The 72,089-nt window shown below is 42.3% G+C and overlaps 1 non-coding gene and 1 pseudogene across 1 annotated transcript; one reads left to right on the forward strand and one right to left on the reverse strand.

Moving 5' to 3' along the window:
• Window positions 1-22,328: 22,328 nt before the first annotated feature.
• LOC126475986 (5S ribosomal RNA) lies at window positions 22,329-22,446 on the forward strand (annotated as a pseudogene).
• Window positions 22,447-53,145: 30,699 nt separating this feature from the next.
• Trnaa-agc (transfer RNA alanine (anticodon AGC)) lies at window positions 53,146-53,217 on the reverse strand. The gene has a single exon. It is a non-coding gene; the product is annotated as a tRNA-Ala (tRNA).
• Window positions 53,218-72,089: the final 18,872 nt, after the last annotated feature.

The raw sequence follows: 72,089 nt of genomic DNA on the forward strand, positions 1-72,089 counted from the left end.
GTGAAGTGACTGTTGGAGTTAAGAGTTAACAAGATTGAAGTTTTCTTCACGAAACGCAATGGTTATTCAGAAAAAGACTGTGCGATGCAGGTAAATGTTATTTGATCAGAGCGGCAGCAACAGCAGCGCTGCATTGAGGGAATATCACTTACAGAAACGGCTGCAAAGAGGCCACATCTCAGTAAATGAGCTCAACGACATGTTAAGGAAATTTGAATAAACTAGATGGTGCAGCAGGGAGAAGGAGGCGACCCATTGCCACGGCAATTGTTGATGAGGTTGCTCTGGCTATAGCCGACCTTGCAGAACATGTCTCAGTTTCAGCAACCAGTGGTCCAGCTGGGTCCCAGCAATTTACCTTGCGCAGGTCAACAGTTCAAAAGATTTTTCAGTGCATTTTACTCTAGTATCTCTATAACATTCAGAATGTGCACCAAATGAAGCCCCAAGACCCACTACAACGCCGTGACTTAGCCCTTCGTTTCTTTGGCAGGCGTGGAAAGCGGATGAGATGCGGCTGAGAATGCTGCAAGCAAGTGTCGACCGTACCGTGTTATGAATGTGGCATGTTGCTGAGTTGGGAAATGATATTGAACACATTTTGTACCTTGTGCCATATCCTAACAAATGTGGCAGCGTCCTGCGACGTACGAGTACAGGCCGCATTGCAACACTCGGAACACTGTCAATTACATTATAACCACCTGGTACTTACGAATAACCCTGTATGTACAGTTTGATTCCATGATGATGCTTCAAACTTTCAGGGATCATGGAATAGGGTATATACATCAATTTCAGGTGAGGTACCGTAGTCTGGAAACCACAGAGTCGAAAGCTGTAAGCGAAAATCTACTCAACTTCGCCATAGCCTGGCGCAACGCTCGAATTAAAGGCACCAGCTTCGGAATCCTGATCATGACATACAGAGTTCCCGCTAAATACTCCACAGTATCCCCACATATTGATAAATTAGTGACGGCGCACCTATCTTGATGTCAGGTAAATGCCAAATCCTAATTCTATCTTACAGTAATACAGGATGTTTCAAAAAGGACTTTACAACTTTGAAAATTCATATAAATTAATTCATAGTACCTACAAAGGTGATTAAAGAATCAATTTCTCTCGCATTGTTCGCTAGTGCCGAATCGCACTGTAAGGAGTGCTAGCGGTAGTTACATTAAAGATGTTTGCCCTCACTGGACCCGAGCGTGCTAGCTGTGTGTTTTACTTTGAAGACTCGAAGTCGGTGGCAACAGCTCACCGTTACTTCGGTACCAAGTACGCTGAAGATCCTCCTAGTACGCCAACAATTAATGAGTGGCATAAATGTTTCGTAAAAACGTTGACTCACTCGCTGAAGAACGTCGCCAGATGTGCTTAGACGACCAGACGATTTCGCATGTCTTACGATCACACCGTTTCTACAAAAAATTTGTGCCACTCATACACTCATAAATTGTAGGTCTTCTAATGTTGTTGTTGTTGTTGTGGTCTTCAGTCCTGAGACTGGTTTGATGCAGCTCTCCATGCTACTCTATCCTGTGCAAGCTTTTTCATCTCCCAGTACCTACTGCAACCTACATCCTTCTGAATCTGCTTAGTGTATTCATCTCTTGGTCTCCCTCTACGATTTTTACCCTCCACGCTGCCCTCCAATACTAAATTGGTGATCCCTTGGTGCCTCAGAACATGTCCTACCAACCGATCCCTTCTTCTGGTCAAGTTGTGCCACAAACTTCTCTTCTCCCCAATCCTATTCAATACTTCCTCATTAGTTATGTGATCTACCCATCTAATCTTCAGCATTCTTCTGTAGCACCACATTTCGAAAGCTTCTATTCTCTTCTTGTCCAAACTATTTATCGTCCATGTTTCACTTCCATACATGGCTACACTCCATACGAATACTTTCAGAAATGACTTCCTGACACTTAAATCAATACTGGATGTTAACAAATTTCTCTTCTTCAGAAACGCTTTCCTTGCCATTGCCAGCCTACATTTTATATCCTCTCTACTTCGACCATCATCAGTTATTTTGCTCCCCAAATAGCAAAACTCCTTTACTACTTTAAGTGCTTCATTTCCTAATCTAATTCCCTCAGCATCACCCGACTTAATTAGACTACATTCCATTATCCTTGTTTTGCTTTTGTTGATGTTCATCTTATATCCTCCTTTCAAGACACTGTCCATTCCATTCAACTGCTCTTCCAAGTCCTTTGCTGTCTCTGACAGAATTACAATGTCATCGGCGAACCTCAAAGTTTTTATTTCTTCTCCATGAATTTTAATACCTACTCCGAATTTTTCTTTTGTTTCCTTTACTGCTTGCTCAATATACAGATTGAACAACATCGGGGAGAGGCTACAACCCTGTCTTACTCCCTTCCCAACCACTGCTTCCCTTTCATGTCCCTCGACTCTTATAACTGCCATCTGGTTTCTGTACAAATTGTAAATAGCCTTTCGCTCCCTGTATTTTACCCCTGCCACCTTTAGAATTTGAAAGAGAGTATTCCAGTCAACATTGTCAAAAGCTTTCTCTAAGTCTACAAATGCTAGAAACGTACGTTTGCCTTTCCTTAATCTTTCTTCTAAGATAAGTCGTAAGGTCAGTATTGCCTCACGTGTTCCAGTGTTTCTACGGAATCCAAACTGATCTTCCCCGAGGTTGGCTTCTACTAGTTTGTCCATTCGTCTGTAAAGAATTCGTGTTAGTATTTTGCAGCTGTGACTTATTAAGCTGATAGTTCGGTAATTTTCACATCTGTCAACACCTGCTTTCTTTGGGATTGGAATTATTATATTCTTCTTGAAGTCTGAGGGTATTGCGCCTGTTTCATACATCTTGCTCACCAGATGGTAGAGTTTTGTCAGGACTGGCTCTCCCACGGCCGTCAGTAGTTCCAATGGAATATTGTCTACTCCGGGGGCCTTGTTTCGACTCAGGTCTTTCAGTGCTCTGTCAAACTCTTCACGCAGTATCGTATCTCCCATTTCATCTTCATCTACATCCTCTTCCATTTCCATAATATTGTCCTCAAGTACATCGCCCTTGTATAGACCCTCTATATACTCCTTCCACCTTTCTGCTTTCCCTTCTTTGCTTAGAACTGGTTTTCCATCTGAGCTCTTGATATTCATACAAGTCGTTCTCTTATCTCCAAAGGTCTCTTTAATTTTCCTGTAGGCGGTATCTATCTTACCCCTAGTGAGACAGGCCTCTACATCCTTACATTTGTCCTCTAGCCATCCCTGCTTAGCCATTTTGCACTTCCTGTCGATCTCATTTTTGAGACGTTTGTATTCCTTTTTGCCTGTTTCACTTATTGCATTTTTATATTTTCTCCTTTCATCAATTAAATTCAATATTTCTTCTGTTACCCAAGGATTTCTACTAGCCCTCGTCTTTTTACCTACTTGATCCTCTGCTGCCTTCACTACTTCATCCCTCAAAGCTACCCATTCTTCTTCTACTGTATTTATTTCCCCTATTCCTGTCAATTGCTCCCTTATGCTCTCCCTGAATCTCTGTACAACCTCTGGTTCTTTTAGTTTATCCAGGTCCCATCTCCTTAAATTCCCACCTTTTTGCAGTTTCTTCAGTTTTAATCTACAGGTCATAACCAATAGATTGTGGTCAGAGTCCACATCTGCCCCTGGAAATGTCTTACAATTTAAAACCTGGTTCCTAAATCTCTGTCTTACCATTATATAATCTATCTGATACCTTTTAGTATCTCCAGGGTTCTTCCATGTATACAACCTTCTTTCATGATTCTTAAACCAAGTGTTAGTTATGATTATGTTGTGCTCTGTGCAAAATTCGACCAGGCGGCTTCCTCTTTCATTTCTGTCCCCCAATCCATATTCACCTACTATGTTTCCTTCTCTCCCATTTCCTACACTCGAATTCCAGTCACCCATAACTATTAAATTTTCGTCTCCCTTCACAATCTGAATAATTTCTTTTATTTCATCATACATTTCTTCAATTTCTTCGTCATCTGCAGAGCTAGTTGGCATATAAACTTGTACTACTGTAGTAGGCGTGGGCTTCGTATCTATCTTGGCCACAATAATGCGTTCACTATGCTGTTTGTAGTAGCTTACCCGCATTCCTATTTTCCTATTCATTATTAAACCTACTCCTGCATTACCCCTATTTGATTTTGTGTTTATAACCCTGTAGTCACCTGACCAGAAGTCTTGTTCCTCCTGCCACCGAACTTCACTAATTCCCACTATATCTAACTTCAACCTATCCATTTCCCTTTTTAAATTTTCTAACCTACCTGCCCGATTAAGGGATCTGACATTCCACGCTCCGATCCGTAGGACGCCAGTTTTCTTTCTCCTGATAACGACATCCTCTTGAGTAGTCCCCGCCCGGAGATCCGAATGGGGGACTATTTTACCTCCGGAATATTTTACCCAAGAGGACGCCATCATCATGTAATCATACAGTAAAGCTGCATGCCCTCGGGAAAAATTACGGCTGTAGTTTCCCCTTGCTTTCAGCCGTTCGCAGTACCAGCACAGCAAGGCCGTTTTGGTTATTGTTACAAGGCCAGATCAGTCAATCATCCAGACTGTTGCCCTTGCAACTACTGAAAAGGCTGCTGCCCCTCTTCAGGAACCACACGTTTGTCTGGCCTCTCAACAGATACCCCTCCGTTGTGGTTGCACCTACGGTACGGCTACCTGTATCGCTGAGGCACGCAAGCCTCCCCACCAACGGCAAGGTCCATGGTTCATGGGGGGGGTCTTCTAATGAGGATCTTTAATGTACTTGGTACGGAAATTACGCTGAATTCTTGTCGCCGACTTCGATTCTTCAAACCAAAACATACAGCAAGCACACTCTGGTCCAGTGAAGGCAGCCATCTTTAACGTTACTGCCGCTAGCGCTCCTTACGGTGCGATTCGGCACTATCGAACTACGCAAGACAAAACTTGATGTATTTCCCTACAAATTGACGCTACAATCACCTCTTTAGGTACTTTGAAGTAATTTATATGAATTTTCAAAGGTATTAAGTCCTTTTTGAAACACCGTGTAATGAATTCCATTCATCTCCACAAGTTTCACACGATAACCTGTTCTAGTATATGGAGTGTCGTCTGAACAATTTCGTAGACGGCAAGGCCTCTTGCTAGAAGAGCATCTTCTGTCTCGGCAGGCGTCTCACACACAAGACTTTTCACACGGCTTCACAAGAATAAATCAAATGGGATGAGATAAAGTGAGCGTCCTGACCACAAAACGGGATATCCTCTGTCTATCCACTTTTCACTGAATGTCTGATCGAGGTGTTCACGAACCACCAGTAAACCTGACGTAGGGTTCTTTCATGTTTGAATCACATCCGTTGACGAATAAAAAGTGCTCGTCGAGATTGCCTACTATAAAATCTTAGCAACGGTTCCGCTATATCTGTCCCATTGTCAGAGGCATCAGAAAGATTTTCGCTTATAACTTCCAAGTCGGTCATTCCTGAACCAGCGTCCATTACCTCAGATTGATACATTTACCCTTCTCCACCATCCCTGAAAGTTTGTAGCCTCATTACGAAATCATCCTGTGTAGTCCCTTCCCTTGGTGGTGCCTTCCCGTCAGCGTTCCTGGAAATGTGGACTGGAAACGACAAATATACCAGCGTGCAAGGCGGATGGGTGGGCGGCGAGGCGGGGGAGTAGGGGGGGGGGGGGCGAGGGAGGCGGCCATACGATGTGATACTAGAAGCGTAAAAAAGAGTCCATTGAGCGATACGGGGATTCTACCGTTCGACGATTTCTGGACGGCTGTCGGCAATTTGCGTGAGCGTGTATTTTGCTGCAGGCACGCGAAAATGCTTGCAAATGAATATAGTCGCGCCGTCTCTCCGAAACCGTCATGCGGGCGTTTTGTGTACTATTTGATTGTGTGCAAATGGTCCGAAGCGGCGGTCAATTGGAGTCGCCGCAAACGAGAGCGCGCCCGGCACCGGAGCGAGCTGTGGACATAGGCGGTTTGCGTGTCCCGTGTTTGTCAACAAAGAGCTGTACTGGGGCGGGAGTGGGCGCAGGCCCGGAAAATATACGCGCGCCCCGGCTCTGGAAGGCTCCAGGTGGTCGCCGTTGCGGCGGCGAATAAACACCGAGAATCTCTATTCACGGAACGGACCAACCACCAAAACTGAAGCGAAACCTGTGGACCAACACAACGAACTTTGTTTCCAGCATCTGTTTTTACTGGTATCCATTAATTAAGATTTACTTTATTTTAGTGCAGCACAGGGTTAATATTTGGCCAATTTGCGCACGTTAGACAACGTAACGATTTTACAGTGTCAATCTAGATCAAGTCGGATATATGATTACTAGTAACCATTTCTCCCTCCTCTCCTCTTCCTAACCCAGTTCTTTAAAGAATCGAACTCCCAAGAATAAAGCGGCATCCAACGTCTGATTATAATACAAATGAATTAAATATTTAACGTTACGCATATAAAACCTTTATAACTGAAGACGTTAAATTCTAATTACGTTGTTTACTGGAAAAATAATTAAAGTAAAACATCTTAATGCCTAGAGTGGAATTTTCCTATTACAATTACACTACGATAGTAGGTTTCGTTTGCTTTCTGCAACCATCTTCAGATCTGTAAGCAAGTGGACGAAAAGTAGCCTAAGAAAATTTTGTACAGCCAACTGGGATATAAGAACAAAATATATAATGACAAAAGTATATAATGACGAGCCAATTCCAACGGTAAAAGTGCACATTTGACAAATCCATTCAATAGAGTGGTACAAAAAACGTCAATCCTTATAAAATACATACCGTTAAAAAGGTAAAAAATAGGTGAATGTGCATTGGAAAGCATCATTGGCTGTAGTCACGCAGTGACATGAATTCGTAAATACCAACACAATGACAATACCAGTTTAAGAACATCACTGTCAGCAAGAAAGGTTGCAGAAATGATGAAAAAATTTTGGACCACAAATCTGAAAATGCTTGTAGCTGCATCAAAGCGAATTTTAAAATTATAAAAATAACAACGGAACGAACTTAAAATTACAAGGCAGGGATGCTGTATTACAAAATTAACTGGCAACATGCCGTGTGAAGTAGGCAAATACTACGTAACTGACAATAACTCAAGAATAAAACCCATGAAGGTTGTGCCTAAGTCCAAATAAATTTAAAACTCTAAAAATTAGAGACGAATGAAATTAAAAATTACGCTACAGGAACGCTGTCTTGTATAGCTAACTGGCAACGTGCCATATGTAAAAGGCAGATCACAAGTGAGAGTCAAGATACAAGAAGCATCAAAGCGCTGTGCAGCGCTAAAAATACGAATAAGATACCGTAATCTCGCAGGATGACGGTAATAATGAAGGAAAATTGCCAGTGTGGGACCAGTATGTACAACGGTTCCACAAATTGCCACCTTTTCCGTAGCTGTAAACACACAAACCAATCGGTTGGCAGTAATTTCACAAATAAGTCTTTGTGATCAATAATCATAAAATGAGAGACAAATACCATACCATGGCTTACAAAAGAATGATCCTACATGGCGAATGCAATAGCGGTCTTATGCGCGCAGATCGAAGACTAAAAGGGAAATGCCGGATACCCACAGGCCTGACAAGACAAAACAAACTGATTTATGCAAAGCCTCCTATTGGCCGACCGAAGTGGCCAACAAAGACGATAGGTGGAGCAGGATAATTTGCATTTATAAGGATTGACACAGTTGATGATAAATTGTATTGTATGCGTATTGCAAAAGAACATAGTAATGACGACTAAAAATGAAGATAACGTTTAACTTAGACGCAAGACAATAACACTAGTAATAGTTATAAAAAACAACCAAAGATCGAATCATATTTAATAGCTTGTAGGTATACAGGGTGTTTCCGTAAGAGCGTGCAAAAATTTAGTAGGACGTAGAGGATGCTCTACTCAACAATTTGAGGTAGGGAACCTGGAGTCGCAGATAACAGGAATAAAATCATATTACTGTGTACTTTTCTATTTACATTAGCTATAGTTAACTGCAACTACCATCACTGACACAATGAACGTACCAATTTTTACTGTATCTTACAAAATGTGCTGAAACTGACGGCCATCAGCCTCACTGCAAGCATAATATAGGCGAACAAGAATCTGACGAATCCTGACAAATATCCCTGGTATGTTTCAAATCACATCCCAGGCAGTTACAATTCTGGCAACTAATTCCATCTCAGTATCCACTGAGGTCTTATACACAAGTGACTTCATATCCCCATAGGATATAATCAAGGGGATTCACACCAGGCCGTGGAATAGGACCTCTACTTCCAATCCAGCGACCAGGAAATACAGCACTGAGATGGTTGCGGACATCCACACTGAAGTGGGGCAGAACACAGTCATGTTGTATCCACACCCTCTCACAAACAGCCAAGAGTACGTGCTCCAACAACTCAGGTAGCACTCTAGGCACGAACCTAAAGTACAGCTGGCCCTTCAGACGACCAGATAGAAGGTATGGCTCAGTGAGATTGTTGCCTACAATGGCTCTGAGCACTATGGGACTTACCGAGCGAGGTGGCGCAGTGGTTAGCACACTGGACTCGCATTCGGGAGGACGACTGTTCAATCCCGCGTCCGGCCATCCTGATTTAGGTTTTCCGTGATTTCCCTAAAAAGCATCAGCCAAATGTCGAGATGGTTCCTTTGAAAGGGCACGGCCGACTTCCTTCCCCGTCCTTCCCTGATCTGATGAGACCGATGACTTCGCTGTTTGGTCTCTTCCCCCAAACAACCCAACCCCAACCCACTATGGGACTTAACTGCTGAGGTCATCAGTCCCCTAGAACTTAGAACTACTTAAACCTAACTAACCTAAGGACATCACACACATCCATGCCCGAGGCAGGATTCGAAACTGCGTCCGTAGCGGTCGCGCGGTTCCAGACTATAGCGCCTAGTACCGCTCGGTCACTCGCCTACAATGCCAGCCCAGATTTCACAGCAAAACATACTTGATGGAGAGACTCTACTACAGTGAGAGGATTTTTCTCATCCCACACATGGCTATTCCTGCTGTTCGAAATACCTTTACCATCAAATGAGGCCGCATCAGTTTGTTGTTGTGGTCTTCAGTCCTGAGACTGGTTTGATGCAGCTCTCCATGCTACTCTATCCTGTCAAGCTTCTTCATCTCCCAGTACCTACTGCAACCTACATCCTTCTGAATCTACTTAGTGTATTGATCCTCTACGATTTTTACCCTCCACGCTGCCCTCCAATGCTAAATTTGTGATCCCTTGATGCCTCAAAACATGTCCTACCAACCGATCCCTTCTTCTAATCAAGTTGTGCCACAAACTTCTCTTCTCCCCAATCCTATTCAATACCTCCTCATTAGTTACGTGATCTATCCACCTTATCTTCAGCATTCTTCTGTAGCACCACATTTCGAAAGCTTCTATTCTCTTCTTATCCAAACTGGTTATCGTCCATGTTTCACTTCCATACATGGCTACACTCCATACAAATACTTTCAGAAACGATTTCCTGACACTTAAATCTATACTCGATGTAAACAAATTTCTCTTCTTCAGAAACGATTTCCTTGCCATTGCCAGTCTACATTTTATATCCTCTCTACTTCGACCATCATCAGTTATTTTACTCCCTAAATAGCAAAACTCCTTTACTACTATAAGTGTCTCATTTCCTAATCTAATCCCCTCAGCATCACCCGATTTAATTTGACTACATTCCATTATCCTCGTTTTGCTTTTGTTGATGTTCATCTTATATCCTCCTTTCAAGACACTGTCCATTCCGTTCAACTGCTCTTCCAAGTCCTTTGCTGTCTCTGACAGAATTACAATGTCATCGGCGAACCTCAAAGTTTTTACTTCTTCTCCATGAATTTTAATACCTACTCCGAACTTTTCTTTTGTTTCCTTTACTGCTTGCTCAATATACAGATTGAATAACATCGGAGAGAGGCTACAACCCTGTCTCACTCCTTTCCCAACCACTGCTTCCCTTTCATGCCCCTCGACTCTTATAACTGCCATCTGGTTTCTGTACAAATTATAAATAGCCTTTCGCTCCCTGTATTTGACCCCCTGCCACCTTCAGAATTTGAAAGAGAGTATTCACAATAAAGTAATTACTGACGACGCCTTTTGGCATAATTGTTTTATTATTCTCCAGTGCATGATGTAATTTTAGTAAGTACTAAAGATTGTGTGCCTGTATTACTTTAGCAATTTCACCGTTATTTAAGCTTCTGTTTCTCACTTTCGTTGATATAGCTTTTCTAATGAATGTGTCTTTCTGTTCAGGAAGTTTTACTTCTGATGAAGGTATATTTATATGTACCGAAACTTTCGTCAAGAATTTTAATAAAAAATTTCTATCCTGCAACTGTTTTTGGCTGCCATCCTTTATTGTGAAGAATTTTAACAGTTGCTGCTGCAACCATGTTTAAAATCTTGAAAGAGAGTATTCCAGTTAACGTTGTCAAAAGCTTTCTCTAAGTCTACAAATGCTAGAAACGTTTGCCTTTTCTTAATCTTTCTTCTAAGATAAGTCGTAAGGTTAGTATTGACTCACGTGTTCCAACATTTCTACGGAATCCAAACTGATCTTCCCCGAGGTCCGCTTCTACCAGTTTTTCCATTCGTCTGTAAAGAATTCACGTTAGTATTTTGCAGCTGTGACTTATTACACTGATAGTTCGGTAATTTTCACATCTGTCAACACCTGCTTTCTTTGGGATTGGAATTATTATATTCTTCTTGAAGTCTGTGGGTATTTCGCCTGTCTCATACATCTTGCTCACCAGATGGTAGAGTTTTGTCATGACTGGCTCTCCCAAGGCCATCAGTAGTTCTAATGGAATGTTGTCTACTCCCGGGGCCTTGTTTCGACTCAGGTCTTTAAGTGCTCTGTCAAACTCTTCACGCAGTATCTTATCTCCCATTTCATCTTCATCTACATCCTCTCCCATTTCCATAATATTGTCCTCAAGTACATCGCCCTTGTATAAACCCTCTATATACTCCTTTCACCTTTCTGCCTTCCCTTCTTTGCTTAGAACTGGGTTGCCATCTGAGCTCTTGATATTCATACAAGTGGTTCTCTTCTCTCCAAAGGTCTCTTTAATTTTCCTGTAGGCAGTAGGCAGCATCAGTGACCAGAACGATTTGGAGGAAATCTGTTCGATCAATCCATTATTGGAGCAACCACTGACGCAATGAAACCCTTGGTGGAAAGTTAGTCACAGCATTGCGTGGACTCGTTGTGGGTGATATGGGTGAGATACTTGTTCGTGTAGTACGCGCCACACGGCAGCGAGTACTCGCCGTGGGGTCCGCTGCAACACGTTCCAGCCCCTCCTCTTCAAAATCTGTTGTGGGAGTGGTCCTGAAGTTGCTAGGTCATTCGTTTCCTCTTTCCAGTGACCCAGTGTCCCGCATTCGTCGATCGAGAGAAATAAACATTCGTCGTGACGGATGACGTCCGTTAGGAAATGTTTCCTCGTATACCTTTCAGCTGAGAGAGCATTGCAACGTATTTCCCTATAGACAAAGTGCATGTCAGTGAGATCTGCGAAACTGTACCAGTACTGTTCTATCGTACTATACGGTACCTCTCTGAATAGTGCTAAGTAATGAATGAGCCTGTCGTTGTTTGATAGCACGTTCTGTCATGGGACAATGTGAATACGATACAGCAGAGCCACCTTGTGGACAAGTAAAGTAAACATAACTTGCATCATCACTTCCTAGTAATTAGGCTTGTCCTCCTTGTTTACTTTCAGAAAATAAATACTGTACATGTAAATAAACAGCACAGTACAAATAAACTCGTACGCATTGAATAAACAAACACCGTTTTTTGCCTTGTTAAACAAATTTTATTATTAATGGTACTGCACAACCTACGTTTTTGGTTATAAGCCCAATTTCAAGAACGTTACTGATTTATAAAGATGATAATGCGCATATCAACATGATGATAAGGCAAAGACCGTTGTCGCAGTTTTTTAATGTATCGATCCCTGGCTTAATGTAACACTACTACAATGTTCATTTTTTAACAAATTACAAGTGGAATTACGCAATGCAGCAATTACAGTAACATGACGGGACTGAAGCTATGCATCAGTCAAGAACTTTTCATCTACTGATGAACTGAGGATCAAAGTTTTGCTTCTATCCGGGAGTTGTGATATCATCTAAAAGGGGGGAATAATTTAATTGGATTTGTTCGTTTAATAATAGATGTGGGGATGTACGCATCTGTCTTTTAATTTATAAAATTTCTAATTGGTTGAATTTAGCCCTATTTTCCTCTGTGCGTAAGACTTGTACAGCTATTACGTATTTTTGTTTGTTGTTCAGGCAATGTTCCGCAAAGGCTGAACCAGGCTTCTTGCATCTCCATCGTCTATGACGTTCTTTAGGCCTTGTGCAAATTGACCTCCCCGTCTGTCTGATGTAGCAAGACTGACACTCACGGCGTGTGATTTTATAAATCCCATTTTTTGTGATAGCTAGTTGCTTGTCTGTTACATTGAACAAGCAACTACCTATTGCCCGAGGGACATAGAAAAACACAGAACAACCCTTTGCCTTCAGAATGTTACTGATCGTACTTGATGTTTTCTCTATAAAAGGTAATCTGCCCCACTTCTTTTCCCGATTGTCTGTGTTTTTCATTGGTGGCAGTAGGGACCTGGCTAGCTTCTTCATCGTTTTGCCTAGAATTTTGTCAGTGATGTTGGAGTTAAATTGATTATTTCAGGCTACAGTTTTTATTGTATGAAGTTCCTGGTCAAACTCTTCTTGGGACATAGGGGCAGAAACGAGACGGTGAATCATGTGGTGGAATGCTGCAAATTTATAAGCTGTAGAATGTTGGAAGGAAGCCGGGATGAATGTGTCGGTGAAGGAGTCTATTGTATTGTATGTTAACCGGGGACCTAGGAACGACGGAGAGGCTCCGCCCCGCCGCAGCCGCAGTGGTCTACAACCCCACGACGACTACTGCAGTCGACTTCATCCCTCCGCCGCCCCATACCGAACCCAGGGTTATTGTGCACTCAGGCCCCCAGTGGACCCCCCCGTTAGGAGACGTCTCACACCAGACGAGTGTAATCCCTACGTTTGCGTGGTAGAGTAATGGTGGTGTACGCGTACGTTGAGAACTTGTTTGCGCAGCAATCGCCGACATAGTGTAACTGAGGCGCAATAAGGGGAACCAGCCCGCATTCGTCGAGGCAGAGGGAAAACCGCCTAAAAACCACCCACAGACTGGCCGGTTCACCGGACCTCAACACAAATCCGCCGGGCGAATTCGTGCCGGGGACCAGGCGCTCCTTCCCGTCCGGAAAGCCATGCGTTAGACCGCACGGCCAACCGGGCGGACTATAAAATTTATGGCTACTGTCTTCTATCTTTAAGCTAATGTACAGGTGATATATGCTGCCCCCCCCCCCCCAACTCCATGCTCTCTTTATGTTAGTGTGCTACAAATTTGTGGAGCTGTCTATTAGAACCTTTCCACACACAATGAATATCACCTACATATCAGTACCAATACTCACATGGTTTGCTAGTGGCTCCCTCTTAAGAAAATCAGTCTCCCACTTGTCCATGAACATTTCTGCTAGTAAGGGAGATAAAGGTGAGCCCATTTCCAGACAATCTGCTTGTTGATAATCACTCCCTTGAACACAGAAATAATTCAGATTCAAACAACATTTCACTATACTAACAATGCTCAGCTGTTCTTCTGGATTATTGTTGTGTGGATACAATGATTGTAACACAGTATCTACAGAGTGTTTCACCGGAATATATGTGAGCAAGATATACACATTAAAAGAAGCTAATTTTGCATTTGTTGGAACAACATCTGTTAACTAGATCAAAACTATTCGTAGTGCTATATTTCCCTTTGAAGTTCAGTTTCTTCTTCTAGATGGTGCTATTCCTCGTGGAATCTTGTGTACCGGTGCTTGCATTGCGGATGCCACTGGACGGATTGACACTTTTGGTTTGTGAAGCTTCGTTAAACCATACAGCTGTGGTGTCCTAGGGGATCATTTTCACACATGTTTGTTGTAAATAACCTGGAAAACGGTAATGCTCTACAAAGTGGCAGACAAGTTTCCTTCCATATCTCCTAAATCTGGCTACTTCGACCACAGGTTCCCTGCCTGAAATTGTTCGGTGGATCGTTCCTTATGTCCTGTTACATTTTTGTGTATTCTTACTGAAACACTCCGTATATAAAAATAGAACACCTGCTACACAGATATCCTGGATAAGGCTCTAAATAGCAGGGATTACAATGCTATTCTACAGGTAATTCTATAATGAAATTTAAAAATGAAACTTCCTGGCAGATTAAAACTGTGTGCCGGACCGAGAGTCGAACTCGGGACCTTTGCCTTTCGCGGGCAAGTGCTCTACCAACCTTTTCTTTTTTACCAAAAACAGTAACAAAGATGACTACAATGAAATGACATAAATGAGGTGACAGATAATTGCAGTCATAAATCACAGCATTCAAAGAATGAGTCTCTAGCAGCAACACACATATAGCACCTTCACTGTCACCTTCAACTGGTGGCAGTCCAGCATGGCACATTTTCTTCTCCTGCAGCCTGAGGTTCCTCATCATCATTTCCCAGACCCAAATTAATCATCCAGTAAATCCTTGACGTGTGTTCCTTCCAGGGTAAATTACACGGACAGAAGAGCAGTCCCGAACAGCAACATCGCAAAGTATTTCACTGCCTCGTTATTTTTGTCAGTTCCAGCCTTCTAAACGCATCTATAGGGAGTTCAAGATCTTCCTTTACATCAGACACCAGATGTTTCTCGCCATATCCTTGTAACTGCTGTACTACTGATTTATTTTTCATATGTGACTTGCAGGTTAGGGTCGGGAACGTAACCCAACCCATTCCCTCTCTATTAGGAATCCAGTTCCTAACCTATATCCATTTGGTGGAAGACAATTCGTAGCATGTTACCATATTTCTTATTGTGATTCTGATATTTAAGTATTTTCTCGAATTCATTTTCCATATACATCTTGTATTCAATATGTTCATCGCTCCCAATGTTGTTAAAAACGTAACTTGTATATTTGCCCATTAACCAAATCACTGCGTTATTTTTTGCCTGAGGGTAGTAACTTTCTTCTGGTCTAAAGAAAATGTTAGTCGGTACATTGTTTGCTGAAGTTCTTGTTATTTCAGCAATTTTCTCCTTGGTCCACCTCCAGTTGATAATCCGATCTCCACAAGTGTAACGATGAGGCACACTATCAACGAGGTTGCATTTGCCGCAAAGAGACGCTCATTAGTGCTGATGATGTTATTGACTACCTTGTACCACGCTGTTCTCACGTCAGACGAAAGAACATCACTACTGATGTTTTTACAGACCACATTCCATGCTATTCCAGCATATTTGGTTTCCATGTTATTTTTCCTTTCATGTTTCCATCTTTCAGCTAAAATCGCCTTCGCTGTAACGTTTTTGGAGTTTAAATGCTTTTTGCTGAGATAACTTAGTTCAAGATAATACTCCCTAATGTGTTTCAGCTTAAAACTTATTTTTTATATATTTATCGGCGGCTCTACACTTTCTGGCCTGACAATATCGTATAGTTTTGCTGTAATGCACCCTGGATCATTACACATTATGCTCCATGTTCGTTTGACATACAATGTCATCGCTTCAGACTTGATGTCGGTTAGACCCATTCTTCCATTGCTTGGATCCAAAACTGCTGTCTTCACCGGCACTCGAAACAATTCCCCTTTCCACAAGAACTTTGCTAAGGTGGACATGATCGTCTTCGCCACCATTGATGGAATGGGGAGAACCTGTGCTATGTAGTAGGCCTTGGATAAAATATACGTGTTGAAAAACAGTATTCTCTGGAACTGGTCTATGCTACGTTGACGGTTTTCAATCAAAGCTCCCTTGATTTTTCTTGCCACGTACCGCCAATTTATTGCTATCATTTTTAAAAGGAACTTTGTCAATGCCATTCCAAGAGCTTTGTGTTCATTAACATGGTTCGCCCACTCAATTCGCAAGTTAGCAAGCCGCTTTATGTTTAGAAATTTACTTTTATTTTCATTTACAGTCGCACTTGATGCGGAACAGTATTTTGCAAGTATCATCTCTAGTTGTGTCACATCTGTTTGGTCTCTGATGATTACGCCTACATCGTCCGCGTAAGCACCTACCACGGTCTTTGTTCCTTGAATGGTAATGCCTGTCAGCCCGTGCTGTAGCTATCTCAAGAAAGGTTCCAGCGATATAACGAACAGAAGCATGGATAAGGGGCTTCCTTGGGTAACACCCCTTTTTATTTCAATTTTTTTATCAGTTGACAGTTAACGGAGATTTATGAAGTAACACCCTTTGCCATGTTCTTGATGATGTCGGTTTTTGGCAGGAAGTCCATTCGGCTCATTGTCTCTATCAGGTATTTGTGATTAATTTGATCAAATGCCTTATGGAAGTCTATGAAAAACAGTCCACATTTTATGTTGCTTGCCTGCGCTAGCGCAATGACATCGCGATACAAAGCCGCAGTTTGTAAAATCGTCCTTCTAAAAACACAAGTCTGCTGTTGGCCTATGATTTCAGCTGTGCATGGTGTAAAGCGCTTGTTAATTACTCGAGCTATAATTTTATAATTTAAAAGCGAAATCGGCCGTAGGTTATTTACTTTTTTGCAGCCACTGTTCTTCGGGATCAACACGATTTTGCATTGTTTGAACTCTGCAGGCACTGGCTTTCCTTGTAAGACTTCATTGACAATTTCGGTGAACTTTTCTCCTATTAGGGTCCAAAATCGTTTATAGAATTCAATGGGCAGTCCGTCAGGTCCTGGAGATTTTCAAGCAGGCGAGCTGCATACGATTTCGAATACATCTTCCTTGGTAATGTCCGAAGAAATGTTCTCATCATCATCTCGCGATATTCGTTGAAGATATGTACCAAAGAGCTCATCGTATTCTTCTTCGTTTGTTTCCCCTGACGCATACATACGTTCATAGTACGCTGAGATCTCTTTAATTATTTCCTCCTGGGTGGTGATTATGGTACCATCATCTATTTGAAGTTCATCCATGAAACTTCTTCATCTATTCTTGGCGTGTCTGACAAGGTGGTACAATGCAGCAGTCTCATCTTCAGTGACTGACTTTGCTTTGGATTTTATTTTAAGTCCCTCCAGTTCCTTACGTTTCTGACTTATTAACTCTGCTTTTATTTTCTTGATGTCTTTTAATCTTGTAGGAATTGCATCTGTCTGATCGTAGAGGTCCCTGAGCACGGTGTAGTAGAATTCTACAGTCTGTTTCCTTTATCTGGCCATATCTATACTAAAAGATATTAAAACTTTCCTTACCATCGGTTTCGCTCGTTGGGTCCACCATTCTATCACACTTGGAAAGTTGTTCAGTGAACGGAGACACATTTCCCAAGCTCTGGTTAGGGCATCTTCTAAGTCTTCTTCTGATAATAACGATATATTTAGATTACACTGGCTTCTTACTCTTCGGGTAGGTTGTGGTGTTAAATTTACGCAGGTCAACAACGCACGGTGATCGGAAAAACTAACGGTAACAGTTTCTGTTTTCAGTACTTTATCTGCTAAATTTTCCGACCAACTGAGCTACCCAAGCACGACTCACGCCCCGTCCCCACAGCCCCTGTCTTCTCGCCCTGCTCTTCCAGGAGCTGTTCACTGGTCTGACTGTATAGTTCGAGAGTGCGTATATGTTTGTTGCTGTGTTCCCTCTTTGCAGAATTCGACTTCGATTCCTGTGTTTTCGTCAGTTTTCTTGTTTTCTACGTGACAAATGTCACGTCGCCGTGGTTGCACAGATGAAGAAGTCCTGGATATGCTCACTAAGAGCGACAGTGAGTGTGAATTATCTGACGCTACTAGCAGTGATGAGTCTTCACCAGAATCTCGATGCTGTAGTTCTCAGCCCTTTACATCAGAGGGGAGGGCAAGAATTACGGTCAGCAGTTCCTCTGAAACCGATGAATCAGAAAGTGACAGTGAGACGGTTCGGAAAAGAGCACGCTTAAGTGACAAATTTGAGTGGAAACAAGCCGATTTCCAGCCGTTAAACCAGTACGTCGATGACTCGAGTTCAGCAGACAAATGTCAGTTAGATACTGACCAAAGCATTCTTTCATTTTTTTGTGACATTTGTGTCTCAAGAACTGTTGCAAATCGTTTGTACGTTTACTCCAAAGAAAATATTATAGTATCTGTGAATTCTCGACTGTCAAAGTGGAAAGACAGTGGATTTGAGGAAATGTGTTGTTTTGTTGCTATTTGCCTTCTATGGCGCAAGTTAACAAGCTAAAATTGGTTATTGGTCCACAGATACACTTTTGAACACACCAGTTTTCAGCGAAATTATGTTCCGACACCGTTTTTTCTCCTTTGAGAATATTATACTTCAATGATAACTCTGCGAGTACTAGCGGCGACAGTCGATTTAAAATTAGGACGATTGTTGACAAAGTTCGTAAGACGTTTCGTAATTCATTTCGCCCACATCACAATCTTTGCATAGATGAAAGTCTCTTACTGTTCAAAGGACGATTGCCTTGTAAGCAATTTATTCCAACCAAGCGAAGTAGTTTCGAAATAAAGACTCTGAATGCCAAAATGGATCTATTTTGGGTTTTATAATATATACAGGCGCAACAACAGAAATTGGGTTCCACAATTTGGGAAAAAGTGGCGACGTAAGGGCAACTCTTATGGGACCGTATTTGGAACAGAGTCATATTCTATACGTCGATAACTGATATTTTTCGTCCGGACCTGTTCCTCCGGCTTCACAACCATCCAACAGCCGCATGTGGCACATTTCGTGAGAATAGGAGCAACATGCCAAAACTGCAGGAGAAACTGCGGTTAAGTCCACTGACAAGTTCCTTGCTATCAAGTGGTGCGATAAAAGAGAGGTGTGCATGTTGACCACGAGTCACACAACACAAATGGTTGAAACAGAGAAGACTGACAGAAATACGGGCGAAAAAATAAAGAAACCACAATTTATTGGAGATTACAATTCGAGTATGGGTGCAGTTGACCGTTGTCACGTGTTACTGAGCTCAGTGGGATCAGCGCGTAAGACGGTGAAATGCTACACCAAATATTTTTTTCACATTCGGGATTTGTGCATACTAAATGCTCATGCTCTCCACCGGTCGGTAACAGGGCGAAAAATGGCACTCGCAGAGATTCGCCTTTCTCTCGTAAGGGAGATTGTAGAAAAATATGCTACTGAACGGAAAAATGCTGGTAGGGGAAGGCGCTACGATGACGAGAATCCTCTGCGATTCACGAGGAGACATTTTACGGCTGTTACCGTGAGTGAACATTCGCAGAAAAGTACGCCAATGAGCAATGCGTGGTTTGCACGAAACAAAAAAGTGCGCCGGGAAACTAGATACCAATGCAAAACTTGCAACGTTCCATTATGAGTTGTACCCTGCTTCTAGACTTATCATACAAAGAAGCATTACTAATCATTGCGAACTATATCTGAGAAAATTTGCTGACACTTCTGAATAAATTACTAAAAAAAGGCATTCGCCAGCGCCAGTCCAAATCCTGAATCGAAAAGATGGATGGGAAATAGATGCAACACGTGTAAAACTATTCAAACGAAGCCTGACTTCTTCATATGTAGCAGTTTACTTGGTGATCGAGATGGCGCAGTATCTACACTGTGGCTAATGTGATTACGTCGAGTACATTGCGCCAGTACAACAAAACCCATATATTCGTACGATACATTTAAATTATTAATACGTAACATGGACAGTTATATTCTTTTATCCCCAGTAGTACAAATTATACATCACATTCGGTCTGTTGTTGTTGTTGTGGTCTTCAGTGCTGAGACTGGTTTGGTGCAGCTCTGCATGCTACTCTATCCTGTGCAAGCTTCTTCATCTCCCAGTACCTACAGCAGCCTACATCCTTCTGAATCTGCTTAGTGTATTCATCTCTTGGTCTCCCTCTACGATTTTTACCCTCCATGCTGCCCTCCAGTACCAAATTGGTGATCCGTTGATGCCTCAGAACATGTCCTACCAACCGATCCCTTCTTCGAGTCAAGTTGTGACACAAACTCCTCTTCTCCCCAATTCTGTTCAATACCTCCTCATTAGTTATGTGATCTACCCATTCATCTTCAGCATTCTTCTGTAGCACCACATTTCGAAAGCTTCTTGTTGGGTAGGCAGAAGAGCCAACACCGTGTTACTAGAGGAGGCAGAAATGCACGCGTTTTAGCTCACGCAGGTTGCCGTGAGAAGGGAAGAACTATACTGACGTGAGGTCTGGAACATGACAAGGAATGAGAATTCAGAAAGCGGACGTAATTAGTTTCATACTTAACTTTAATCCATTAATGATGAACGTCGCTCTTGAAGGTACATGATTCACAATATCAATCTCAATAGTAACTGAATATGGCGCCTTACTAGGTCGTAGCAAATGACGTAGCTGAAGGTTATGCTAAACTGTCGTCTCTGCAATTGAGAGCGTATGTAGACAGTGAACCATCGCAAGCAAAGTCGGCTGTACAACTGGGCGAGTGCTAGGAAGTCTCTCTAGACTGGACCTGCCGTGTGGCGGCGCTCGGTCTGCAATCACTGATAGTGGCGACACGTGGGTCCGACGTATACTAACGGACCGCGGCCGATTTAAAGGCTACCACCTAGCAAGTGTGGTGTCTGGCGGTGACACCACCCTTCTATTCTCTTCTTGTCTAAACTATTTGTCTAAACTATCTCTCTAAACTATAAACATTCAGTCTACTTGTACAAAAGCTACTTTCCATCAGTAACTTAAATGCCTTTAATCGACGAGAAACAACATACCAAAGTTAAAACTCTGTTCCCAGTGCGATTTTTCATGCTACTTTGCCTCTGTTGCTAGCCAACATTTGGAATTAAACTCATTGTTCTGGGGAGAGTGGGGGGCTTAAAATTTGTTGTTCAAGAGAGACTGGCTTCGAAGCATTAATGGAAAACGGTATTTACAAAAAATGTATCGAGTATATCCTGCTTTCATCTTTTCATAAAAATCAGCATCTTTTCTAATAAATTATAGATTATTGAAAAATAGAAGGGGAATAGAAGTTTTTATGTCTTATCGTTGTTCTGTCAATCTATAGCACTCTAAATCTCATTTTCATCATGCGTTCACTCTACTAGATATGCAAATCCGAAGTTTACATTGGTTTCGGTCCTGATTTTCGCGCCCAACTTTCATTCTAGTTATACAGCTTGGTCTGTTTTACAGAGCATGATTTTTTAGCAAAATCAGAACGAAAATATCGCAGTTTTGACGTTTTTACAAAATCGTCAATTTTGTGCTTAATTCATTCAGTACTGGAAAGTGCTTTGAAAATGAAACTGCATATTTAAGAACCTTGTGTTGTTAAGTTATTCCATGCCAAGTTTCACATTCGTCATAGATTGGTTAAGGAGATGCAAGAAGCCAAACTTGAAAATTTTTTCGGGCGGTTTTTTTTTTTTTTTTTTTTTTGGCTGATTTACTTACAATTTTCTGGCTCAATATGGCTAGTAAAATTCTTTTGATTATTATACTTAAAGAGAACGCATGGAGTTGCAAAATATGGCCAAATTTAATTTCCTTACAAAAACTATTGCCCCAGATATTACAGCTCAAAGTCACCAAAAATTCACGGTGGCTCTGCGCGAGTCGCGATCAGCCGGGAAGTATTGAGCACAGGGCTGGCCGGGCAGCGCTGGCTGCTCCGTGGGACAGACAGGCACGCAGCGCAGGCAGCCGGATTACGGCGCAAGTCGCGGCGCCTTAGCGCTCCAAGCAGGTGGCGCACCTCCAGCAGTCAAAGGGTTAAATGAATTATTGGTCTACATGAAAATCCTAACATCCGTTTTGCGAAAGCACTAGCAAATTTTTTGTGATTTATGACCTTTGTAGGTCATAGCTGTAAGTATGACTTCATTTGTACGATTACTATTGACGTGAAGGAAGTTCTTGTTGTGGCCTGATATTTTTTTGTTTCCTTATCTCATTGTAACAATTCGCGACGTCAGACGTTTTATAACCATGACCACAGCGATTTGTTTAAGCATGTCAGTTTGTATGTCCATTTCACACTGGTGTAAAGGTATCCGTAATAGACCACGAATAATGAAACCGAAAAAACACATTTCATAACGCTTTTGGTGTGGCGGGCAACGGCCTTGCCGCAGTGGATACACCGGTTCCCGTCAGATCACCGAAATTAAGCGTTGTTGGGCGTGGTCGGCACCTGGATGGGTGACCATCCGGACCGCCATGTGCTGTTGCCATTTTTCGGGGTGCATTCAGCCTCGTGATGCCAACTGAGGAGCTACTCGACCGAATAGTAGCGGCTCCGGTCACAGAAAACCATCGTAACGACTGGGAGAGCGGTGTGCTGACCACACGCCCCTCCTATCCGCATCCTCAGCTGAGGATGACACGGCGGTCGGATGGTCCCGATGGGCCACTTGTGGCCTGAAGACAGAGTACGCTCTCTCTCTACTCTTTGGTGTGGCGCTCTGGGCGTTAATAATTACGTAAGTTCATCCTAGTTTCCTGTAAATACTTAATATACGCTTATTGTCTTGTCTACTGGTAGTCAAATTCAAATGATGCATTTTACAGCAAGGTCTGGTTCAAAAGCAAATTGATTTTGGGTGCATAGCAATCATTAATGTCGCAATGTTATTTTGCTGCAACGGTAATTTTTAAAATTGTCACTAAATGCGGGTTGGTGCCAACGAGCAATTTGATGAACGGAGGTTCTTTAGAAGGAATTTTCGTCGTTTTAATATCTCATTCCTCGGCCACTGACAAGAAAAGTGCATGATTTCAACGCTGGGAGTCACATTAAGACCTGTATCACAGATGTGTCAAAAGAAATGGTGAAATGTGGGTAACAGGGACTGTGAAGACCATCCTACCACGTGGCACGTCGACGGCGACGTTGGGCGAATTGTGGTGAAATGTGGTGGATGCCAATATGACATCATTAACTCACCTCGCACGTCACGCGAACTTTTGAGCTCCGGGGCTTTTCTCCGCAAGTGCCAACACCTTACTGTCTGAAGCGTTGTTAACCCCGATGGTGACGTCGCAGGCCGTTACGCTCTTGCAGCATTACAGAGGAAGGGTGTGGGCACCGTTCAGCGGAATTTCAGGCTTGTGCATCAGAATGAGAGACAATTATGGGGTTTCGAAAAAGTGATCCTTTAATTCTGTGGCGCAGGGTAAATACATACGTACATATATATGTACATCAATTTTTGTAATATTTATGCACTTGTGCTCTACATTTTTGTTGACGATAGGTGGAAGCATAGGTACCAGGTATTACATCTGCAATGTATACTCAGTGGGAACGACGATGTATTTGAAACGTGTCTTGGAATTTAACTTATTTTTATCTACCATGTCCAATGTACTAATAGTTCAAATATGATTAAATGTACAAGTGTAATTTTGCACATTACGTTTTTGCAAATGATGGAAAACGAGGAGTCATCTTCAAATAATACACATCCTTAGAGCAACCATGTCTTAGTTTAATCGCTGTCTGATGACAGTGGTCGCAAATACAAAAAAACAATTAAAAACTTATGGTTAGGACGCATAGTTTATTACACCTATGGTTCGTATTAATGCGATGGATAGTCACAGAATTTTGACTCTCATTTCGAAAAAATAAAGTTACATAATAAATTTTCTGTTATGTTTTCACTTACATGTCTGTAATCCTGGTACATAATTACAACTCTGTAATCACAACGCCAAAGGAGCTAAAACGATCCCTCAGATATCGATCGTACAGAAGGGCAAATTTTTGCAGATAAACGACTTCGACAGGTTGTGTAACAGACATATCTCTGTATTTTACAATCATTTATAGTTAACACCTGAGTACACTCTTTTGGGTGATTTCTAACTCTTCTGTTAATCTACGTTGAGTAAACTGCTGCTATTCTAGATTTTTGCAAGGTACACATTACCCCTGCCTCATGAAACTGACGTAATACCGCTTCGCGGAGTCGCCGCGCGGTTTAGGGCGCCATGTCACTGATTGCGCGGCCCCTCCCGCCGAAGGTTCGAGTCCTCCCTCGGCATGGGTGCGTGTATTGTTCTTAGCATACGTTAATTTAAGTTAGTTTAAGTAGTGTGTAAGTCTACGGACCGATGACCTCAGCAGTTTGGTCCCTTAGAAATTCACACACATTTGAGTAATACCAGCAGTTGGTAGCTACATGTACGTATATACTGAAGCGACAAAAGTCGTGGGATACCTCCTAATAGGATGTCGTACCTCCTTTTGCCAGTCTTAGTGCAGGAACTCGATGTGGCACGCACTCAGCAAGTCGCTGGAAATCCCTGGCAGAGATATTGAGTCACGCTGCCTCTACAAATACAGCCTCCATAATTGAAAGTATTGGTGGTATAGAATTTTGTACAGAAACTGACTGCTCGATTATGTCCCATAAATATTCGATGAGATTCATCTCGAGCGATACGGATGTCCAGTATTTTCCTCAAACCATCACTGAACAATTGTAATATGGCGCATAGTCATCTATAAAAACTCCATCGTAACCGAACATGACCATTTGCAGCCAATGATCGGTTTATTTGGATCGGAAGACCCAATCCACTCCATGCAAAGACAACGCACACCACTACGCAGCCACCACCAGTTTGACAACTTGGGTTCGTGGCTTCGTGGGATCTGCGCCACAGTCGAACGCTGCCATCAGCTATTAACGTGCCACTGTTTACCTGTTGCCTAGGATCCAAACGAGATGCTCCCGAGACTGATAGAGGCGCTGCAGCCGATGATGTGCTGTTAGCGAAAGCACTCGCGCCGGTCGTCTGCTGCCATAGTCCTTTAACGCCGAATTTCCGCGCACTCTCCTACCGTATATGTTCTTCGTATGATCAACATTCAATGATTTCATCCGGTGTTGCATTGACAACTTTACGCAAAGGCAGAGTTATCCACGGTGAGAGGTAATGTCCGAAATTTGGTATTCTCGGCGTACTCTTGACGCTGTGGATCTCGGAATATTGAAATTCTCTAACGATTTCAAAAATGGAATGTATCACGTTTCTAGCTCCAATACCATCCCGCATTCAAAGTGCCTTAATTCCCGTCTTGCGACCAGAACCACGTCACATGAATCACCTAAGTACAAATGATAGCTCCGCCAATGGACTGCCCTTTTGTACCTTGCGTACGCTGTACTACCACCACCTGTATGTGTGCACATCGCTTCATCATGACTTTCGTTACCTCAGTGTATGATAGAGCTGGCTAGTCCATCAGGCACGGAAGTTGCTCGCCGGCTTCTGCCTAGCGTTCTCTAGGTACACCCATTACCTATTTCATCACAGATACCGTCCGTCCCCGGCAGCTGAGTGGTCAGCGCGCCGGACTGTCAATCTCAAGGGCCCCGGTTTGATTCTCGGCTGGGTCGGATATTTTCTCCGCTCAGGGACTGGGTGCTGCATTCTCCTAATCATCATCACTTCATATCCATTGACACGCAAGTCGCCGAAGTGGCGTCAAATCGAAAGACTTGCACCCGGCGAACGGCCTACCAGACTGGAGGCGCTGGTCACACGACATTTGCATTACAGATACCACGCTACACGTTTGCAAAAAATACCTAATGAAGTCAACTGAATTTTGAATTGAGATGTTTCTCACAATCTATGTACGTGTCAATTTCTAGTCACTTTCGTGGGTTTCCGTCACGTGTTCGTCTAAAGTGTGGCACTGTGATACTTTCACAGCAATGGTCAGCGTCGCAGCAAATTTATGAAACCTCAGATTATCAAAGTGCACATGCAGCAAACAAATTACATTCATTACTAAGAATTATAAAAAATTTCTCGCGATCTTGCCACTGTCTTTTCTTCCAAATCAAGAATTTCAACGGGTTTTTCCCGTCATCGTTATTTGCACAGGTTGTACACGTTCTCATGTTTTACTCATTTAGAAACCTTCGAAAAATTGCATCTTCCCTGTAAATATGCCAACGTCGATATAGTGTGACTAATGCAGTCATGTTTTACGCATTCAGAGATATAATACTGTTGTAGAGAAACTTCGTAGTCAACGGTATAAAGATGAAGATCGATCTGATATCGAAATGCCAAGTTTTCACCGCGGAGGGCGCCAGGCGCAGCGCACGGAGTTGTGAACGCGCACGCTAAACAGTACATGCGCAGCGCACGCGCAATGCAGCCCCCTTTGGCTTTAAATAGCAGAGCTGAGCGCGTATGCGCTAGTACTTCTACAGCTGTACTCACCTGAAGATGGCCAAAAGACTTTGTGCCGAAGTATCGTGGCAAGATGTTACTGACTTACGGCAGTTCTCCCGTGCTTTTATGGAACAGTAATAGCTGCTTCTTATATCATGTGCAGTGGCTGTTATAGCTTTGCTCAACTGTCCAGGAAATCATCACAACTCGTACTTAATTCAAGATCAAATACAATGGTTGGAACTTTAGCAGTGCTAAATATTTGTCTACAGCTTTTACAAAATAGATACGTGTTTCAAAGTTTTACTGACCTTCAAAGTAGTTACCAGCATTGTGCATAACCCACTGCCAGCGATGTGTAAGTTGAAGAATACTCTTAGCAGTCACAGTTGTATTGACAGTTCGAGCGGCGCGGTCAACTGCCCAACGAATTTGTATCAGTTCTGAAGCGAATGCCGTGAAGTGTTTCCTTCATTTTAGAAATCGAGTTGAAGTCACGAGGGCTTAAGTCAGGGCAGCGCAATAGGTGGTATAGCACTTAGCAGCCCCATCAGTCAAACAAATCAGTAACAGATTGCATTGTACGTGCTTGAGCATTTTACTGCAAAATGATGGTCAGGTCCTGCAGAAAGTGTCATCACTTCTGTCTCTAAGCTGATCGTAGGTTGTGTTCCAAAAATGAACAGTATAGAGACAGAAGTGATGACACTTTGTGAAGAACCTGAGGAGTGCATCCTTAGCTCCCTACATAAGAAGTGGAAAGGAAAGATAATGGACGAGTTAAGAACAATACGTTTCAGCAAATAACGGTGATGGTTCATGATGGGTAGAAGACGCATTTCACAACCTGCTTATGCTGCAACTGTCTACCATTTTAGAAATGACTCGTCAAATGTGTAAGAGACGAACTTGTCTTCTTTACCAACAATCTCAGACTGAGTTAGTTCACAAAACTGCCAAAGAGGGTGCTTGAAGTGGGATTTGCTCCACCACCACTTCCTCTCAGGAAACTAATAGGAATGGAGCATTCCTCCCTCCTCTCCCGAAAATTGTCAGGGGCCAATAGGAATGGACAAATGCTACATCCAGTCATGGGTTCATGATGGCAGAAGTGATATAAGGCAAATGCAGCAGTCTCCATAAGAGATAAAATCAGATCGAGCCAACTCACGGCAGTACGGTGAGTGATCGAACACCTCCTATCGAAAAATGCTGCTGGAGTTTTTTCGCTGTAGCTGTAGTGTATGGTCAAGTGTTGTCAGGAGGAAGGACAATGCCTATTGACAAGATTTCTCTTCACTTGTTCCGAATTGCCCAGTAAGGATGATTTCTTGAATCGCTCCACTCAGTCGCTGAACAAGACCATCAGCTGACATTCCCTTCCTTCCGTAACAGCCTGCACCATCAACGTCTGCACGACCTGCTTCAAAACTCTTGCACCATTGCCGCACTTTGCTGTCTGGGACTGGATATTTGCGTCGTCCTCAACATTTCATCGTCGTCGTCATCATCATCATTTGTCAAAGTGGCTACAATTTGACTGTGTGAAGATTAGGACTTTGTACAGGCGCTGATGACCGCGCAGTCGAGCGCCCCACAAACCAACCATCATCATCATGCATGGGCTGTATGAAATAAAGAAGAACCCCTTAACGTTAGGAAACCGGATGACAGCAGGTACTACACACTGGTGAGAGACTCTATAGTTCTATGCAAATTTACGTGCTCACTGTGCGCTCAAAACTGAAAATTGCGACTTCACGCGATCGGCGGCATAGTAGAAACACTGCATAACACATCTGCACAAAGTTCTATCGGATTTTCACTGTGGTTTTAATTTCGAGACCTGTCGGGCCTTACCTTCGTACATCTCTATACACGAAGCCATTCGTCACCTTCACTCAACAGGTATACTTAAGACACAGTTGTCACACACATCATCAGGAAGCAGGTCAGTACTACCGCTTTCCAAAATGTGGAAAGCAAAAAGCTTGCAGTAGAAGAGATTTTGTTTCACAGTATTGAAGATCAAGAGCCGGCCGTTGTGGCGAACGCCGGCACAGTAGCTCAGTGTGTTCGGTCAGGGAGCTGGCTGGCCTCTGTAATAAAAAGATTGAGTGGAAGGATCAACAAACGAACTTTAACGGATGTCATGTGATGTCCGCAACGACCACACACAACGATCAACAACGAACAAAATGCAAAAGAAACGAAAAGCGGGCCTAGGCGCTTCACTCTGGAACCGCGCGACCGCTACGGTCGCAGATTCGAATCTTGCCTCAGGCATGGATGTTTCTGATGTCCTTAGATTAGTTAGGCTGAAGTAGTTCTAAGTTCTCGGGGACTGATGACCTCAGATGTTAAGTCCATAGTGCTCAGAGCCATTTGAACCATTTTGAAGATCAAGAATTGCTCATAGCTCTTAAGGTATGTGTTTTAGAGTCCGTGTTTACTTGACTTTTTTGTTTCGAATGATCATTCCTGTCACATCTCTGAATATTGACCGTAACTTCTGAAATACTCTGTATGAAAGTAGTACTTATCACGTCACTTTGGCTAATCATATCAGAAAGTTACTCAAATATAATTGTTTCATTATTTTTACTGGCAATACCCGCACCTGAGCTGTTGTCGCGCACCTCAAGTGTGCCCACCTGAGTCACACACTGTGATCACGTGACAATAACAAAACAACAAAACGTACGCCTTTGACTTGATCATCGGAGTAGCGTAATATTCTTCTCAACAATATCTTTGATTTATGATACATTTATAATCAAACAGCTACATCAAACGGGCTATGATTTTAGGTTCACATTTAGACACCGTATTAATATACACTGACGGATAAAAAAATCGCAACACCAAGAAGGAGTTGTGCGACATAAAAGATAGCTGGTAGAGGTTTTACTACACCTGAAAGATGAAGTCTGTTCAGATGTCGCGCCAGTCGCATACGACTGGTGTTACTAGCGCCACTATGAGGATGCAAATCAGGTTTCCTTTCAATACACGTTTTAATGCTCATGAGGGTTAGTTATCTCTGAGATCGGACGTGGTGAGTTGATGTTTGTCAAGAACCCCCTTAAGGTGACAAAGACGCCATGATCAACAAGTCGCTGAGTTTCAGCGAGTCGTGTAACAGGGCTGCGAGAAGCTGGATGTGCCTTCTGCGATACTGCGGAAAGACTTGGCAGGAGTGTAGCCACTGTACACGACTGCTGACAGCAATGGTCACGGTCGCACGTGGCTTATCAAGAGAGAAGACCATCGTGTTCAGTGTATGGCTCTGACACATTGTACTGCAACTGCAGCATCGATTTGAGCAGTAGTTGGCAGCACAGTGACACAACGAACTGTTACAAATCGGTCCGAGCCAAACCCGCTATAGAGTGCATTCCACTGACTCGAAACCACCGGCATTTACGGCTTCCGTTATGTCAACCGGGAGCTCGCTGGAGGACACAGTGGAGGCCTGTTGTATTCTTGATGAAAGCTTGTTCTGTGTTGGTTACAATGAGGTCAGTTGAGAGCCAGCAACCAACCTGTCTGCGTGCTGGACACACTGGACCTCCATGCCTCCTGACTGCAGATTTGTACGTCAGTCTGGTGATTCGAGCTGTTGTGCTGGCATTCAGGAACAACATTGCATGGGGTGTTTCCTATCAGGCTAACACTCGCCTACATACTGCTATTGTAACACAATATGCTCCACAGAGTGTCGGCATATTGCCTTGGCCTGTTCGATCACAAGATCTGTCTTCAATGGAGCACATATGGGACGTCATCTGACGGCAACTGCAGCGTCATCCACAACCAGAATTAGCCGTCCCTGTATTGACCGACCAAGAATAACAAGAACAGAACTCCACCCTACAAACTGAAATCCGGCACCTGTACGACCCAATATATGCACGTCCACATGCTTGCATTCAGAATTTGGCGGACCCTCCCGTTATAAATGTACCAGCATTTCAATGGCTTATCTTGCGGTTACATTAACCTGTGATCTTGTGATGTTAATCACTTAAAAATGTTACCCAGACAAGTGTATTGCTGTAATTTCATTACTGTAATTACATTTTGGTACTTCGATTTTTCCCCATCAGTGTAAGACGATCTCTGCCGTCTCCGACAGTATGAAGAGCTTAAACAGCCGGATAGTTGAATTCTACAACTGCAGTTCATTGCCCTGCTGTTCCAACTTCTATGAGACAGTTCCTTGGCTTTTCGAAACAACAGCGAGATGCCACCCTACGCGGAAATGTTTTATTGTGCCACGCACTGGCCCCACAGTCCTCAAAAGTGGCACAAGGCCATCTCAAACGCTCCAAAGACAATGACAGTGCCAAGCAGTACCACAGAAAAAAGGCTAAAAAAGTGCGTGTGATATTACTGCAAGAAATCAGCATTTTGATACTGCGACAGTGTTTCAAATCGGCGCCCTCTGTTGTGTTTGCAGGTGAGCGGCATGGGGCAGTGCTTCCAGTTGGACGGGCAGCGACTGCCGGCGAACCTGGCGGAGGCGCTGAGAGTGTCCGGCGCCCAGCTGCAGCCGGGGGGCGACGTCGGAGGCAGCGGAGGCGGGAGCGGCGGCTCGGGGCTGCGCCTCTGGCTGCACGCCGGCCCGGGGGCCTCGACTGCGTCTCCGCCTCCGGACGGAAAGCCACTGGCGGCCCGCGTCGGCTGCACCACGCTCAGCCACCGCCCAGCCAGGCAAGCACGTCCACGTCACTAGCGTCCACACTGTGGAGTAAGGGATAATCATAAAGTCCACGCAAGATTTAAAGAAATCAATATTAGTGATGGCCAAATGATGCAGTACATGAAAGGCAACGTCTTATAGGTTTATTTTTTTTTAGAGATCTCCCCGAGGTTAGTTTCACATGACACTACGTCAATAACAGCATAATGGCTTGATACAAGATATTCGAGGTAGTTGGCTGCCTGTGCGGTGCAAAACCGTCAGGTTAACAGGGCATGTCAGAACAGACAGCTCATCGTGTGAGGGACGTGATGGTGTGAAGTCCCACGAAGTCTGCCTATGAACATAGTCCAGAACTGAACATCCCACAGCCAACCGTGTGGGAAATCGTTCGTAGGCGATTAAGAGTGAAGCTGTACAAACTGCAGCTCGTGGAATCCGTAAGCCATTACGACCAACTGGACTAGCTGCTGTTCTGTACTAAAATGCAAGACCATCTTCAGAAACCCGATTTCGGCATAAAACTAATCACCATTGACGAAGCCACTTTTTATCTTTCAGTAAATCTCAACCGACACAACACACATCGGGGACAGACAATCCACAGAAAACTCAGATAACTGTTGAACACGTCTGGGATTCCGAGAAAGTTAGCAAGTTCTATGTTATGTCCAGGGAGACAGATTACGGATCATTCTTCTTCAATGAGACATTTTTCAAGGGTATCACCAATCTCGACACCCTACATCATCCTACATCTGTAGTTAATGCCAGGCCTGAAAATGGCATAACGAATTTCATCTACAAACAAGAGGGTGGGTAACAACAACAACGCTGTACTATTATACAAATAATATTTTTTCTGATTTTTCGATAAATTAGTGTAATCGATGTTGTGATTTCATTTCTTTTTTGTTTCATGCCATTATGTTAAAGAAACTGTAAACAATTTTCGATGTGAATATTAATGTTTATGTCAAATTTCAAGCAATATTATAACAGAATTGAAATGTAAGAAACGTTGAAACTATTGTAAGATGTTAAAATTGTAATTGTGCGTCTGGTCCACACATAGGCAATGTATTAGGATATGTAGAATGCAAAACCTCGGGTGAATACCCTGTCTGTAGGGGAGCGGTAAAAGGTGGATGGCAGGCGAGCGCGGGAAAATGCACACGGGCACTGCACGGCATAACGGGCTCAGCAGTAGTAGTCGGAGTTGGGCATTGGTCTGAATAAACGTTCTGGACCGAGGAGGCTCTCCTGGAAGACGTAGTTTCATTGAGCCTCGGATATGCCGTTCCGACGCCTATACCGCATGGCAAAATTCCATAGGCACTAAATGGAAAAGTATTGCGACGCTATGAGGAAGTAAAGTGCCGATACATCAAGAGCCATTGCTGTGGTTGTATGTGTGCTCCGTGCCTCGCCATCTCGCCGCCCGCCAACCGCCGCATCGATACGAACAGGTGGAAACATTTAGTACTGTATTCGTGTGGACCAGTGTTACTTTTATTCCATACTGTTCAATAACAACTTAAATTTTACCAGAACTGTCCTATCATTTAATTGTCCTCACAACTAATCTAGACAGGGTCCTTTCCAAATGTTGTGCAATCCGAGTGTCCCGAAATCAAGAATTAAAGTTTATGTTAATAATAATTACCTGCAGACCTAGCTATGTTAGAATGATGTTTAAAGAACTTTTTTTGTTAATGAACTAATAGACGAATAACAAAGGTCTGACAAGGTTGGAAGATAATTTTGATATTGATTTAGTAATGAAGCTTCATTATTTCGAGGCAGATATAATGGTATTTAAATGAGCAGGAAATAAGACAAAAAGAGTAGTAAACCATATATTGGAAATCTTGAGGGCATAATGATTTCAGTAATTATTTGTTTAATAGAGTGATCATAACAGTTTCAGGGTCCCCCCCCCCCTTTTTATTCACTTGAATTCTGAAGTGTACTAAACTGATTTGACCAGCAAAGTCAAAGCCTAAATAGAAACCAAAATTTATCAGTGTTTTACCTTTATCAAAACTGACATTGTGTGTGCGTTTCGAAAATGCTATTTCTACGGTAACCTATGCCCGATTTTAATTAGATCAATAGACAGTACGAAGTTTTGTAGTAAACATTATAATGTAGTGTTATGTATTTATGGTTTATCCTTATCAGTACAGAAAGTGAAATTATCAGTTCAATAGATTTTCTGGTTCTAAAATTTACCATATTATGCTGTGTTACTACGTGTTGTTTTGCTTGAACGTACATCAACTTGTACAGGGAAGAAACTCAGTTAATGCCTAATTAGGCTGGCGACCCTATTATTAACAAATTGGTAGCATCTTCTGTGTTGTTTCTTGTCCGTCCTGACGTGTAGTTGCATTTCGGACTTGCCTGACGTATCATTGTTATTACAGAGTGGGTGTAAGTCTGATTTGCCTCCATTCAGGTACACGCGGTCAATTCCTATACAAAAATCCTTTCTCATAAGGTGAAGCCCGCCAACTTACCATAGTACAGGCTTTAAAGAGTTTGTGTGCCCCACGCGCACGTTACAAGTGCCGCTCTACATTTCCAAACTTGTGTGCAAGAATGCCTAAGTGGGAAACTGTCACGTCGCTGGATGTGAAATACTGTGCCCACCTCTTATGGTGAATCAAGTTTGGAAAAATATTTGAAAGCTTGTCTTTCACAGGCAGTATGATTTGTTACGCTATTGTTGTCTATTTATCAGCACCGAGTTTTGAAATAATTCAGGGACTTTATAATTATCATGCACTGATTATGTTCTCGTCGAAAGCATTCCAGCCTGTCTGTAGAAGACGACTTCCTGTTATGCCTTTCTCGCATGCTGTGTGATTCTTTAGTGGAGACAGGAGTGAGTAACAGGTGCCGTTCAAGAACAGAGTTCAGATATTAATTTATTCTAAATCTAACATCAAATAGTAAAAATAATACATAGTCTTGTTGCTTTATTGGCAGTCCCAGTTGCTAATAGTAGGTTTCAAAGTGGAAATACGTACAGATACAAAAGGTTTACAAATATATCACCCCTCAATGCAATGTCTATTCAGAAGATGTCGAGCCCTGGCCGCTATGAAAGTCTGTAAATGTTATTCAAGAGGCAAACACACAAGATGTGGTCAGTGCGTGAAAGTTCGAACTTCAGTACACCCGTCGCTGAAGTTCCGGAGAGGCGAAGCTTGCGTCTCATTGGCAGCGGTGCTATCGTTCGTGGCAGCGCCCTCATACCGAGGTGGCGGCTGTAAGAAACATGGCTGCGTAAGTGGCGGCACACGTGTGAAAGTGCGACCGACCGGGTAGTGTTCGATACTGCTCTTTCGAGAGTCATACTGAAACTCATGAAGAAATAACAGTTATGAATGATTTCATTTTTTGCAGATAATGTAAACTTAATCTACACACCTTCTGTCACCTTTTAATATCATCTCCATTTCATTACATATATTTTTTGTATGGTTCTGTTAAGTCTTAAGATTCCTTGAGCTACAAGTCCTTCCTGGCTGCCCAAAGTCACTGATGCACTGCTTTCTCCATGACGTCTTGCGTCTCATAAAATTTCCTCGCTGCTCTTCTCCCGCAGAACCTATAGATGGCAGTCAAAGGGTGCCCATTCGGGACTGGAGTGAGGGTGTAGAGGGCTTTCCCTGCACAGTGTTTTCTCCAGAATGTCAAATCTATCAGTCAACAATGGTGGGTACAGCAAGACGCGAGGTCGCGTCGTGAGTGAATGATGACGCCATCTGTCATCAACTGGCAGTGAATGTATTACTCGTCTCCAGGAGTCTGTCTTAGCCGTAGTTTCCGTATTTACTAAAATTTTACGTACACACAGGCCGAAAGTAATTACAGCTCAGGATAGAAGACCTTTTTCCCAAGGCGACTGCTGTGAAGGCATGTTACAACTTCGGCAGTGCCTGATTATGGAGGACAGCACTTATGGTTCTGCCACATTCTAGAAAATGAATAATAATGCAACCCTCTACATGCTGGCAGACGCTGCCCTTACATTTCAAAGCAGACACAGCTGTCTTTGATTTCCTTACTTGGCGGCAAAACGAAGTCATGCGATTCTATTCATGAGTGTTTTGTGTTTGGCCAACCAGAATGTAACTAGAATTCACCATCTGGCGCAATACTCATAAAATAAACGTCTCCTCCGTGTCGAAAACTCTGAAGAAATCTTTCAGTGATGGTTCTTCTCTTATATTTGTGCTTCTTGGTCAGAAAGCGCGTGAGCCAACGGGAACCTACTTTCCGATAATACAAGCTCTGGATCATTTACGTGCTGAGCTAAGCCCTATTCCAGTGTTCATTGCGATTTCAAGCACTTTGACACGAGTATCTTCTCTAAGCATCAGCTCCATCTAAGTTGTTTACTATGAAGATCATTCGAGGTCTAAGGTTACAATGTTCATCGATCTCCTAACACTTCTGGCGCTCTTGCAGGCACCTCCATATAAACATTCACGCCAAAAACGAAGTATTCCAATAGAAGCTTAATTGATGTCAGCTTTTTGTAAGTACAGCTCATGATGACGTTGTGGAAGTTAATGTGGTCACCAAGGGTCAACACATAGAGTTAAGTCTGTACATTAAGATCTTGTAGTGGTTTTCATTACATTCTTCTAAATGAAGTTGTACAAATGGTTGCTGTCGACATTCAGTGTGACCTTTATGCAGTACGACTTCTTTAAAAGTTACACTCCAAAATAGTTTTACTAATTCTGTTACTTATTATAACGACGTGTGTTCGAATTAGGTCGATTCTATAATGGAACGCTGAATGCAGTATAAGAGTTTTTGCTACTTATGTGTAAATTAACTGACGACAGACAAAATACAGGGGATGTAAAATGCATAATGGCAGTAATGAGTACGTGCCTGCAGTGTAGCTTTATATGGAAATGAAATGCAGACGATAAACAGTATATATTGCAACCGAATCGGCTGATTACATGTGTGAGCGATTCGCTTTTTACGTAGCAAGGAAAGGAAAAATACTGGCGGTCGGAAACCTATAGTGAATTACCTACCTCTAAGATTTCAATTAGCTTAAAGGAATTATCTGTTCTAATACCCTTAGATCATCGTCATCATTCATCCCCATTACGGACGGAGGAAGATAACGGCAAACCACCTCCATTAGGACCTTGCCTAGTACGGCCGTGCGGGTCCCTCGCATCGTTCTTCTACGCTCTGTCAAGAAGCATGAGACTTCATTTCCATTCCATTACCCTTAGAATGTTACAGTCAGTATACTTATAAATTATATTAATTTCCATGTTTTATTTTGCACAAAATTATTAATGTTTTCAAAAATCACACTCTCCTACCTATGAACATTTGTTTCAGGAATAATACTCTTACATCTTGACATATGTTTCCTTAACACTAAACTTTATTATGAGATCGAGGCAGTTTTCATTTGATAGAATTTAAATAAATAGAAATTTTTAGACATTTCAATATGAATTTATCTGTATCATTACATATGCCTCATATTTTGGTGAAACATCATAAATAGATGGGTTCAAAAAAATATTTCTTCCGATAAAAAATCTTCATTATGGATTCATAAGGTAACTGAAACAAAACTATAGATTTCCCATGAGGATAACGAACGTTGAAGAAACACGTTTACCTTACACTAACGTACAAAAGAAATTCCTGTTCTACAATCCCTTTTCGATTTCAATTTAAAATTCGTTATCTATATAGTATACATTTATCACAACATAGAATTTACTGAAATAGAATAATATTGCAGCAATTGCGCCCCAGAAAATCTCTTGAAGACTTCAATTCTTTCCTTATGTTCATGGAGAAGTAAGTGAGTTCCTCCGCGATCGCCGTTAAGTCCGCTTTATCACTTCATTGTGATTACTTTCCCACAACCCACTGCTTAGTATTTTACTGTATTTCCAAGGTTCCATGATAGAAGCTCAGTCCTTTCTACAATATCTTTATATAATATATGGTTTCCACGAAACTTCGAAAATTACTTCACACATTGTTCAGTACCGTTAATATACACGGAGTTACAAAAAGGTACGGCCAAACTTTCAGGAAACATTCCTCACAACAAATAAAAAAAAGATGTTACGTGGACATGTGTCCGGAAACGCTTAGTTTCCACGCTAGAGCTCATTTTAGTTTCGTCAGTATGTACTGTACTTCCTCGATTCACCGCCATGATTTCATACGGGATACTCTATCTGTGCTGCTAGAACATGTCCGTTTACAAGTACGACACAACATGTGATTCATGCACGATGGAGCTCCTGCACATTTCAGTCGAAGTGTTCGTACGCTTCTCACAACAGATTCGGTGACCGATGGATTGGTAGAGGCGGACCCATTCCATGGCCTCCACGCTCGCCTGACCTCAACCCTCTTTACTTTCATTTATGTGGGCATTTGAAATCTCCTGTCTTCGCAACCCCGGTACCAAATGTAGAGACTCTTCGTGCTCGTATTCTGGACGGCTGTGATACAATACGCCATTCTCCAGGGCTGCATCAGCGTATCAAGGATTCCATGCGACGGATGGTGGATGCATGTATCCTCGCTACCGGAGGGCATTTTGAGCATTCCCTGTAACAAAGTGTTTGAAGTCACGCTGGTACGTTCTGTTGCTGTGTGTTTCCATTCCATGATTAATGTGATTTGAAGAGAAGTAATAAAATGAGCTCTAACATGGAAAGTAAGCGTTTCCGGACACCTGTCCACATAACATATTTTCTTTCTTTGTGTGTGAGGAATGTTTCCTGAAAGTTTGGCCGTACCTTTTTGTGACACCCTGTATATACACTTGAACATAATTCTCCAATACTTCAATTAATTACAGTACTGATTTTTTACTATTTTCTCCTTCTTCCCAGACTATATTTTACGTCTGACAATTCTCGTGTTGAACTCTTAGATCGTACATTCTCGGATGGACCACATTCTGAATACCGGAACACTCTTTTGATATCGTGTATTCTACTTAGTAATCATTAATTGCTGGTATATTTAATATTCTGTATGGTCCATTAGATTCAAATTTAAATTTTCTTACATCATGGTTCACCTCGCTCAATTTCTCGTAAGATTACAGGAGACACAAATGGCCCACTTTGAATTTTGGAAGCTTTAAAGTTTTCCTCATGTCTATGAATCCTGCTCTCAGCTTGCTTTGCCATCTTGTTTCTAAAGCAATTAATTCATCTCTTCCATTGTTTTCTCTTTACAAGGGGAAAATCTAATAATTTTTCCACCAAGTTCCTTGTTGTTTCAAAAGTTCCTATTGAGTGAATCCAGTATTTTCATGGTTAAGGAATTTATTATGTGCTCAAATTCAGTTATTTACATTCCCGATGCTTAGTTGTTTTTGTGGCAGTAAGTCCAACATAATTGCCCTGTCTCTTGCATATATTTCTCAGCACATTACTTGACAGATGGTATGTGGGTATACGCATAACCTGTTATAGTGATGAAATTGTGAAATTATTTTGTGACATCTGATACCGGTCGCCCCATGTTGGGCGCCAAAACTCTATGGAACTTGAGAAATTAAATGAAATCAAACACAAAGTGTACAAAATTGAAGGGTTCCTGTATGAATATTAAAGATTGCTTTATGTTCAAAACATGAAAGATATGTGTTTATTTTTGTGCCGATTTGACTGGGCGTCGACAAGACTCAGTTATTAAGGGGAAGGAGGAGGGAACGAATCGTCTCACCATTCTCGTTATCGTTCGCCGTATACTGCTGTCGGCGGCAGGCGCTGCGTCGGTGCGGCGCGTTGCGTCGGAGCTGTGCTGCACGGCTTGGCTGCCCTCATCGGCAATCGCGGCTTTGCGGCGGGTCCCAGGTACGACCTCCGCGTTGTCTGCTCATCGTCGGTTGCATGGCCGAAGCTGTGCTATCACGGCATCGGAAGGCGGATGTTGGCGATGGGTGGAAGAGCGGCCGTGTCCTCTCGCTTCCGCGGTGTCTCCACGACTCCCCTTCTCTCTTCTCCTCCATCTCCCAGCTCAACTCCTCTTTGAAATATTCTCCCTTTCGGCGTTCTTATTGGCGGACGAAATTTTCAATGTAGCCCAATGACAGATCGACGTTTCATTGCAACGCCTCTCCGTACTGGGTGGAAATTTTCTATCCGGTGTTGGCTGGCGTGTGCTTCGTGAACTGGCATCTTTCCTACGATATCACAGTCTTAAGGTGTTTTCCTGCATTCCGAGGCTGTTGGGAGAGCAGCTACACAAGACTTCTTTATAACCGCTCTCTCTGCGTGAGCCCTGGACAGACTCATATTTGGGCTCCGTCTCGAAATCTGCTGGCGTCCGTCTTTTGCAAGGAAAGTCCTCACTATCGAGAAATGCACCTTCCTAAGAATGCTAGCCTCTTTCACACGCCTCCCTGCGCCAATTCCTCGAGCTTTTTGTACGCTGCTCCCTGTGCCCGTGGGGTGCTGGAATTGTCGGCAATCCCTGCTCTCTAAGCCAGGTAAAGTGACTGCTGCCGGGCAGATGCTTTCGCGCGTACATCCTTGGTGTTCCGTCCTAATGGCTGCAGAAGTCCATCAGTTCTCGCACACTTCTCGTTGTCAGACAGGCCCTTCGCACCGTGTCCCTCTTTGAGCGAGGCGACGACGACGGCCCGGCTTACCGCTGTGTGCTTGCAGAATGATTGCACCCGGGGGCTCGCCCCAGGGAGTCCGGCCCCTTCCTCCTCAACGGCCGCTCGCGGTGACTTGGCGAAAGTGGCTGCAATATTACACTGTACTTGGCTACTTGCCATACCAGCCTTCCACAACTCTGACCAAAACTGAGAGTCATTGTTGGATAATACTCTCTTTGGTTTACCTACATTCTGACAATAGTAGAGAACCATTCTATTTTATATGGTTTTTTTCTGTTACTTTCGTAAGTGGACACGGTTTGACAAATTTGGGGAAAAGGCCCATCACTACCAAAATACACGAAGTATTAACAGTGGTTTTTGGTAACGGTCCAAAAATGTCCAATGACACTATATCCAACACATTGTTTATGGCATTTGTAAGTTTTGCTTTTTGGCATATGTCATATAGTATTATTCTTTGTGATACTCCCCTCGCCTGATCATTGAAAGTGGTGCCTTCTAACAATTTTTCTGCATACGTTTTGGCTCTGCAATGACCATAATCCAAATGAAAATATCCATCACTTCTTCTACAAACCGCTCTGGCCAACATATTCTCCATACTTCTGGGTTGGCTGTCTTTTGTAAATACCATACTCCCTTACATATGTTGTATGAAGATTTGATATTAGTGTCATCTGCATTGTCAAATTTGACCTTCACAGATTTCTGTGACTAATCAGCTTTTTTATAGAGCCTCACATTTCTACAAACATCACGTATTATGTCTTTATCTTCCACATTTTTGAAGTAGCTACTCCTGAACGTACCATCATTCTCTTCCACTTCATTTGGTAATTCTGCATTTTCGGGTAACCATGATAATCCATCAGGCGCATAATTTTCTCCATCTTCCTTTGTGCCTCTATTTCATATTGTTGGCGGTGCAGTGCCCATCTCGTTAGCCTGTTATGCAACAGTCAGCAATCTTCCAAGAATGTCAATTCCCGATAGTCTGGATTTATAATTACTTGATGCCCCAAAAGTAATTTAAAAATTTTCTGAACCCCCAAATAATGGCTAATACTTCCGTCTCTGACACAGTATAATTCCTCTAAAAATTGGTTGCGGTTCAGCTGGCAGAAGCAATTGGTTCATGTTCTACCTTGTTTTCTACCTCCTCTTCAATCACCAGCATTTCTTGTCCACAATCTGAGCTATCCATTACCATATGAAATGGTTCATGTAATTTTGGGTGACACAACTAGATATTCTTCATCAAACTCTCTTTCATATTACTAAAGACTGCCTCGCATTCCTTTCTCCAAATGAAGGCACTGTTCTTTTCCAGTAGACAGTTAAAATGATGGTAGTTAAATTCCTGGTCAGATATGAACGCGTGATAGAAAGAACACAAACCTAGAAAAGCCTTTAACTGTTTCCTAGACCTGTCTCTAGCACAATCCCATATTACTTTTACTTTTTCTGGACCCTTATCAATCCTGATAGTAGTTATGATCTGCCCCACAAACACTGTTCTCTTTTTCACGAAATTGCTATTTTTCGTCTTTAACGTTATTCCTCCATTTTTCAGTGCCTCAAACACTTTATCCATTAGTGTCAAATATTCTTGTCAGGTCTTAGTGTTAATCATTGGGTCATTGACTATAAGTATCTGTGAATACAATTCATTACCCAGTATACTGTCTAATGTCCTGCTGAACACGGAAACTGACATGTTCATCTCAAGGGGATCAATTTATTATTGGTAAAAATTACCCATGAACAGGAAACCTGTATGTTTTCTCGATTCCTCATCTAATGTGATCTGGCAATAACCAGCAGTTAAGTCAAGATAGTCATGTATTGAATCTCGTGAAATTTTTGGAGAAGTTTGTCCATATCTTTGAGACTATCTGTCTCTTCTTTTACAATCTTATATAATGTCCATGAATCAATAACCACACGCACACTATCATCCTTCTTTCCCACCAGAAAGAGTGTGTTATTATATGGATTATTGCTCCACTAAAACATTGAATCTATCTCCTTCTCTATTTCTGCTTTTTTGGATATCTGCTCTAATAGAAAATACTTTTTCATTCTCCATCAACAAACCAAATAACTCATCCTTCTGATCTAATGGTATTCCCTCTGTCAATTCTATGATTCTCATAAGACTTTGCTCTTTATTTGTATCCTAACTCGTGGCTTGTACACGATAATTTTCCAGGCTGGATCCTAATCTGTCATTCGTTGTCAATTGATTGATTTACAATTGTGTTAATTGACATTCCTCTAAGGCACTCGTGTCTTTGAAAGGAATTTGCAAAGATTTCCCTTCCATGTGATAGGTAATCAATTCCTGTCCAGAAACGATCAGCACTTTCTGCTTAATTAACCAATTTGTGCCCAGTATTATCTTTGTACTAAGGTCATGTATCACCAAGGCATGTGACAATGGTTGTCCTTGTATTTTAAAACCGGCCAGTATCACAGATTTTACGGGTTTACTCACTTTTCCAGTGACTCCTATTAGTTTCACTACTCCAAACCTGGTTGTTCTTTGATTACTTCATTGGATACGACACTAACTTTTGCCCTAGTATCCAAAAGGATATATAATTCATGATTATAGAATTCAGTTGGTATTATTATGCGTGTACTAGTGTTTTCTTTATTATTTTCTTTACTTTCCCACAACAAATCCTTTCGACAGTTACGTCCTGACAAGAAATCAGTCCTACCTTCACACATGTCTGTTTATCTGGAGGTTTTTCCTCCTTCTGTCATCTACATCTGTAACTACTTGGGCTCTCTGTCGTGTATCTCTTTCCTCCTCCTCATCTTCATCTCTTTCAGCAGTTAGCAATACTTCTTGACCCTGTGGAGATTCGGCAACTTTGCCTTTGGTTTGTCTATCTAACCCTATCTTTGTCCTATTGGCTTCACACACTTCAGTGCTGCATGCAGTATCAATTACTTCTGCAGGCAAGATAAGTTGGTCATTGCTGTAACCTGTCGTAACCGCGACCGGAACGGTCGCGGGGTGGCAGAGAAAGCGCGGCTGGACCAAACGGAGAGCGGCCCGTGCACAAACAAACGAACGGAAAGGACGGACACGAAACAACGACGGACGATGGAGAAAGACCTTGCGACGACAACACGCAAGACGCAGCGGAGTGCCAGAGACGTCCACGATTAACGAGATCAAAGTACGATAAACACGCTGTCTGTTGTCGTGGCGATGTGTCGTGACTCACGCAACGATTAGACTCGCTGGCAGAGCGAGACGCCGGCTCTTAAATACTCCATCGGGGGCGCCGCTATTGGCTGCTGGAACCACGTGTTCCACTGTGGTGCCCTCATACTACATGCAGGCCAGTACGCCACAGCTTACGGCGCGATGATGCAGACCTCTGCGGGTCTTCGACGTCCATGACGTCTGGCGGGGATTCATATTCCGCGGCGCGCGGTACCAGAGTCATCACTACTACTTTCGGTTGCATCGATCTCTAGATGGAGCTCGTTTTTACTTTCTTTTGCTCTACATGATGCTATAAATTCTGCGACTAATCTATAAATCTCTTGATCACATTTACCTTCCTCTATCAAGTTATTGTTAAAATTATACATATAACCTTGTTCCTCATCCCGAGTAGATGTTACTGGTCACTGGACATTATTTACTTCAGCAGCAATACTACCAGGTTGACGAGCGTTTGCATCATCAGTTCGACACCCTCGCAATCGTCGTAAGCATTAGGCACTTTCACACCGAACTTTTACTATTTAAGCCTCATATCATCAGGCATGGCAGTCTACGATGCGTACACTGCCAAAGCTCGACAACAACTGCATCTGGATTACAGTTCTTTTCCTCCCTTGCGCCACTCACGTCAAGGTTGCGAAAAACAATAATGGATCTCCTACCTATATGATTTCAATTTGTTTAACTGAATTACCTGTTCTAATACCCATAGAATGTTACAGTCAGTACATTTATAAATTACATTCACTTTCATATCTTGTTTTCCATAAATTTATTAATGTTTTCACAAACTACACTCACCTTCCTACGAACATTTATTACAGAAATAACGCTTTTACTATTTGACATTGGTACAAGGTTTCCTTAACAGTAACCTTTAGTATAAGATCGAGAATTTTACCTGAGGCGGTCTTCATCGAATGCCGTTTAAATAAATAAATTTTTTTAGACATTTCAATTTGATTTAACTGTGTCATCAAAATACAGTGACAGAATAGAACCTTCAAAAATGTAATTACATTTTCCTGAAGACATATTGAGTCTCAACTTTATCCCTTATCTGAAACCAGGTCCCTTGCTTACTAAGTAGATGTGCTATCCATTACACCATCCTGACATTGTAGCTAACACAGCTGATAATATAAGAAGGGGAAAAATCAAGATGGTAGGAGGCGTGAATTGAAGTTGTGTTTTGGAGGGCATTTGTGTTAGGTATTCTGTCCACTTATGTCACCCACAGCGACAGGGTGGTGTAGTGGACAGCACACCTCCCTAGTAAGCAGGTGACCCAAGTTCACTCCTGGCCTTGGCACAAATTTAAATTTATTACTTCAGCGTCTGTCCTTATCTTTAGAAAAGTTTTCACTCAGAAGAATAATGGTGATTACACGGACAGAGTGGATAAGTGTTCAAAAGAGGTTTTGAATCGAGTCAGCGAGAAATGAAATGTATGACCAACTTGAGAAAAAGCTGCGATAGGTTGAGAAGACACACGCTCAGTCGAGCTAACTTAGAAATGGAGGGGGATAAATATTTTAGAGAGAGACGAAGGCCTATAGTGGATGTAGAGTGTAATAATTACACAGAAATTAATAGAACTGCTGGACAAGACAGACTATTGTGAAGAGCAGCATCGAACCAGTTTTCGTACTGAAGACCACAAAAAAGAACAATAATAAGGAGGCACCCAAAAGTATGGGCAGTACAATTATACTTCCGCTGAAAGTACATTGAAAGTTGAGCTTGAATCAGGAAATGCTTGAGTGCAAAATTTTGCACGCCACCTTTGTCCTTTGATACAGGCACATAGTCGAGTTCCTTGTCTTCCAGTATCATTTGAGATAGTGAAATTTATGTATGTACTTTGTATGTGATATGTTCCTTCGACAGTTAACAGAGTACGTCATAGGGTTTTCTGCGTGAAGAGCAGAAACAAATGAGACAACAGACACTATATGTGGTTCATTCAGACGTGTTTGGATCTCAGAGATGTATCGAGATTATGTATAACTTTAGACACACGGCTTCCGCTTAGAATACTTTGTGTCAGTTATTGTGTACTAATCATAAGAGACATTATATGACAAGTATAATGATGACTTGTTGCAACAGGCATACCATATGTGACAACTTCGCACAGTATCTAAACACGTTTGGACCAACTTTTATTTGACTTATTTCTTAAATGAACTGCTCTGTGAGTAACTGTTATCCACTATTTTCGACACATCCTAACTTATGATGTAAAACACTTATTCAAAAACTTTTATTATTTAAACACGCTAGGTCAGATCGAAACTAGAACCGGTATCCGTAGTTATCGGAGGGTATATGAACGTCATGAACCAACGAACCAATGTACTAACTAAATTAATTTAGGAAGTTTCTTATAAATTATGGCTAAGCCACTCTCGACGGGTCGCCATTGAGCAGCGTGGAGAATGTGAGATTTACATCTATCAACAGTGATTCTGATCCGCTGAGTATATCCTGGCACTGTCTAAATCAGAACTAGCAGTCTTCCTACATGAACAGAATTTCACACGGCGCAGTACTGTATCGAGAAATTTGTAGCGCCTTGTAGTTCAGTACTCATAAATCATTATTGGGTCCAAGAATAATTTACCACGTAGATTTAGTCTTTGGAATGACAGAACCTCCAGGACAGGAAAAAGAAAGAAAAGAATATATATGCTCATCTCCCGAGTGCGTATTCTATCACTCTGATAACACTGCGTGACTAAAAAGCGAAACAACCAGAACACAAAGTCGGATACTAATGTAACTTCTCACCTGTGCAACCACTGGGCGGTACGTAAATGATTAGAGTTGCAGTTCTCAGTGACAAGTAGAACGTTCATCCGTTTGCGTTAGTGCTGTGAGTGTTTAGCGTTGTTATCAGACCTGGCGGTGTATGGATGGGGCGTGAACAGCGTCAAATGCTGTCACTGTGCAGCAGGCGCCGCTTACTTGGGTGAGGCAGTATTGTCAGCACGTGACAGAGTTTGAACGGGGGCCTCATTGCGGGTCCCCATTCACCTGCTGATCGAATCGTGCAATATTCTGACGTGCGCAGCGTTTGGATGCGACAGTGGTGCGATGTTGGATGGCCACGTGAGGGCGAAGTTCAGATCTTACACGTCTGGCAGTAACAAGGGGGACAGTAACCATGCACCTCGTAACACCTTCACATATGCGGTTGCGATACAAGAACAAATGAGTGAATCTCTGCAGGATTCTGTGTCGTCTCACACTATTGATCTTAAATTAGTAACTGCCGGACTACGGAATTACCATCTTGTGCATAGGCTGCCATTAACACCACAGCAGAAATGACTGCTTTTGGAGTGGTGCCAGTGGGAGAGATTTGTCACAAGTCCCTCTGTACCTTCTTCCTTTTCTGAACCGGTCGTTGGCTATTGCACTTGCCAAATGTTTGCAAATACAACGGACGACTCGGAAAGAAGAGTGTCATTGTATTCTTTGAGATTGGCAAATAATAATCTGGATCTACACTCTTGACTCCTTTGCTGAGCTAGCTAACATGAAAATCAAATGTGATGACTAGAGGTAAATTAATAAATAAAATATGGCAAGAAGCTGGCGTGTGCTTCACTGCTTGCATTTTGGGCGAGACATCTGCTGCCGTGATTAAATGTCGGTTAAAATGGGCTTCCATCAGTAATTTCAGTGTGGGCATAAGCAGAGCAGAAGTAATTAGAGCCAGCCTGTCTAGCAATTACCTCCTTTTAATTCAAGCTAGATAGATAATTCGATACTCCTCGTAACAGGACAAGGTATAACCAAGTCACATTTTATTGAAATAAAATTATTTTTCGTCTGATGAAATGTTTTTTGCGTAACCGAATTCTAACTCTAGACACGAGCCTCTAATGGCTTTTGTGTCCCTCATACAACTGAGAAACTCACGTAGCCTGTACAGAGGAAGCTCTGGCATTGGCAGGCGCTTTTCAAACTTGCCAGCAGTCCACCATGCTTTACATTTAGCATCCTGAGCCATGAAGGACACCTTGCTGATTAACGTTGGACATACGCCTCTCCCGTCGTTGTGCACCAGTCCCGAAGGACAGTTTAGAGATGGGTGATGAGTGATGCCCACGTCAGACGCGCCAACCCCAGTCGAGAGTTGACAGTCTGTCGATTGACCAGGAGAGGACGCCTACTCGTAATCTCCGAGTTCGTCGAAATTCGTGGGACATGTAGGGCGTGGTGAGACAAGAAAGTGCCCCAAGTGGAAACTCCTGATGGCGAAGCGTTTCGGAAATAAAAGGAATTTTGATACGGATCTATCACCAAGTGTACCTTAGCAATTGCCCCTGTGACAGTGCGTTTAGGAAGCGGTGTTTGGCTCAGAGGCAAGAGCTGGACTCGCAGTGAAGATGTCGCAGGTTCGACTCTGCCGGGGGGCAAATATTTTTGTGCTCCTGGGCAATGCGTACACTACTACATCACAATTAACCGCAACATCATACAGGTTATTATATTAATTTATATAGGCGCAAAAAGAATAGGCATGGGATGAAATGCGGGACCGCAAACATTTAAAAATGGATTGTAGTTAACACGTACACGGGAGCGTCATGTATGTAAATCAACGTATGTAAACCCTCACACAACATTCCAAACTTGTTCAGTGCACGCATCCAGGCCAGACAGGTTGCAACGTCATACTGACAAATGGGCTCATACTGTTGCAGGGGTCACCCACTACCGGCCTGGAATGGAGGATGCGGACCTAGGAGTCATCTGGCGTCTTTAGACGCAGTAAAATATATTCAACATTATTCGACTTATTACTCCGCACAGAAGTCGTTTCCGAGTCTTCTGCGACAACGGAGGCTGCTGAAGACGCTGCATCGGCTTGCAGCAAAAGTCGATGACACCCTGGTGCGGCGGTTTACAGCCACTGGCGAGGTAGGAGCGCCCCGTTGGAAGCCCTGCTTGGAGACGGCGGTGACCGCGGCGTGTGTGTTTCGTTCACACGCTGTTTCGCTGAGTACTCAACCCCTCCCGGATCACTGTCTGTGCTGCCCCCGCATGTCGACTACCGTGTTGGATACCGTGATGTCGTGCTGCATGCTGAACCTTGCCCGCCAGTACGATACGATACTAGACTCGAGCATCGCTGGAGTTTCCTCTGCGATGGATCGGAGCCACGTTGGTAGACCCCTGGCGTACCCATCAGTGCTAGCTGCTCTGCTGACTTCAGTACTGAATGCTGGACTTCATTATCTGCGGCTATAAATCACTGAACTCTTGACGCAGTAAGAGTTACACCAACACTAGAACAATCTCACACTCTAGATATTACCGTACAGTAACCAGAGAATCGAGAGCAAACGAACGCTACCGATCCTACTGATCGAGTGCTCAGAGCCAGTGGGGATGGATTATTTATGTCGTCAAGGAAAGGCTCTGCATCACGACATTCTTCGTCCAGACGGAATCGGTGCAGCTCTTCTCGAATTACCAGTGGTCTTCGCTTCTACTAAATTTGCCTCACGAATTTCTGCTTATTCAGACCCCTGCTAGGCAGTGTTATGTCCTGCCTCGTGTCTCTTACAAAGCGTTACGCGAGTAATGAAAGCAGTTCGGCCTGTGCTCTTCTAACCATTTTCTGATGAGCTGGAGCACAGTCATACACAAGAGCGTTCAAATGGTTCTGAGCACTATGGGACTTAACATCTTAGGTCATCAGTCCCCTAGAACTTAGAACTACTTAAACCTAACTAACCTAAGGACATCACAAACATCCATGCCCGAGGCAGGATTCGAACCTGCGACCGTAGCAGTCGTACGGTTCCGGACTGAGCGCCTATAACCGCGAGACCACCGCGGCCGGCACACAAGAGTGTCGAGGTTGCTGTCCTCCTGACTGAGCAACAGTATTGAACTGTTTACGTTTCCCGATTATCAGCTGTTAATACTTCTGGATGACTGAGTAACGCCGTTTGCTCCAATTGAGAAAATTTTACTCTCCCATATTCATATTGATGTGTACTGTAACACGTCGAAGTTGTTTATAAATTTGGCTCGATTTTGCAATCACTAAGATAACATCGCATACCTCCTCCACCCGCGAAGTATTATTTCGCTGCCTCCTCTCTTTCTGGATGCTTCGCTTTCTTTATCAGGCAATGTAAATTCTGTGCAATTATCATAGTGCAGTGTAAACAAAGCAACTTTGCTTTTATTCGTAACTAAATCCCTTTTCATTATTTATAACATAAATTCACAAAAAATAATAACTACAATTCAAACTACGAAATCCTTATCTAATTACATGGCAAAGCATAAATATCATAGCACCGAAGAGCTATTTGACCTGTTTCCTTGTACTCGGCTTATGTGGTTCTCCAAAAACTGTGAAACGTGTCTGTGAAGTCGTTTCATAAGACGCTGTCGAATTCGGTACTCTTTATTCACTCCACTACGTGATTTTAGCTCAATTCATGAACTCTTCCAGAAAGACTGAGTATTCAAATGAGGCCTATTCAATATTATATGTGTGTTTTAATGTTGGGTTTCGGTTTTGTTTTGTGGGAAACGCTGAGTTGGTCATCGTCTGCTGGCAGCAGACGATGTTGCTTCTTGTTCGAAGGAGAGCACAGGATGACCAACTTAGGTTTCCAATACCAGAACAGAGAGCACAGGATGAACAACTTAGGTTTCCAATACCTGAACAGAGAGGTTTACCCATCTTAGTCGAAGGCTGTTTTTGTGTGTGAGGTTGGTGACGGAGGGCTACCCCTCTGGTAGCTTCCGCTGCAAGGGGAGCTAGGTAATCTCGAAAGAGAAAGGGGCACTCTTCGGTGAACGCTTGGTGAGTACGGAACGTAGGGGTTTCAGGTAATAGGAAGCAGGTTGAGTTAGGACTTCGTTATGTTTAACTGTTGAAATACTTAAGTACTTCAGCTTAACTGAAGCATGTGAAGCGAGTTATTTTTCAGAATGTGCCATAATTATATTGCTCTAAATAGGCGATTTTTGGGTGTTTGAGTTAAAAGTGTGGAAGTTACTTTGTTCATTTTGAACAACGATGGAGTACAATTTCAAACGGTAAATCTGATTAGGAAAAGCTGGTTAGGATCACTTCAACCGTACGTGAGTTTAATACTATGTCGAAGCGAGTATGATTTTTAATAATTTTAATTCTTATATTTTGTAGAAGTTGCTTTTCTCTTTGTGTGCCGATTTTGTGCAACGTGTTTGGTAATCAATGACCCTTCTGGTCCACCGCGAAACCGCAATAGGTTTTATTTTAACAGTTTGCTTGTTTAATGAGCTATAATTTCTGCAAGAATATTTGTTCTTTCGTGCGCTTTCTACAAAGCAGCACCACAGTTTGATTCAGAATGGACCACGTGCTCTGGTTCGGTCGTTTGCAAGCAGTAGACGCAGTTAGTATGTTGAATAATTATCGCACAGCCTCGTGCATTGGTTAAACCTCTGTCCAGAATAGTGCATGCGTAGAATCGTAATGCGAACCTCACTCAGATATTTTTATGGTATGAATGCAAAGGAGATGATAGTATCATTGTCTACCACCCCCGTTTCCTGTGTTTCTTCTTGCTGCAGTTAAACTGTGCTCTGTTACATTCTCACGTATTTCATACTTAAATATTTCTAGTCAGGTACCAGTTATGTGTAGTTAGGATTTTCAACCAAATACTTAGATACAATAAATAATCTACGTGAAAGAAAAATTCTGTGGTGTTGATCTTACCCACTTATTCCGATTTCCAATCCTGAATTAATCAAGTTGCTTCATGCACAACATGGAGTGCTATTTATGTGGCTACTTAAAGAAATATGCATACTTTAATAAAATTATTAAAGTAATTAAACTAATAATTTTCCAGCTCCGTTTTTTTCTAAATGGTTAGGAAGGGCTTGGTCTGATGGCGACCCTGAATTTCTCGATTTGTATCATTATTTGTGTGAGAGAAGCAGCTACAAATGCGAGATAACATATATGGCTCGATGAGCAACGTCGTAAAAATAGTAATACGTTACAGCTGGCACGTTTTCTAATGCTCGATTTCGTCTAGTAATAAAAAAACATCAAACTATCCCCAAAGTGCAGTTAACCGTTATTTTCAAAATCATACCTTTCCGAGGGGACTTTCAGCGGACACGCATAATAAGATTTCTTTGGCATCAAAAACTCAAAAGGCTAAAAATAAAATCAGAAGAGTATGAGGTTTATTAATCCTTCAACAGTACTGACAAAAGTTAACTACAGTGGATCGACATATTATCTCGTTTTAAAAGGATTTCGTGTTAAATGATGCACAAATACACTCCTGGAAATTTAAATAAGAACACCGTGAATTCATTGTCCCAGGAAGGGGAAACTTTATTGACACATTCCTGGGGTCAGATACATCACATGATCACACTGACAGAACCACAGGCACATAGACACAGGCAACAGAGCATGCACAATGTCGGCACTAGTACAGTGTATATCCACCTTTCGCAGCACTGCAGGCTGCTATTCTCCCATGGAGACGATCGTAGAGATGCTGGATGGAGACCTGTGGAACGGCTTGCCATGCCATTTCCACCTGGCGCCTCAGTTGGACCAGCGTTCGTGCTGGACGTGCAGACCGCGTGAGACGACGCTTCATCCAGGCCCAAACATGCTCAATGGGGGACAGATCCGGAGATCTTGCTGGCCAGGGTAGTTGACTTACACCTTCTAGAGCACGTTGGGTGGCACGGGATACATGCGGACGTGCATTGTCCTGTTGGAACAGCAAGTTCCCTTGCCGGTCTAGGAATGGTAGAACGATGGGTTCGATGACGGTTTGGATGTACCGTGCACTATTCAGTGTCCCCTCGACGATCACCAGTGGTGTACGGCCAGTGTAGGAGATCGCTCCCCACACCATGATGCCGGGTGTTGGCCCTGTGTGCCTCGGTCGTATGCAGTCCTGATTGTGGCGCTCACCTGCACGGCGCCAAACACGCATACGACCATCATTGGCACCAAGGCAGAAGCGACTCTCATCGCTGAAGACGACACGTCTCCATTCGTCCCTCCATTCACGCCTGTCGCGACACCACTGGAGGTGGGCTGCACGATGTTGGGGCGTGAGCGGAAGACGGCCTAACGGTGTGCGGGACCGTAGCCCAGCTTCATGGAGACGGTTGCGAATGGTCCTCGCCGATACCCCAGGAGCAACAGTGTCCCTAATTTGCTGGGAAGTGGCGGTGCGGTCCCCTACGGCACTGCGTAGGATCCTACGGTCTTGGCGTGCATCCGTGCGTCGCTGCGGTCCGGTCCCAGGTCGACGGGCACGTGCACCTTCCGCCGACCACTGGCGACAACAACGATGTACTGTGGAGACCTCACGCCCCACGTGTTGAGCAATTCGGCGGTACGTCCACCCGGCCTCCCGCATGCCCACTATACGCCCTCGCTCAAAGCCCGTCAACTGCACATACGGTTCACGTCCACGCTGTCGCGGCATGCTACCAGTGTTAAAGACTGCGATGGAGCTCCGTATGCCACGGCAAACTGGCTGACACTGACGGCGGCGGTGCAGAAATGCTGCGCAGCTAGCGCCATTCGACGGCCAACACCGCGGTTCCTGGTGTGTCCGCTGTGCCGTGCGTGTGATCATTGCTTGTACAGCCCTCTCGCAGTGTCCGGAGCAAGTATGGTGGGTCTGACACACCAGTGTCAATGTGTTCTTTTTTCCATTTCCAGGAGTGTATTCCAAAGATTCAAATATAATCTCCCCAGCTACATTTCTTCTAGCGAAACTCTGAATTATTTCGATTATCCCTTTAGTGATACCTGGAAGGATCCAGTAACATTGTACTCATGCAGGTATTACACGCAAGTTGGAAATACGCTGAATACTGGTAATTTACTGTTCCCGAAATAACTGTTACCGTCGCTGTTAAGCTATATTTTTGTGACTGATGTAACTAGCAGAAGTGCATAGCTTTCCACTTGCATGCGTGTGTTCCATACATCGAGACTTCACACGGATGAATCTCACTTTGTTCGCAGTATTACATTCACTCAACCCTTGTACTCTATTCTTTCCGATGTATACATACAGAACGAAAATTTGAACCAAGGCCGGGATTGCAACCCGGGTCTCCTGCTAGCTAGGCAGGTGCGCTAACCACTACGCCACCCTGGCACGGTGTCTTTGCCCCACTGCACGGACTACTCTAGCACGCCTCCCTCCTCAGTTCACCACAGCTCAGCCCATTTGGTGTTCCTCCTCAAATCGAACATCACTGCGGAGGCTCTCCAGATGTATTGGAATATCATCGACCGAAATGGGGAATCCCGAATCCTGCGTGAAACCCAGGCATAGGTGGTCTAATGAAATGAATTGCATGGGTCCAGATACCTCTTCAACATCTACAACGTATATTTATGCAGACAAATTTTTATTCGTCGCTGCAGTCTGTATATACACATCGTAGATGTTTGAGACTTCATACGGTCTCTGGAACTGTATAATTTCATCTAATATTTATCTTCATAGACATCTGTATTGACCAGACGCCACATCCAAAGAACTGCGCGGATGTTCGTTCTCGCAGGCAGACACCACCCTAGTTAGCAAATTGTCCAGTTACAACTCAGATCATAACTTTTGTGCACTATTATTTGGTTTAAGGCCGTGCACCTCTGAAATGTTCAGGAGTAGAATTAAAAATCAACGTGAAAGGATACCAATTACTCGATTTGCTGATGACATTGCTATCCTGAGTTCATATTGTAGACATTGTGTTTCATTGTTCATCCATTCCTGTTCACTTTCGGCAGCTGCTGCTACATCATCAGCGAACCATCTAGTGTTGATTTTCCACGTGGACATAGTGTTTTACTTCCATCATTGACCCTTCAGTGTTCAAATTAAACTTGTGAGGTAACATGAGCAAGCCTCCGTTAACCTTCGCTGATCTTCCTGCCTTGTATCATTCTGTCAGTGTTCCACATAAAGAGAGTGAATTTCCTTTTAGACCACCAGTTGATGCCACACGTATGGGATATATGGCTTTTAATGGTTTATGGGTGACTGAGTAGAGGCACTATATCTTGAGATTAATGTGTGAAGCAATCACTTCTGAAATCTGAACAGGTGTCATTTGCTCGTATGAGTGGCACTGAACTTCTCCTTGGATGGTCAAACATGTAGAGGGTCAAAGCTATAGGAATGAGGTGTGATCCGTGGGATGTATTTTGTCAGAGCGAACTTGGATAATCCTGTCATAAAGTGGTGTTAAGTAGATCTACAAGTTTTCGATTGAGAATGATATTCAAAAAATACAAGTAAAGTTCTTGTAATATTAGCACTTCTTAAGAGATTGATAAAATAAACAGTAGCTTCCATCTGACCTGGAATCAGTACAGTGGAGCTACTGTTATAAGCTGTCAAAAATTTTTTTGGTTGTTGAGGGATACAAAGCGCTGGTGACATTTAGTTGCCTGATTCACCTACTAGCCAGTAACCATCTTTTCCTACTCAGATTTAATTCTGTTTAAAACTTCTATCAGAGCGTGGAATGTCAGATCCCTTAATGGGGCAGGTAGGTTAGAAAATTTAAAAAGGGAAATGGGTAGGTTAAAGTTAGATATAGTGGGAATTAGTGAAGTTCGGTGGCAGGAGGAACAAGACTTCTCATCAGGTGACTACAGGGCTATAAACACAAAATCAAATAGGGGTAATGCAGGAGTGGGTTTAATAATGAATAGGAAAATAGGAATGCGGGTAAGCTACTACAAACAGCATAGTGAATGCATTATTGTCGCCAAGATAGATACGGAGCCCACGCCTACCACAGTAGTACATGTTTATATGCCAACTAGCTCTGTAGATGACGAAGAAATTGAAGAAATGTATGATGAAATAAAAGAAATTATTCAGATAGTGAAGGGAAATGAAAATTTAATAGTCACTGGTGACTGGAATTCGTCAGTAGGAAAAGGGAGAGAAGGAAACGTGGTAGATGAATATGGATTGGGGCTAAGAAACGAAAGAGGAAGCCGCCTGGTAGAATTTTGCATAGAACATAACTTAATCATAGCTAACACTTGGTTCAAGAATCATAAAAGAAGGTTGTATACATGGAAGAAGCCTGGAGATACTAAAAGGTTTCAGATAGATTATATAATGGTAAGACAGAGATTTAGGTTCAAAATGACTCTGAGCACTATGGGACTTAACAGCTGTGGTCATCAGTCCCCTAGAACTTAGAACTACTTAATCCTAACCAACCTAAGGGCATCACACACATCCATGCCCAAGGCAGGATTCGAACCTGCGACCGTAGCAGTCTCGCGGTTCCGGACTGAGCGCCTAAAACCGCGAGACCACCGCGGCCGGCGAGAGATTTAGGAACCAAGTTTTAAATTGTAAGACATTTCCAGGGGCAGATGTGGACTCTGACCACAATCTATTGGTTATTAACTATGAATTAAAACTGAAGAAACTGCAAAAAGGTGGGAATTTAAGGAGATGGGACCTGGATAAACTGAAAGAACCAGAGGTTGTACAGAGTTTCAGGGAGAGCATAAGGGAACAATTGACAAGAATGGGGGAAAGAAATACAGTAGAAGAAGAATGGGTAGCTTTGAGGGATGAAGTGGTAAAGGCAGCAGAGGATCAAATAGGTAAAAATACGAGGGCTAGTAGAAATCCTTGGGAAACAGAAGAAATATTGAATTTAATTGCTGAAAGGAGAAAATATAAAAATGCAGTAAATGAAACAGGCAAAAAGGAATACAAACGTCTCAAAAATGAGATCGACAGGATGTGCAAAATGGCTAAGCAGGGATGGCTAGAGGACATATGTAAGGATGTAGAGGGTTATCTAACTAAGGGTAAGATAGATACTGCCTACAGGAAAATTAAAGAGACCTTTGGAGAAAAGAGAGCCACTTGTATGAATATCAAGAGCTCAGATGGAAACAAAGTTCTAAGCAAAGAAGGGAAAGCAAAAAGGTGGAAAGAGTATGAATACACTAAGCAGATTCAGAAGGATGTAGGTGGAAGTAGGGTCTGGGAGAAGAAGAAGCTTGCACAGGATAGAGTAGCATGGAGAGCTGCATCAAACCAGTCTCGATACTGAAGACCACAACAACAAATTTCGTTGAATAACTGAGGCATCTAATATCGAATTGTTTCAAAACAAACAACGAGTGATGAATTCAGAACAGCTACATTCAAAATTTTCACACTTCTTATATATACAATCATCATTTTATCGGAAAGAATGTTTATTATTAATTCATAACTTATGATTCGCAAATTAGTTATTTTTCATGACCATCCAAACTCGTGATGCTTCATAATAAAAACTGATGCATCATATTCATAATGGGATATCAAGTCTCCTTTTAAAAGTGATAAAATTCTACGACAGTTTCATGTCAAACCTTTTACAGCATCTAAAAACTGCAGAGAGTTCGTAACTGTGCCTTTTATACGCAAGAGTAAACCCTTGATGATTTGTGAGAACCAGTATTACCCACAGTAAATGAATTTGATAACTCTGACTTGCATATAGACTGCTTTTCAAATGTACTCCACTTCAGTGGCTACGCATTCCATCTAGGTGTCACAGTCAACGCTCTATCCATCTTTCTGTATACAAAACTTGAAAAGGCGTAACATATAGACGAACTTATATGCTTGCATACCGCGAAACCTGAGGCACTGATGAGAAGTGTACTATTGGCTCCAGAGAGACGAGAAGAAAACTGAATCAACTTTGGCACTATACACTAACGTCGCGTTAAAATTTTGATTCGCATTATCTCTAGAAATTGTGGCAACTTTTAACATTTTTTAATGTTCGGATAATAAGTTGCCGTCTCTTTATCTAAGAATAGATGATGAATGCAGCTAGCCGCTATCTCTGTGCAATGTCTTGTCTGTATAAACGTGTATCTGTTGCCTTTAAGATCACTTCACCTTCACACATAAATCTATACAGTAAAGTAACGCCCTCCCCGTTTTTGGCTGATCCGTGATAAGACAGGCGAAAAATTAGACTAATGGAGGATTATTAGTGTTATCTCTATTTTCATTCGCTCTCTCTCTTTCTCTCCTTTATCTATGTACAGTTTTTAATATAATATTTCATTACGTGAAATCAGCCAAATAGGATCTTTGGTGGAGTCCTTCGTCTTGGTAATCAGCGGCTGGCTTGCTGTAAGAGATCTTTACATTTATTATTACCGTTAAACACTGCAGACAGTCGGGAGAATCAATCGTTTGGACAATTTGTTCCTTTTACGAAAGATTGCGAATTCCAGACGTGTACGAAGCCTTTTTGGACGATTTAACACAGACTCAGTGATTGCAGGCTCTCTTCGACACAGCTGAAACTTCCCCACTAATTACAGGGCCAACGTGATCATCAAATGATTCAGAAAAAACTCATTCGTTCATTCACTCCAGAACAAAACAGTCACAAACCTTATTTATGGAGGAAATTGTGTATTAAATCCATCTCCATTACATGTCCAGATCTCCGGTGATTCCACGCCTTAATTATTTTCCGTTTACAGTCTCTTTCTCTTCAAACAAACCGCTAGCGGCACAAATGTTAATTGGCTCGCTTTAGCGAGAAGAAAAGCAAAATATGTATCTCTCAGAAACACGTCAATCCCTCAACAGATACTCCAGAAGCTGTCCTAGTTACCACTCCAACAACCATGGAGAATGCATATATGCATCTCTGTCGCCGCATATATTGCGAGAAAATCAGATCGGATAACTTTTCCAAAGTGAATGGATGTGAATGGTTTGATTGAAAATGATCAATTGGTGCGTGGTAGAGGGTATTTTCTGTGGGGACATTACAAACTGATGAAAGATTGGAGGATAACTCTTAGCATTCGATGACGTGTGACACTAAATACAAATCTTTAACCACTTGGCTGACGAGTTTAATTGAAGACAGTGACATAGGTAAGTGTACTATTCGCTCCAGAGAGACGAGAAGAAAACTGAATTAACTTTGGCACTATACACTAACGTCGCGTTAAAATTTTGACTCGCATTATCTCTAGAAATTGTGGCAACTGATGAAAGATTGGAGGATAACTTTTAGCATTCGATGACGTGTGACGCGAAATACAAATCTTTAACCACTTGGCTGAAGAGTTTAATTGAAGACAGTGACATAGCTTCTCCTCAGTTATCCCAATGTAGCAGGTGAGTAAGCAGTGTCTCGCAATAGCTGCAAAAGATGTTTCATGATAATGAGTCAAGTCAGTACATTTTCTGCATGATTTCTGTTTTCAGTCTGGAGGAGGGTATACTGCTGCACTGTGACTCTACATACGTTTACCACTGATGTACGTACATACACTATAATTAATTTAGACCTTCAGGATAGGTCATCAGATGCGAAGATATGGTCCAGTTGTTGTTGTTCTGGTCTTCAGTCCTGAGATTGGTTTGATGCAGCTCTTTATGCTACCCTGTCCTGTGCAAGCTTCTTCATCTCCTAGTATTTACTGCACCCTACATCTTTCTGAATCTGCTTAGTGTATTCATCTCTTGGTCTCCCTCTACGGTTTTTACCCTCTACGCTGCCCTCCAATGCTAAATTTGTGATCCCTTGATGCCTCAGAACATGTCCTACCAACCGGACCCTGCTTCTAGTCAAGTTGTGCCACAAACTCCTCTTCTCCCCAATTCTATTCAATACTTCCGTGTTAGTTATGTGATCTACCCATCTAATCTTCAGCATTCTTCTGTAGCACCACATTTCGAAAGCTTCTATTCTCTTCTTGTCCCAACTATTTATTGTCTATGTTTCACTTCCATACATGGCTACACTCCATACAAATACTTTCAGAAACGACTTCCTGGCACTTAAATCTATACTCGATGTTAACAAATTTCCCTTCTTCAGAAACGCTTTCCTTGCCATTGCCAGTCTACATTTTATATCTTCTCTACTTCGACCATCATCAGTTATTTGGCTCCCCAAATAGCAAAACTCCTTTACTACTTTAAGTGTCTCATTTCCTAATCTAATTCCATCAGCATCACCCGACTTAATTCGACTTCATTCCATTACCCTCGTTTTGCTTTTGTTGAAGATCACCTTATATCTTGCTTTCAAGACACTGTCCATTCCGTTTAACTGCTTTCCCAAATCCTTTGCTGTCTCTGACAGAAATACAATGTCATCGGCGAACCTCCAAGTTTTTATATCTTCTCCATGGATTTTAATACATACACCGAATTTTTCTTTTGTTCCCTTCACTGCTTGCTCAATGTACAGCTTGAATAACATCGGGGAGAGACTACAACCCTGTCTCACTCCCTTCCCAACCACTGCTTCCCTTTCATGTCCCTCGACTCTTGTAACTGCCATCTGGTTTCTGTACAAATTGTAAATAGCCTTTCGCTCCCTGTTCTTTACCCCTGCCACCTTTAGAATTTGAAAGAGAGTATTCCAGTCAACATTGTCAGAAGCTTTCTCTAAGTCTACAAATGCTAGAAACGTAGGTTTGCCTTTCCTTGATCTTTCTTCTAAGATAAGTCGTAAGGTCAGTATTGCCTCACGTGTTCCAATATTTCTACGGAATCCAAACTGATCTCCCCCGAGGTCTGTCTCTACCAGTTTTTCCAATCGTCTGTAAAGAATTCGTGTTAGTATTTTGCAGCTGTGACTTATTAAACTGATAGTTCGGTAATTTTCACATCTTTCATCACCTGCTCTCTTTGGGACAGGAATTATTATAGTCTTCTTGAAGTCTGAGGGAATTTCGCCTGTCTCATACATCTTGTTCACCAAATGGTAGAGTTTTGTCAGGACTGGCTCTCTGTCAGTCGTTCTAATGGAATGTTGTCTACTCCCGGGGCCTTGTTTCGACTTAGGTCTTTCAGTGCTCTGTCAAACTCTTCACGCAGTATCATATCTCCCATTTCATCTTCATCTACCTCCTCTTCCATTTCCATAATATTGTCCACAAGAACATCGCCCCTGTATAGACCCTGTATATACTCCTTCCACATTTCTGCTTTCCCTTCTTTGCTTAGAACTGGGTTTCCATCTTAGCTCTTGATATTCATACAAGTGGTTCTCTTTTCTTCAAAGGTCTCTTTAATTTTCCTGTAGGCAGTATCTATCTTACCCCTAGTGAGATAAGCCTCTTCATCCTTACATTTGTCCTCTAGCCACCCCTGCTTAGCCATTTTGCACTTCCCATCGATCTCATTTTTAAGACGTTTGTATTCCTTTTTGGCTGCTTCACTTGCTGCATTTTTGTATTTTCTCCTTTCATCAATTAAATTTAGTATCTCTTCTGTTACCCAAGGCTTCCTACTAGCCCTCGTATTTTTACCTACTTGATCCTCTGCTGCCTTCACTATTTCATTCCTCAAAGCTAACCATTCTTCTTCCACTGTGTTTCTTTCCCAATTCCTGCCAATTGTTCCCTTATGCTCTCCATGAAACTCTGTACAAACTCTGGTTCTTTCAGTTTATCCAGGTCTCATCTCCTTAAATTCCCACCTTTTTGCAGTTTCTTCAGTTTTAATTCATAGTTAATAACCAATAGATTGTGGTCAGAGTCCACATCTGCCCCTGGAAATGTCTTACAATTTAAAATCTGATTCCTAAATCTCTGTCTTACCGTTATATAATCTATCTGAAACCATCTAGTATCTCCAGGGTTCTTCCATGTATACAATCTTCTTTCATGATTCTTGACCCAAGCGTTAGCTATGATTAAGTTATGCTCTGTGCAAAATTCTACCAGACGGCTTCGTCTTTTATTTCTTACCGCCAATCCATACTCACCTACTATGTTTCCTTCTCTCCCTTTTCCTACTCTCAAATTCCAGTCACCCATGACTACTAAATTTTCGTCTCCTTTCACTACCTGAATAATTTCTTTTATCTCATCATACATCATACATCGAGTTGTACCAACTCAAAAATGCTTGTGAATACTGTCCAATAACATAGTCTATATTCTGTCACCGAAATAAGTTTCGCCACCTTTTCCTTTATATTCATTCTTCCGCAAATAATCGCAGTAAACCGACCTTTCTGTATGACACACCGTGGCTTCATGACAGAACAGTTGTTACCAAATTAACTGGGTATCGATACCTAACGTTAGGGCTATGAAACCCTACCCACGTGTCTAATTTGCATAGCAGCGACACATCTTACTGAACAACCCCGCTAGTCGTGAGGGCTATTAATGGTCCCTTCGGACTTCGGGGTGTGTGCGACTAAGGCTGCTATGTTACTTCTTTTTTCTACATACAAACTTAAATTATTCGTCTCTAGAACTGCACTCAAAATAGAATAAACTCTTTACAAATTCAGCGTTAGGATCAGAACACTTCATAGGGCAAGATAAAATACCAGGTGAGTTCAATAAGTAATTTAACAGATTATTTTCTTGGGCAGTTTGGGTTGAAAAATGCAGAGCTTGTCGGGGGACATCGTGGATTATTCCCGTTTCAGCCTCTATAGTTTCATAAAGGTGGTGGCGCAGTATGTAGCCTTGGAAATAGTCTCTTTCTAAGGAGAAAGCTATCACTGAGTTTCTTTTGACGGAAAACAGGAGTATCGCAGATTTTCATAGGCGTTTTCAGAACGCTTACAGAGACTTGGGATTGAAAAAAAAAAAATCAGGGTGAGTCGTTGGGCGAGGGGTCTGTCATGCCGGCCGCTGTGGTCGAGCGGTTCTAGGCGCTACAGTCTGGAACCACGCAACCACTACGGTCCCAGGTTCGAATCCTGTCTCGGGCATGGATGTGTGTGATGTCCTTAGGTTAGTTAGGTTTAAGTAGTTCTAAGTCTAGGGGACTGATGACCTCAGATGTTAAGACCAAAGTGCTCAGAGCCATTTTTTTTTGGTGTGTCATCATCGCAACAAAGTCTTGCAAACCTGGCAGCCCGCCCACAGGTGTGACTTCTGCAGTTCTGGAACGTGCGGATACTGTCGTTCAAGGTCATATACAATCAAACACTTGACTGCTCAACTGGACATCTCTGTTGTAATTGCTGAACCACTTCTCTATCAGTCGGGGTACGCAAAGGTGTGTGCTCGCTCGGTTCCTAGCTGCCTGATAGCATACCGTAATCGAAGACCGTCTGTGCAGAATTGCTTGCTCGTTACGAGGCTGGTCGTGACAATTTCTTGTCGCAGGTGATGAAACATGGAAACGGCAATCCGTAGAGTGGTGTGGCACCACCTATCCTCAGAAGGAAAAGTTCAAAGCCGCGCCCTCAGCCGGTAAAATCATGGGGAAGGTTTTCCCAACGTTTGATATCCTCTCTCATCGTGCAACTATCAACTCGGAGGTGTATTGTGCTATCCTCAGGAAATGGGAGGAAAGGCTTCAGCTTGTTCGACGCCACAAAATTTGAAAAACACGTATCATTCTCCACGACAATAAAAGACCTCACCCGAGAAGAGCTAACCTAACTTCATAGGACTGTGCTTCCTCATGTACACTACAGCCAGGGTCTCTCACCATCTGACTTCCATCTGTATGACCCAATGAAGTATTCACTCCGAGGGAAGCGGTACACGGGTGAATGGGAGGTTATTGATGGAGAAAGATGTCGGCTCAGACGTCGACCCGTAGGGTGACAGCGTACAGATCCTTCAAGTAAGGTGAATGTTTCACAATAGGGTTTTGTAGCCAAAAGAGTGGAGCATAATATGGTGTGTTGGAATCCTGAACAAAACCTACCTGCTTTTAGAATATAAACATGTTGCATTATTTATTGAACACACCTCGTAACATAACAGTGCAATTAAGACTGCGAAAAACACCGCTGTCGTGTATTAACGGATTTGGCACCAGTGCGTTCAGCGTAACTAAATGTAATACAATCATTCACGTAATCGTATCACCATAAAAATTCTCAACTTACACGCATGTACCCAATGGTACACATTAATCATGATTACCTAGATTCTATGAATCATCTACAACAATAGTATAACGTGATTTTCGCTCAGAGACTTAAATACCAACTCCGTGCAATGAAATTCAAACAGTTCATGGAGTTCAATACGCACGTTGAGATTCATTAATGGTTATTTAATAATCGACAGAGAAGAACGTGCGTTGGGAATCCGAGCTAAAAAACGAAATTTTTCCCACGTCTCATACGAAGCAGTTAACAGTTAACAGCAATTGCAATGTGAATTTACGCAAGTGGTCAGGCTTTTGCTATTGTAAACAAGACTCTATATGTAGTATCAGCTAATTCGAGGCACTACCTAACACGTCATGGCACAGCTGTAGTCGCCACTGTTCTTGCTCTTTCGTGAGGAAAACCACACCAGTGTAATTTGAACCGTGCTTCGTGTTTATTACACCATCACCCGTCTTCTTCTTCGTAAAATTTAGTTTTGCATCAGCAAACGTGGTCTATTACGCTAGAGAACGTGTTAAAACTTTAAAAGGTGAGCGAATTTCAATCGGCTGATCACGGTAACGTATTATTGCGACGTTGGAGTTATGCAGATGTACGCGCATGGCCGAGCGAAACACCGGCCCATAGCAAAAGCCATGGCAGGACAAAATTATTGGACGACTGTCATCGACCGATGGGGCCAGGCATACAATTTCGCTTGACAAGCCACAGAAGTGTTGGTTTCAGTCGGCCGATTGAATTACTTTTTCCGGTAACAACTGAGGAAAATACCGAGAGGTTCTCTTTGACGACTTATGTTCCAACTGTCAAATAAATAAAAATTAACTTTCTAAAATCGGCACTGTGCTTTATTCCCTACATATACTTATGCAAAGGTAGCTAAAAGACTTCCAATACCTAGAGTACTATCACGAACGACTTTCTTATATGTAACGTGAGGTTAACTTATTGTAAGTGCCTTACATCTACATACATACTCTGCAAGCCACCGTACGAACCACTGCATAGGTTACCTTCAATGTCCCACTAACAAACAGATTTATCTTCGCGGTGCCTAAGCGAAACGTACGTTGGCGCCAGTATAATCGTTCTGCTGTCAGCTTCAAATACCGGTTATCTAATTTTTCTCAGCAGCGTTTTGCGAAAAGAACGCCGTCTTCCCTCTAGGAATTCGTATTTGAGCACACGAAGCGTCTCCGTAGTACTCTCGTGCTGATCGAACCTACGGGCAACAAACCTGGCAGCCGTCCTCCACATCAATTCCAGAGATGTTCACATTCCGCATTTAACCTACCAATGCTTGCCTCTTAGCCAGGCTTATATATATTCATTTTGGGCCACTGTAGCACAGAAAGTTGTGGATTTTATATGTCCTATTTCCCTTTTCGGCGTATTTCGGGTTTATTTATTTACTTTTATATGAATGGTTTTCTCTGCAATTTCATCTTCTTTCGACTAAAACTAGCGAAAGAAAGTGTTCCAGCATTTTTGGGAATTCAACCCCGAAGGGGAATGAGATAGGATATGAAACGTTTTATTAAAATTGGTATTTGGTTTCACGGTTAGAAGTAAAAAAAATTACATGTTTCAGCGGTTTTGAAAATATTTCGCTACATTAAAACATTTTTGACGGTAAATCTATGAAAACTGGTATCTGAACTCTAAAGAAATGTGTGTTAGGGGATGAAAATTTCTATAAAAATATAACCACAAAAACCCAAAAGGTAAGATTAGCAAAGATCACCGATTTCAACTACCACAATCGCTTTTTGGTCAGAAGTACATTCGGAAAAAAAGACAACGTTTCTATAGCTTTAATTGGAGTGAAATGTTTAGAAAATATATCAATTTGTGAATAACATAAAAATGTGGTTAAAGAGAACAAAAAAGGTCTGTGCAGACCGTAATATCCACGCGAGCGAAGGAGCAAGTGCTAAGCTAGTTTGAACTAATGAGCTTGCTTTGTCCGTAAACTCTGACGTCTTGTATTGCAACTTCTCGTTGCTGCCTCTTGGCAGCTCTGCTCTTCACACCACCAACACTGCGACATCGCATCCTGTAACACTGACGATGGGCCTTACGGACCCGCAGCTAGGCCGCCACAGCGGTTCTGCCTCTATCAACGCTTCAGCTAATGTTTTCAGCAACGCCCCACGTCGTAATATACACTGTCCAGATTCACTAATGTAACCACCTGATAAAGGCCCACTTTTTTCGGTGCGGACGGCTTCGAGGCATGAGGCTGTCAAAGGTACCGACACGGATGTGCAGCCATGCACACTCCAGTGCCTTGGGGAGCTGCCTTAGGTTTCTCAGTTGAGGATCCATGGCACGTTACAGCCCGATCGTGGAGGTCCCACAGTTTAATTTCGGTGAGTGTGGTAGCCAGCTGAGTACGGTAAATGCATCGGGGTGCTCTCCGAACCACGCACGTACACTAAAAAGCTGTGTGATGTGGAAAGATCACCGTATCAGGGATCCGGCAGTTCGTTGGTAGATTTGCAGAAATACGTGGCATTAGATGTCTACGCACAGTCATGTAATTCGCGTAAATAACGAGCCCCTAATTTGCGTGCCCGGTGATGGCGCCCGATAGTGACTCAAATTCGTTCCATAGGATTTATATCAGATGAATCTGGTCGCCGAGACATCAAAGTGAGATCACTATAATTCTCCTCAAATCACTGCATACCGTTCAGGCTCCGAGGCACGGAAAGTTACACTGTTGGAAGGTGACATCGCTGTCAGTAAAGGCGCCAAACATGAAGGGATGCGGGTGGTTCACAGTTGTCAGTGTGTCTTCAATTACAACCCAGGTCCAATGCAAGCGCAGAAGAATGTCTCCCATAGCATGTCGGTGGGTCAACATGTGAATACATACGGGCGGTCCGGTGCGGAGCTCCATGTTCAACAAAGTACGATGAAACGTGTGTCTCGAAAACACGTGTGCGAGCACCAGCTGTGGGCTCTTTGTTCAGAAATGCCACAGGTCACCATCCATTCTACTTTACAGAGCAGACACGCCTCCTAACCCTACGATGTGCGAAGAGTCGTGGACGTCCAACCATTTGGCGCCTAGTGCTGGTTTCACTGTCCTTGTACTTCTTTCCGTATATGTTCACGACAGTAGCAATCGACTAGTTTCGCCGTTATCGAGATAGTCATTCACACACCACGCGTAAGAATAATCCACTCGTTGTCAAAATAGCTTATCTCAGTGGTTTTCTCCATTTGAAGCCCGTATCTGCGCTAGGGTGTCCCTCGTCCGTGTCTGCTCCGACTACATACTCTCGTTACTGCGTCACGTGTCTGCAACGTCACCAGGCGGCATCCAACGTGGCGGTGGGCAGTGGTCATAGCGTTTTAACTCATGAGTGCAAGTAACCATCCTGCTTCTTCATTCCAATTCGTTCTTAATTAAATTTTTTTTCCAGTTGCCTTGGTGCAGGACTACTTTGATGTACATTTTATCAATTTATCTCATCACCAATTTTCTGCAACACCACATTTAATAGTCTACTGACGGTTTCTTTTCTGTTCTCTCCTTCGTCCTCGTTTCACTCCCTACCGACCCGTAAATTGGTCATGCACACACAAGTCTTACTTGATTTAAGTAAGTTAAACGTACACTGAATGTATAGTTAGCCTATCGAAAAAAAAATCTATCATGCAAGTTCAAAAACACCTTACTTGTGTGAGCAAGAGATAGCCCTGCAACTTCTATGTCTACTTATATATGGGCCAGCTACGCTGTATTCAAGAACCCGTCAGCTGAGAACCAAAATTAACGGAAATGTGCATTACGGTAATTAGAAACTCGGAGGCTCCCTAAAGTTCTACACTTCGTGTATAAACAATGGCTTGCTGAGAAACCTGACAGGTAATTTGTCGCCGTCCCGTCCTCCATCTATCACGTGGTGGACAGGGGCGAGTACATTCTACGTCAGCGTACCTCATCTAATAAAATATGTGGAGGTGAAACGCCTCTCGGAAAACGAGGGCAGGTCGCGAGCTCGAAATAAACACACATGTTGTACCAGTTGTGATACTTTTGTTGGAGATTATTAATAATTGACGGGATTGCTGCAATGATCAAGAAATTGCATACTTACTTACGAGGTTCACGCAAAGCTCGTGGTATGGGCACTAAGTTGGTAACTTCGAAGCAGCTAGCGATGATTTTTTTTCCAGTAACAGTCTCTCTCTGAATTTCTGATGATACAAATGATAAAATACAGGGACAGAAAGGTGATGCGCAACTCGTGCAGAACCCAGAAATATAAGGGAAATGGGGCTACTGGCACAGGCTGCATTTCGAAGACGTCGGTCAATGAAGTCAAGTTGCCATACTTCACGCCCACTCGTCCCGAAACGCTCTCACATTACAATCGAAGATTGCGAAATTATTCCAGTTGTCCTTAGTATAATATGGCCATAAAGTTCTGAAATGATGGGACATTAAGAAATCGGTGACGCTGAACAAAACAAATTGTTCCACGTTTGAAATGAGGGGAAATTCGAACTAGCTCAGTTATTTTAAGTAAAAAATGGTGGAAAATTAAAAAAATCCAAGATGGCTGATTTATGCCACTTCTGGTAAGTATACAATTGCAGAAAATTAAAAATAAAAAACAGTGGGTAATTCAAGTACACTTACCTTAAGTATAAAGTTGCGAAAGCCCATCGTCCCAAGTTTAAAACTGCGTCATTTAACATCCCAGTTGTCTGCTATACTCATACTTAATCTTTAAAGAGTTTCTCTCACCCCAGAGCGCCACACTACTGCTTTTTGTTTAGTATGATAGGACAGAAACAACTATGATAGCATTTTATTTATTTAAACAATAACCACCACCTTTCCGATGAGGTGTTAGAGTTTATTTATTTTAACTTAAGGATAACTGTTGTGACACAGCTGATCTGGATGTTGAAATAATTCATCAGCTTCATTTGAAAATTTTGTACTGGACTGACAAGTAGTTTCTTGCATCCGCTCTACTTCAATAAAACACTTACCTTCACTACCATGCCGACCTGGAAACGCTTCTCATTCGGCCCAAATTCTCAAGTGATACTCTGCAATGATATTGTGACCCTGTTCATTTTCCGCATTGCTTGTTGCCCAACATGTCCGAAAGTACACAACGTATATACCTGTATACCTAGGCCTCGATGGACATACGGCTGTTTCAGTGCGAATGAATGACATCATTTGTCCCACTGTGTGAATACAGTTAGCCTACGAGCAGTGGGGAAAACGAATGGGTTCACAGCATCAGTGGTGGCAGCACTTGCGAATTTGGGTCAGATGCGAGGCGTGTCCTCACGGGGAAAGGAAGTTGAGACAACTCTTCTAGACAAGCTGACGATTCAAGTTCGAGCGGTGGACCTTGTAACCTCCCCACAATAATTTTTAAATGACAATAATTATTTAGAAATGGAGCCAAGAAGCAATATCGTCCCCACAGAAATATTTAAATAAAAAATATAATAATAAATGGGAGCCAAGCGTAACCTCCCTAGCAATTAAATTTAATGACAATAAAAGTGAGAATCGCAATCTGACTGAAAGTATAAGCTGTCACGAAAATAAATGAAAGTTAATTCAGTGATAAGAAAAACTCAGTGATAATGATAATTCAATTAAACCGAAATATCGGTCTTTGGCCCTGTGCAAAACAATCAGAATTAACTTCTTACCTCATTGTAACTGCTAGTCAAATTTCTGCTCTTATTCTTGCGCACGGCTTGGAGGAACTGCATTGCAAATAATAATATTCTTTTTTTTTTGAAATTTAACTGAAACTTTTCTTTAAGGGAAGTGGAACGAAATCGTTAGTTCAATTAAATAAATTTTTTTTTGTAAAAATTGCTTTGAAATCAAAATTATTATTGGGGCATTTGTTGGAAATTAATTACAATAAATAAACTTTACATTATCTGATGATTACCTTAATTAACAATATACCTCATTCAGCATCTTGACCAGAATGCCACGTCGACGCTCGCCGACTGCGTCCCGCTCGCGACCGTGACAGGACTAAACCACTACTGCCGACAGACTACATCACACAACCGCACTGGGCTGCTACTACTGACCGACTGTACTGCACGACGACTACTAGCGTACTCCACGACGACTACTACTGTACTGCTCTGCAACACTCGCGCGGTCAAGCGCAGACTAACCACGATAATAGGCTCTCTGGTCAAAGATTTTAACGTGCCTCACCATCGCTGCTACGTTACATACGTGTTTCATAACCCTCCGCTGGGGGGGCAAAAATTTGGCATCGATGGTGAGTCATTTGGACTTGCCATCGCAAGAAATTTTTACAATTTACAGAATATTCAAATTTAGTACATAAATTAAATGTTGTGCACATGCACCGAGTACAAAATATATCAGACAAAGACAAAATGTGAGTACAAAACATCATCACATGCCCTACATGAAATAGAAAATGTTTTACAAATGCTTTCGAAACAGTTTTAGCAGTAGCTTTGCGTAATGGAGTGAAAGTAACAAACTTTGAAGTGAGCTCAACAGCGACAAAGATGTAGCAAAAACCTCTGTTAGTTCTGGGAATCGGACTAAAAATGTCTACTGCGGCCATATGTCTTAATTTAACAGGTACAATGGGATATAAAGGAGGAATATGTGAAGTGGTGTCAGATTTAGCTTTCTGGCAAATTTTACAAGACGCTAAAACTCGTCGTATACGTTTCTCCATGTTGGTAAAACATCAGTTCTGTCTCAGTATAAGAAAACATTTTCGTGCTCCGTAATGTGCGTAACTTAAATGAGTGTACCAGATTAATTTGTTGACCAGTTCGTCAGGAATGCATAATAACCAATTGTTGCTGTCAGGATGAGAGCGGCGAAACAGAATGTCATTGCGTACAGTGTAATGGTTTCTAATCGTAACATTATTCTTATCTTCCCAAAAGTATTTAATTTCTTTCCACACGTTGTCTTTGTTTTGTTCTTGTGCTATGTCCTGTAATGACGATGAAATAAAATTTTCAAATGCAACTTGCTGAATGTACATGACACTGAAATTTGTTTTGCAGAAGTTGGTTGCTACGTCTTGCTGATTGTTGCCGAGAGAACGCGATAGTGCGTCTGCTATAACATTTTGTGTGCCGGGAATGTGAACAATCGTAAAATTAAATTCTTGTAAATATAGTTTCCATCTACTTAACCTGTCGTGAGTAAATTTAGCTGAAAGCAAAAATTGTATAGCTCTATGGTCTGTGTAAACGGTAGTATGTCTGCCATAAAGAAAGTGCCGAAATCTCGTAAAAGCCCATACAACACATAATGTTTCCAATTCTGTAACAGAATAATTTCGTTCAGCAGGTGACAGAATGCGGCTTGCAAATGCGATGTTTTTGATTACTGTAGACCCATCTTCTTCAATTTCCTGGAAAATGTGTACGCCTAAAGCCGTGTTAGAACTGTCGGTGGCAATGGAAAAATTTCTGGTAAGGTCTGGGTGCAATAAAAGTGGTGCATTCAACAGAGCATGTTTCAAATAACATTCTCGTGAGCAAAATTCTGCGTGTCAAAAGTAATGTTTGCGTTACTGTAATATGCAATCTGTGCTGTATCTGGTTAAATTCTATCGTACGTCCTGTTATTTACGGGAGGATGCTGTGGCATATCCACTATATGAACTGTTCTGTTATTTCTTACTGACGTATTACGCTATCGATGACACCTATTGTCTGGATCATTCATGATAATGTGTTGTTGCTGATGTTCTTGCTGCTGAAAAGATCGACTGTTATTAAATGTACGCTGAAAATTGTGCTCATTATTTTTACGTTGGTCATGATAGTCACTTCTATACGGTGCATTGCGATAAGAATTCAAATACTGCCTTCTTTGTACGTAGTTGTTTCCTTGCTGCCATGCGTTACTATTTGTTGGAGCTGGGACTATACGTGCACGCGGCGGAACATTAAAGTTTGGTTGACCCTGTAGACTGCATTGTTGGTTAGGTATGCTAAGCGGCTGACTTTCATGCTGTTGTGGTGAAAAGGTCTATTGTTACCAAAAATGCGTTTGCTGTTAATTTTACACATACTGATGATTACGATTTTATCTGTTATTAAAATTACGCTGATTCTGGAGTGCCTAATGAAAATTGTCACAGTCGGTAAAAGTTGTCTTATCGGGTATTCATTACATGTTTCTTAATTCTAGATAGAGCAATAGTTAAAGTGCAGTTTGGATAGATATAAAGGATAGTAGAAGAAAAGGCAGCAGTGCAGAAAACTAAAGACGAAACAGCACTACTACAGCTCGGGGCCCTATGCTCGCTACGGCACATATTCATTAAAGCGTAATGAATCCCCTGAGGTCTTTTACGCACTGCAAATAAATTTTAGCTTTTGCGTTGCAAGCAATAGCGGTAAAATTCCAAAAGTAAATCGCTGTATTCTTGCTAATTCCAGTTTCTGCATAATACGTAATGCTGATGAAAATACAATAGCAAATTGTCGCCTCTGGTTCAAAGCTAGTTTCTGCATTACAGGTAATAGCGGTGAATGTACAAAGATAAATTGTCGTATACAGTGTAAAGCGTGTACCTGTACGCTGTCATTATTAAATTCCTTACATTTTCTTACAAATGCAAACTGCTTATTATCAACGTTCTCGTCACTGAATTTGAGAACACGTTCGGGTTTGTGTGAGAATTTGTTTGTCTGTGTCATTTCGTACTTCAAGTTACGTAGCTTTTCAGATTTTAAGTCGCGTGGCTTTTCAGATTTTAAGTCGCATAGTTGCTGTAAATTGCTCACATTATACACGCTGCGTGAGTCAGACAAATGTTCGCTAAGTGGCGTCTGCTGTGTTGAGTTATTAACTGAAATATTTTTCATATCTATTACCTCTTGCTGTAAATTTTGAAATTCAGGTGTTTGGTTAAATGAAATCGGTGCAGTATCGTCTGATTTATTATCATTATCATTTTCAATAGCATCAATACGACTGGCTAATTCATCATATTTTTCAGTCAGTATTTTTGCCTGATCATCGGTTTTAGAATCGGATGCATTAATCTGTTTTTGCAACTTACGCGTAGTTTCGCTCAGTTTTTTAACATCATCT

Source organism: Schistocerca serialis, chromosome 4 (assembly GCF_023864345.2).
Source record: "Schistocerca serialis cubense isolate TAMUIC-IGC-003099 chromosome 4, iqSchSeri2.2, whole genome shotgun sequence".
Taxonomy (NCBI): Eukaryota; Metazoa; Arthropoda; class Insecta; order Orthoptera; family Acrididae; genus Schistocerca; species Schistocerca serialis.